The following is a 68871-nucleotide window of genomic DNA, read 5'->3' as shown; positions in this document are numbered from 1 at the left end:
CTCAGAGCGATCTCCCGGTCTCAGTGTGATCATCCGGTCTCATTGTGATCTTCGATCTCAGTGCGATCTCCCGGTCTCAGTGCGATCTCCCGGTCACAGTATGATCTCCCGATCTCAGTGTGATCTCCCGGTCTCAGTGCGATTTCCCGGTCTCAGTGCGATCTCCCGGTCTCAGTGTGACCTCGTTGTCTCAGTGAGATCTCCCGGTCTCAGTGCGCTCTCCCGGTGTCAGGGTGATCTCCCGGTCTCAGTGCGATCTCCCGGTCTCAGTGTGATCTCCCGGTCTCAGTGTGATCTCCCGGTCTCAGTGCGATCTCCCGTTCTCAGTGCGATCTCCCGGTCTCAGTGCGATCTCCCGGTCTCAGTGTGATCTCCCGGTCTCAGTGCGATCTCCGGGTCTCAGTGCGATCTCCCGGTCTCATTGTGATCTCTCGGTCTCAGTGTGTCTTCCGGTGACATTGCGATCTCCCGGTCTCAGTGTGATCTCCTGGTCTCAGTGCGATCTCCCGGTCTCAGTGTGATCTCCGGTCTCAGTGCGATCTCCCGGTCTCAGTACGATCTCCCGGTCTCAGTGTGATCTCCCGGTCTCAGTGCGATCTCCCGTTCTCAGTGCGATCTCCCGGTCTCAGTGCGATCTCCCGGTCTCAGTGCGATATCCCGGTCTCAGTGCGATCTCCCGGTCTCAGTGTGACCTCCTGGTCTCAGTGTGATCTCCCGGTCTCAGTGTGACCTCCCGGTCTCATTGTGATCTCCGGGTCTCAGTGTGTCTTACGGTGACATTGTGATCTCCCGGTCTCAGTGCGATCTCCCGGTCTCAGTGCGTTCTCCCGATCTCAGTGTGATCTCCCGGTCTCAGTGCGATCTCCCGGTCTCAGTGCGATCTCCCGGTCACAGTATGATCTCCCGGTTTCAGTGCGATCTCCCAGTTTCAGTCGATCTCCCAGTCTCAGTGCGTTCTCCCGTTCTCAGTGAGATCTCCCAATCTCTGTGCGATCTCCCGGTCTCAGTGTGATCTCCCGGTCTCAGTGCGATCTCCCGGTGTCAGTGTGATCTCCCGGTGTCAGGGCGATCTCCCGGTCTCAATGTGATCTCCCGGTCTCAGTGCGATCTCCCGGTCTCAGTGTGATCTCCCGGTCTCAGTGTGATCTCTTGATCTCAGTGCAATATCCCAGTCTCAGTGCGATCTCCCGGTCTCAGTGCGATCTCCCGGTCTCAGTGTGATCTCCCGGTCACAGTATGATCTCCCGGTTTCAGTGCGATCTCCCAGTCTCAGTCGATCTCCCTGTCTCAGTGTGATCTCCCGGTCTCAGTGCAATATCCCAGTCTCAGTGCGATCTCCCGGTCTCAGTGTGATCATCCGGTCTCATTGTGATCTTCGATCTCAGTGCGATCTCCCGGTCTCAGTGCGATCTCCCGGTCTCAGTGTGACCTCGTGGTCTCAGTGAGATCTCCCGGTCTCAGTGCGATCTCCCGGTCTCAGAATGATCTCCCGGATGCAGTGTGATCTCCCGGTCTCAGTGTGACCTCGTTGTCTCAGTGAGATCTCCCGGTCTCAGTGCGATCTCCCGGTCTCAGGGTGATCTCCCGGTCTCAGTGCGATCTCCCGGTCTCAGTGTGATCTCCCGGTCTCAGTGTGATCTCCCGGTCTCAGTGTGATCTCCCGGTCTCAGTGCGATCTCCCGTTCTCAGTGCGATCTCCCGGTCTCAGTGCGATCTCCCGGTCTCAGTGTGATCTCCCGGTCTCAGTGCGATCTCCGGGTCTCAGTGCGATCTCCCGGTCTCATTGTGATCTCTCGGTCTCAGTGTGTCTTCCGGTGACATTGCGATCTCCCGGTCTCAGTGTGATCTCCTGGTCTCAGTGCGATCTCCCGGTCTCAGTGTGATCTCCGGTCTCAGTGCGATCTCCCGGTCTCAGTACGATCTCCCGGTCTCAGTGTGATTTCCCGGTCTCAGTGCGATCTCCCGTTCTCAGTGCGATCTCCCGGTCTCAGTGCGATCTCCCGGTCTCAGTGCGATATCCCGGTCTCAGTGCGATCTCCCGGTCTCAGTGTGACCTCCTGGTCTCAGTGTGATCTCCCGGTCTCAGTGTGACCTCCCGGTCTCATTGTGATCTCCGGGTCTCAGTGTGTCTTACGGTGACATTGTGATCTCCCGGTCTCAGTGCGATCTCCCGGTCTCAGTGCGTTCTCCCGATCTCAGTGTGATCTCCCGGTCTCAGTGCGATCTCCCGGTCTCAGTGCGATCTCCCGGTCACAGTATGATCTCCCGGTTTCAGTGCGATCTCCCAGTTTCAGTCGATCTCCCATTCTCAGTGCGATCTCCCGTTCTCAGTGAGATCTCCCAATCTCTGTGCGATCTCCCGGTCTCAGTGTGATCTCCCGGTCTCAGTGCGATCTCCCGGTGTCAGTGTGATCTCCCGGTGTCAGGGCGATCTCCCGGTCTCAATGTGATCTCCCGGTCTCAGTGCGATCTCCCGGTCTCAGTGTGATCTCCCGGTCTCAGTGTGATCTCTTGATCTCAGTGCAATATCCCAGTCTCAGTGCGATCTCCCGGTCTCAGTGCGATCTCCCGGTCTCAGTGTGATCTCCCGGTCACAGTATGATCTCCCGGTTTCAGTGCGATCTCCCAGTCTCATTCGATCTCCCTGTCTCAGTGTGATCTCCCGGTCTCAGTGCAATATCCCAGTCTCAGTGCGATCTCCCGGTCTCAGTGTGATCATCCGGTCTCATTGTGATCTTCGATCTCAGTGCGATCTCCCGGTCTCAGTGCGATCTCCCGGTCTCAGTGTGACCTCGTGGTCTCAGTGAGATCTCCCGGTCTCAGTGTGACCTCCCGGTCTCAGTGCGATCTCCCGGTCTCAGTGTGACCTCGTTGTCTCAGTGAGATCTCCCGGTCTCAGTGTGACCTCCCGGTCTCAGTGTGATCTCCCGGTCTCAGTGTGACCTCCTGGTCGCAGTGTGATCTCCCGGTCTCAGGGTGATCTCCCGGTCTCAGTGCGATCTCCCGGTCTCAGTGTGACCTCCCGGTCTCAGTGAGATCTCCCGGTCTCAGTGTGACCTCCTGGTCGCAGTGTGATCTCCCGGTCTCAGTGTGATCTCCTGGTCTCAGTGCGATCTCCCGGTCTCAGTGCGATCTCCCGGTCTCAGTGTGATCTCCCGGTCTCAGTGTGATCTCCCGGTCTCAGTGTGATCTCCCGGTCTCAGTGCGATCTCCCGGTCTCAGTGCGATCTCCCGGTCTCAGTGTGACCTCCCAGTCTCAGTGCGATCTCCCGGTCTCAGTGCGATCTCCCGGTCTCAGTGTGACCTCCCAGTCTCAGTGTGAGCTCCCGGTCTCAGTGCGATCTTCCGGTCTCAGCGTGATCTCCCGGTCTCAGAATGATGTACCGGTTGCAGTGTGATCTCCCGATCTCAGGGTGATCGCCCGGTCTCAGTCCGAACTCCCGATCTCAGTGTGACCTCCCGGTCTCCGTGCGATCTCCTGGTGTCAGTGCGATCTCCCGGTCTCAGTGCAATCTCCCAGTCTCAGTGCGATCTCCCGGTCACAGTGTGACCTCCCGGACTCAGAGTGATCTCCCGATCTCAGTGCGATCTCCCGGTCTCAGTGTGATCTCCCGGTCTCAGTGTGATCTCCCGGTCTCAGTGCAATCTCCCGTTCTCAGTGCGATCTCCCGGTCTCAGTGCGATCTCCCGGTCTCAGTGTGACCTCGTGGTCTCAGTGAGATCTCCCGGTCTCAGTGTGACCTCCCGGTCTCAGTGCGATCTCCCGGTCTCAGTGTGACCTCGTTGTCTCAGTGAGATCTCCCGGTCTCAGTGTGACCTCCCGGTCTCAGTGTGATCTCCCGGTCTCAGTGCGATCTCCCGGTCTCAGTGTGACCTCCTGGTCTCAGTGTGATCTCCCGGTCTCAGTGTGACCTCCCGGTCTCATTGTGATCTCCGGGTCTCAGTGTGTCTTACGGTGACATTGTGATCTCCCGGTCTCAGTGCGATCTCCCGGTCTCAGTGCGTTCTCCCGATCTCAGTGTGATCTCCCAGTCTCAGTGCGATCTCCCGGTCTCAGTGCGATCTCCCGGTCACAGTATGATCTCCCGGTTTCAGTGCGATCTCCCAGTCTCAGTCGATCTCCCAGTCTCAGTGTGATCTCCCGGTCTCAGTGTGATCTCCCGGTCTCAGTGTGACCTCGTGATCTCAGTGAGATCTCCCGGTCTCAGTGTGACCTCCCGGTCTCAGTGCGATCTCCCGGTCTCAGTGTGACCTCGTGGTCTCAGTGAGATCTCCCGGTCTCAGTGTGACCTACCGGTCTCAGTGTGATCTCCCGGTCTCAGTGTGAACCCCCGGTCTCAGTGCGATCTCCCGGTCTCAGGGTGATCTCCCGGTCTCAGTGCGATCTCCCGGTCTCAGTGTGATCTCCCGGTCTCAGTGTGATCTCCCGGTCTCAGTGCAATCTCCCGTTCTCAGTGCGATCTCCCGGTCTCAGTGCGATTTCCCGGTCTCAGTGTGATCTCCCGGTCTCAGTGCGATCTCCGGGTCTCAGTGCGATCTACCGGTCTCAGTGTGATCTCCCGGACTCAGAGTGATCTCCCGATCTCAGTGCGATCTCCCGTTCTCAGTGAGATCTCCCAATCTCTGTGCGATCTCCCGGTCTCAGTGTGATCTCCCGGTCTCAGTGCGATCTCCCGGTGTCAGTGTGATCTCCCGGTGTCAGGGCGATCTCCCGGTCTCAGTGTGATCTCCCGGTCTCAGTGCGATCTCCCGGTCTCAGTGTGATCTCCCGGTCTCAGTGTGATCTCTTGATCTCAGTGCAATATCCCAGTCTCAGTGCGATCTCCCGGTCTCAGTACGATCTTCCGGTCTCAGTGTGATCATCCGGTCTCAGAGCGATCTCCCGGTCTCAGTGTGATCATCCGGTCTCATTGTGATCTTCGATCTCAGTGCGATCTCCCGGTCTCAGTGCGATCTCCCGGTCACAGTATGATCTCCCGATCTCAGTGTGATCTCCCGGTCTCAGTGCGATCTCCCGGTCTCAGAATGATCTCCCGGATGCAGTGTGATCTCCCGGTCTCAGTGCGATCTCCCGGTCTCAGTGTGATCTCCCGGTCTCAGTGTGATCTCCCGGTCTCAGTGTGATCTCCCGGTCTCAGTGCGATCTCCCGTTCTCAGTGCGATCTCCCGGTCTCAGTGCGATCTCCCGGTCTCAGTGTGATCTCCGGTCTCAGTGCGATCTCCCGGTCTCAGTACGATCTCCCGGTCTCAGTGTGATCTCCCGGTCTCAGTGCGATCTCCCGTTCTCAGTGCGATCTCCCGGTCTCAGTGCGATCTCCCGGTCTCAGTGCGATATCCCGGTCTCAGTGCGATCTCCCGGTCTCAGTGTGACCTCCTGGTCTCAGTGTGATCTCCCGGTCTCAGTGTGACCTCCCGGTCTCATTGTGATCTCCGGGTCTCAGTGTGTCTTACGGTGACATTGTGATCTCCCGGTCTCAGTGCGATCTCCCGGTCTCAGTGCGTTCTCCCGATCTCAGTGTGATCTCCCGGTCTCAGTGCGATCTCCCGGTCTCAGTGCGATCTCCCGGTCACAGTATGATCTCCCGGTTTCAGTGCGATCTCCCAGTTTCAGTCGATCTCCCAGTCTCAGTGCGATCTCCCGTTCTCAGTGAGATCTCCCAATCTCTGTGTGATCTCCCGGTCTCAGTGCGATCTCCCGGTGTCAGTGTGATCTCCCGGTGTCAGGGCGATCTCCCGGTCTCAATGTGATCTCCCGGTCTCAGTGCGATCTCCCGGTCTCAGTGTGATCTCCCGGTCTCAGTGTGATCTCCCGGTCTCAGTGCAATCTCCCGTTCTCAGTGCGATCTCCCGGTCTCAGTGCGATTTCCCGGTCTCAGTGTGATCTCCCGGTCTCAGTGCGATCTCCGGGTCTCAGTGCGATCTACCGGTCTCAGTGTGATCTCCCGGACTCAGAGTGATCTCCCGATCTCAGTGCGATCTCCCGTTCTCAGTGAGATCTCCCAATCTCTGTGCGATCTCCCGGTCTCAGTGTGATCTCCCGGTCTCAGTGCGATCTCCCGGTGTCAGTGTGATCTCCCGGTGTCAGGGCGATCTCCCGGTCTCAGTGTGATCTCCCGGTCTCAGTGCGATCTCCCGGTCTCAGTGTGATCTCCCGGTCTCAGTGTGATCTCTTGATCTCAGTGCAATATCCCAGTCTCAGTGCGATCTCCCGGTCTCAGTACGATCTTCCGGTCTCAGTGTGATCATCCGGTCTCAGAGCGATCTCCCGGTCTCAGTGTGATCATCCGGTCTCATTGTGATCTTCGATCTCAGTGCGATCTCCCGGTCTCAGTGCGATCTCCCGGTCACAGTATGATCTCCCGATCTCAGTGTGATCTCCCGGTCTCAGTGCGATCTCCCGGTCTCAGAATGATCTCCCGGATGCAGTGTGATCTCCCGGTCTCAGTGCGATCTCCCGGTCTCAGTGTGATCTCCCGGTCTCAGTGTGATCTCCCGGTCTCAGTGTGATCTCCCGGTCTCAGTGCGATCTCCCGTTCTCAGTGCGATCTCCCGGTCTCAGTGCGATCTCCCGGTCTCAGTGTGATCTCCGGTCTCAGTGCGATCTCCCGGTCTCAGTACGATCTCCCGGTCTCAGTGTGATCTCCCGGTCTCAGTGCGATCTCCCGTTCTCAGTGCGATCTCCCGGTCTCAGTGCGATCTCCCGGTCTCAGTGCGATATCCCGGTCTCAGTGCGATCTCCCGGTCTCAGTGTGACCTCCTGGTCTCAGTGTGATCTCCCGGTCTCAGTGTGACCTCCCGGTCTCATTGTGATCTCCGGGTCTCAGTGTGTCTTACGGTGACATTGTGATCTCCCGGTCTCAGTGCGATCTCCCGGTCTCAGTGCGTTCTCCCGATCTCAGTGTGATCTCCCGGTCTCAGTGCGATCTCCCGGTCTCAGTGCGATCTCCCGGTCACAGTATGATCTCCCGGTTTCAGTGCGATCTCCCAGTTTCAGTCGATCTCCCAGTCTCAGTGCGATCTCCCGTTCTCAGTGAGATCTCCCAATCTCTGTGTGATCTCCCGGTCTCAGTGCGATCTCCCGGTGTCAGTGTGATCTCCCGGTGTCAGGGCGATCTCCCGGTCTCAATGTGATCTCCCGGTCTCAGTGCGATCTCCCGGTCTCAGTGTGATCTCCCGGTCTCAGTGTGATCTCTTGATCTCAGTGCAATATCCCAGTCTCAGTGCGATCTCCCGGTCTCAGTGCGATCTCCCGGTCTCAGTGTGATCTCCCGGTCACAGTATGATCTCCCGGTTTCAGTGCGATCTCCCAGTCTCAGTCGATCTCCCTGTCTCAGTGTGATCTCCCGGTCTCAGTGTGATCTCCCGGTCTCAGTGTGATCTCCCGGTCTCAGTGTGACCTCGTGGTCTCAGTGAGATCTCCCGGTCTCAGTGTGACCTCCCGGTCTCAGTGCGATCTCCCGGTCTCAGTGTGACCTCGTTGTCTCAGTGAGATCTCCCGGTCTCAGTGTGACCTCCCGGTCTCAGTGTGATCTCCCGGTCTCAGTGTGATCTCCCGGTCTCAGTGCGATCTCCCGGTCTCAGTGCGATCTCCCGATCTCAGTGCGATCTACCGGTCTCAGTGTGATCTCCCGGACTCAGAGTGATCTCCCGATCTCAGTGCGATCTCCCGTTCTCAGTGAGATCTCCCAATCTCTGTGCGATCTCCCGGTCTCAGTGCGATCTCCTGGTGTCAGTGTGATCTCCCGGTGTCAGGGCGATCTCCCGGTCTCAGTGTGATCTCCCGGTCTCAGTGCGATCTCCCGGTCTCATTGTGATCTCCCGGTCTCAGTGCGATCTCCTGGTGTCAGTGTGATCTCCCGGTGTCAGGGCGATCTCCCGGTCTGAATGTGATCTCCCGGTCTCAGTGCGATCTCCCGGTCTCAGTGTGATCTCCCGGTCTCAGTGCGATCTCCCGGTCTCAGTGCGATCTCCCGGTCTCATTGTGATCTCCGGGTCTCAGTGTGTCTTACGGTGACATTGTGATCTCCCGGTCTCAGTGCGATCTCCCGGTCTCAGTGCGTTCTCCCGATCTCAGTGTGATCTCCCGGTCTCAGTGCGATCTCCCGGTCTCAGTGCGATCTCCCGGTCACAGTATGATCTCCCGGTTTCAGTGCGATCTCCCAGTTTCAGTCGATCTCCCAGTCTCAGTGCGATCTCCCGTTCTCAGTGAGATCTCCCAATCTCTGTGTGATCTCCCGGTCTCAGTGCGATCTCCCGGTGTCAGTGTGATCTCCCGGTGTCAGGGCGATCTCCCGGTCTCAATGTGATCTCCCGGTCTCAGTGCGATCTCCCGGTCTCAGTGTGATCTCCCGGTCTCAGTGTGATCTCTTGATCTCAGTGCAATATCCCAGTCTCAGTGCGATCTCCCGGTCTCAGTGCGATCTCCCGGTCTCAGTGTGATCTCCCGGTCACAGTATGATCTCCCGGTTTCAGTGCGATCTCCCAGTCTCAGTCGATCTCCCTGTCTCAGTGTGATCTCCCGGTCTCAGTGTGATCTCCCGGTCTCAGTGTGATCTCCCGGTCTCAGTGTGACCTCGTGGTCTCAGTGAGATCTCCCGGTCTCAGTGTGACCTCCCGGTCTCAGTGCGATCTCCCGGTCTCAGTGTGACCTCGTTGTCTCAGTGAGATCTCCCGGTCTCAGTGTGACCTCCCGGTCTCAGTGTGATCTCCCGGTCTCAGTGTGATCTCCCGGTCTCAGTGCGATCTCCCGGTCTCAGTGCGATCTCCCGATCTCAGTGCGATCTACCGGTCTCAGTGTGATCTCCCGGACTCAGAGTGATCTCCCGATCTCAGTGCGATCTCCCGTTCTCAGTGAGATCTCCCAATCTCTGTGCGATCTCCCGGTCTCAGTGCGATCTCCTGGTGTCAGTGTGATCTCCCGGTGTCAGGGCGATCTCCCGGTCTCAGTGTGATCTCCCGGTCTCAGTGCGATCTCCCGGTCTCAGTGTGATCTCCCGGTCTCAGTGCGATCTCCTGGTGTCAGTGTGATCTCCCGGTGTCAGGGCGATCTCCCGGTCTGAATGTGATCTCCCGGTCTCAGTGCGATCTCCCGGTCTCAGTGTGATCTCCCAGTCTCAGTGCGATCTCCCGGTCTCAGTACGATCTTCCGGTCTCAGTGTGATCATCCGGTCTCAGTGCGATCTCCCGGTCTCAGTGTGATCATCCGGTCTCATTGTGATCTTCGATCTCAGTGCGATCTCCCGGTCTCAGTGCGATCTCCCTGTCACAGTATGATCTCCCGATCTCAGTGTGATCTCCCGGTCTCAGTGCGATCTCCCGGTCTCAGTGTGATCTCCCGGTCTCAGTGTGAACTCGTTGTCTCAGTGAGATCTCCCGGTCTCAGTGCAATCTCCCGGTCTCAGGGTGATCTCCCAGTCTCAGTGCGATCTCCCAATCTCAGTGTGATCTCCCGGTCTCAGTGTGATCTCCCGGTCTCAGTGTGATCTCCCGGTCTCAGTGCGATCTCCCGTTCTCAGTGCGATCTCCCGGTCTCAGTGCGATCTCCCGGTCTCAGTGTGATCTCCCGGTCTCAGTGCGATCTCCGGGTCTCAGTGCGATCTCCCGGTCTCATTGTGATCTCTCGGTCTCAGTGTGTCTTCCGGTGACATTGTGATCTCCCGGTCTCAGTGTGATCTCCTGGTCTCAGTGCGATCTCCCGGTCTCATTGCGATCTCCCGGTCTCAGTGTGATCTCCCGGTCTCAGTGTGATCTCCCGATCTCAGTGCGATCTCCCGGTCTCAGTGCGATCTCCCGGTCTCAGTGTGACCTCCCAGTCTCAGTGTGAGCTCCCGGTCTCAGTGCGATCTTCCGGTCTCAGCGTGATCTCCCGGTCTCAGAATGATGTCCCGGTTGCAGTGTGATCTCCCGATCTCAGGGTGATCGCCCGGTCTCAGTCCGATCTCCCGATCTCAGTGTGACCTCCCGGTCTCCGTGCGATCTCCTGGTCTCAGTGCGATCTCCCCGTCTCAGTGCGATCTCCCAGTCTCAGTGCGATCTCCTGGTCACAATGCGTTCTCCCGATCTCAGTGTGACCTCCCGGACTCAGAGTGATCTCCCGATCTCAGTGCGATCTCCCGGTCTCAGTGTGATCTCCCGGTCTCAGTGTGATCTCCCGGTCTCAGTGCGATCTCCCGGTCTCAGTGCGATATCCCGGTCTCAGTGCAATCTCCCGGTCTCAGTGTGACCTCCTGGTCTCAGTGTGATCTCCCGGTCTCAGTGTGACCTCCCGGTCTCATTGTGATCTCCGGGTCTCAGTGTGTCTTACGGTGACATTGTGATCTCCCGGTCTCAGTGCGATCTCCCGGTCTCAGTGCGTTCTCCCGATCTCAGTGTGATCTCCCGGTCTCAGTGCGATCTCCCGGTGTCAGGGCGATTTCCCGGTCTCAATATGATCTGCCGGTCTCAGTGTGATCTCCCGGCCTCAGTGTGATCTCTTGATCTCAGTGCGATCTCCCAGTCTCAGTGCGATCTCCTGGTCACAATGCGTTCTCCCGATCTCAGTGTGACCTCCCGGACTCAGAGAGATCTCCCGATCTCAGTGCGATCTCCCGGTCTCAGTGTGATCTCCCGGTCTCAGTGTGATCTCCCGGTCTCAGTGCGATCTCCCGGTCTCAGTGCGATATCCCGGTCTCAGTGCAATCTCCCGGTCTCAGTGTGACCTCCTGGTCTCAGTGTGATCTCCCGGTGTCAGTGTGACCTCCCGGTCTCATTGTGATCTCCGGGTCTCAGTGTGTCTTACGGTGACATTGTGATCTCCCGGTCTCAGTGCGATCTCCCGGTCTCAGTGCGTTCTCCCGATCTCAGTGTGATCTCCCGGTCTCAGTGCGATCTCCCGGTGTCAGGGCGATTTCCCGGTCTCAATGTGATCTCCCGGTCTCAGTGCGATCTGCCGGTCTCAGTGTGATCTCCCGGCCTCAGTGTGATCTCTTGATCTCAGTGCAATATCCCAGTCTCAGTGCGATCTCCCGGTCTCAGTGTGATCATCCGGTCTCATTGTGATCTTCGATCTCAGTGCGATCTCCCGGTCACAGTGTGACCTCGTGGTCTCAGTGAGATCTCCCGGTCTCAGTGTGACCTCCCGGTCTCAGTGCGATCTCCCGGTCTCAGTGTGACCTCGTTGTCTCAGTGAGATCTCCCGGTCTCAGTGTGACCTCCCGGTCTCAGTGTGATCTCCCGGTCTCAGTGTGACCTCCTGGTCGCAGTGTGATCTCCCGGTCTCAGTGCGATCTCCCGGTCTCATTGTGATCTCTCGGTCTCAGTGTGTCTTCCGGTGACATTGTGACCTCCCGGTCTCAGTGTGATCTCCTGGTCTCAGTGCGATCTCCCGGTCTCAGTGCGATCTCCCGGTCTCAGTGTGATCTCCCGGTCTCAGTGTGATCTCCCGATCTCAGTGCGATCTCCCGGTCTCAGTGCGATCTCCCGGTCTCAGTGTGACCTCCCAGTCTCAGTGTGAGCTCCCGGTGTCAGTGCGATCTTCCGGTCTCAGCGTGATCTCCCGGTCTCAGAATGATGTCCCGGTTGCAGTGTGATCTCCCGATCTCAGGGTGATCGCCCGGTCTCAGTCCGATCTCCCGATCTCAGTGTGACCTCCCGGTCTCCGTGCGATCTCCCGATCTCAGTGCGATCTCCCAGTCTCAGTGCGATCTCCCGGTCACAGTGTGACCTCCCGGACTCAGAGTGATCTCCCGATCTCAGTGCGATCTCCCGGTCTCAGTGTGATCTCCCGGTCTCAGTGTGATCTCCCGGTCTCAGTGCGATCTCCCGTTCTCAGTGCGATCTCCCGGTCTCAGTGCGATCTCCCGGTCTCAGTGCGATATCCCGGTCTCAGTGCGATCTCCCGGTCTCAGTGTGACCTCCTGGTCTCAGTGTGATCTCCCGGTCTCAGTGTGACCTCCCGGTCTCATTGTGATCTCCGGGTCTCAGTGTGTCTTACGGTGACATTGTGATCTCCCGGTCTCAGTGCGATCTCCCGGTCTCAGTGCGTTCTCCCGATCTCAGTGTGATCACCCAGTCTCAGTATGATCTCCCGGTTTCAGTGCGATCTCCCAGTCTCAGTCGATCTCCCAGTCTCAGTGTGATCTCCCGGTCTCAGTGTGATCACCCGGTCTCACTGTGACCTCGTGGTCTCAGTGAGATCTCCCGGTCTCAGTGTGACCTCCCGGTCTCAGTGCGATCTCCCAGTCTCAGTGTGACCTCGTGGTCTCAGTGAGATCTCCCGGTCTCAGTGTGACCTCCCGGTCTCAGTGTGATCTCCCGGTCTCAGTGTGAACTCCCGGTCTCAGTGCGATCTCCCGGTCTCAGGGTGATCTCCCGGTCTCAGTGCGATCTCCCGGTCTCAGTGTGATCTCCCGGTATCAGTGTGATCTCCCGGTCTCAGTGTGATCTCCCGGTCTCAGTGCGATCTCCCGTTCTCAGTGCGATCTCCCGGTCTCAGTGCGATTTCCCGGTCTCAGTGTGATCTCCCGGTCTCAGTGCGATCTCCGGGTCTCAGTGCGATCTCCCGGTCTCAGTGTGTCTTCCGGTGACATTGTGATCTCCCGGTCTCAGTGTGATCTCCCGGTCTCAGTGCGATCTCCCGGTCTCAGTGCGATCTCCCGGTCTCAGTGTGATCTCCCGGTCTCAGTGCGATCTCCCGGTCTCAGCGTGTTCTCCCGGTCTCAGTGTGATCTCCTGGTCTCAGTGCGATCTCCCGGTCTCATTGCGATCTCCCGGTCTCAGTGTGATCTCCCGGTCTCAGTGTGATCTCCCGATCTCAGTGCGATCTCCCGGTCTCAGTGCGATCTCCCGGTCTCAGTGTGACCTCCCAGTCTCAGTGTGAGCTCCCGGTCTCAGTGCGATCTTCCGGTCTCAGCGTGATCTCCCGGTCTCAGAATGATGTCCCGGTTGCAGTGTGATCTCCCGATCTCAGGGTGATCGCCCGGTCTCAGTCCGATCTCCCGATCTCAGTGTGACCTCCCGGTCTCCGTGCGATCTCCTGGTCTCAGTGCGATCTCCCGGTCTCAGTGCGATCTCCCAGTCTCAGTGCGATCTCCTGGTCACAATGCGTTCTCCCGATCTCAGTGTGACCTCCCGGACTCAGAGTGATCTCCCGATCTCAGTGCGATCTCCCGGTCTCAGTGTGATCTCCCGGTCTCAGTGTGATCTCCCGGTCTCAGTGCGATCTCCCGGTCTCAGTGCGATATCCCGGTCTCAGTGCAATCTCCCGGTCTCAGTGTGACCTCCTGGTCTCAGTGTGATCTCCCGGTGTCAGTGTGACCTCCCGGTCTCATTGTGATCTCCGGGTCTCAGTGTGTCTTACGGTGACATTGTGATCTCCCGGTCTCAGTGCGATCTCCCGGTCTCAGTGCGTTCTCCCGATCTCAGTGTGATCTCCCGGTCTCAGTGCGATCTCCCGGTGTCAGGGCGATTTCCCGGTCTCAATGTGATCTCCCGGTCTCAGTGCGATCTGCCGGTCTCAGTGTGATCTCCCGGCCTCAGTGTGATCTCTTGATCTCAGTGCAATATCCCAGTCTCAGTGCGATCTCCCGGTCTCAGTGTGATCATCCGGTCTCATTGTGATCTTCGATCTCAGTGCGATCTCCCGGTCACAGTGTGACCTCGTGGTCTCAGTGAGATCTCCCGGTCTCAGTGTGACCTCCCGGTCTCAGTGCGATCTCCCGGTCTCAGTGTGACCTCGTTGTCTCAGTGAGATCTCCCGGTCTCAGTGTGACCTCCCGGTCTCAGTGTGATCTCCCGGTCTCAGTGTGACCTCGTGGTCTCAGTGAGATCTCCCGGTCTCAGTGTGACCTCCCGGTCTCAGTGTGATCTCCCGGTCTCAGTGTGAACTCCCGGTCTCAGTGCGATCTCCCGGTCTCAGGGTGATCTCCCGGTCTCAGTGCGATCTCCCGGTCTCAGTGTGATCTCCCGGTATCAGTGTGATCTCCCGGTCTCAGTGTGATCTCCCGGTCTCAGTGCGATCTCCCGTTCTCAGTGCGATCTCCCGGTCTCAGTGCGATTTCCCGGTCTCAGTGTGATCTCCCGGTCTCAGTGCGATCTCCGGGTCTCAGTGCGATCTCCCGGTCTCAGTGTGTCTTCCGGTGACATTGTGATCTCCCGGTCTCAGTGTGATCTCCCGGTCTCAGTGCGATCTCCCGGTCTCAGTGTGATCTCCCGGTCTCAGTGTGATCTCCCGGTCTCAGTGCGATCTCCCGGTCTCAGCGTGTTCTCCCGGTCTCAGTGTGATCTCCCGGTCTCAGTGCGATATCCCGGTCTCAGTGTGATCTCCCGGTCTCAGTGTGACCTCCCGGTCTCATTGTGATCTCCCGGTCTCAGTGTGTCTTACGGTGACATTGTGATCTCCCGGTCTCAGTGTGATCTCCCGTTCTCAGTACGATCTCTCGGTCTCAGTGCGATCTCCCGGTCTCAGTGCGATCTCCCGGTCTCAGTGTGATCTCCCGGTCTCAGTGCGATCTCCCAGTCTCAGTGCGATCTCCCGGTCTCAGTATGATCTCCCGTTCTCAGTGCGATCTCCCGGTCTCAGTATGATCTCCCGTTCTCAGTGCGATCTCCCGGTCTCAGTGTGACCTCCCGGTCTCAGTGTGATCTCCCGGTCTCAGTGTGACCTCCCGGACTCAGTGTGATCTCCCAATTTCAGTGTGATCTCCCGGTCTCAGTGCGATCTCCCAGTCTCACTGCGATCTCCCGGTCTCAGTGTGATCTCCCGGTCTCAGTGCGATCTCCCAGTCTCAGTGCGATCTCCCGGTCTCAGTGTTATCTCCCGGTCTCAGTGCGATCTCCCGGTCTCAGTGCGAACTCCCGGTCTCAGTGTGACCTCCCAGTCTCAGTGTGAGCTCCCGGTCTCAGTGCGATCTCCCGGTCTCAGTGTGATCTCCCGGTCTCAGTGCGATCTCCCGGTCTCAGCGTGTTCTCCCGGTCTCAGTGTGATCTCCCGGTCTCAGTGCGATATCCCGGTCTCAGTGTGATCTCCCGGTCTCAGTGTGACCTCCCGGTCTCATTGTGATCTCCCGGTCTCAGTGTGTCTTACGGTGACATTGTGATCTCCCGGTCTCAGTGCGATCTCCCGGTCTCAGTGCGATCTCCCGGTCTCAGTGCGATCTCCCGGTCTCAGTGTGATCTCCCAGACTCAGTATGATCTCCCGGTCTCAGTGCTATCTCCCGGTCTCAGTGTGATATCCCGGTCTCAGTATGATCTCCCGGTCGCAGTGTGATCTCCCAATCTCAGTGTGATCTCCCGGTCTCAGTATGATCTCCCGTTCTCAGTGCGATCTCCCGGTCTCCGTATGATCTCCCGTTCTCAGTGCGATCTCCTGGTCTCAGTGTGACCTCCCGGTCTCAGTGTGATCTCCCGGTCTCAGTGTGACCTCCCGGACTCAGTGTGATCTCCCAATTTCAGTGTGATCTCCCGGTCTCAGTGCGATCTCCCAGTCTCACTGCGATCTCCCGGTCTCAGTGTGATCTCCCGGTCTCAGTGCGATCTCCCAGTCTCAGTGCGATCTCCCGGTCTCAGTGTTATCTCCCGGTCTCAGTGCGATCTCCCGGTCTCAGTGCGAACTCCCGGTCTCAGTGTGACCTCCCAGTCTCAGTGTGAGCTCCCGGTCTCAGTGCGATCTCCCGGTCTCAGCGTGATCTCCCGGTCTCAGAATGATCTCCCGGTTGCAGTGTGATCTCCCGGTCTCAGTGTGAACGCCCGGTCTCAGTCCGATCTCCCGGTCTCAGTCCGATCTCCCGGTCTCAGTGTGACCTCCGGGTCTCAGTGTGATCTACCGGTCTCAGTGTGACCTCCCGGTCTCAGTGTGATCTACCGGTCTCAGAGTGACCTCCCGGTCTCAGCTTGATCTCCCGGTCTCAGTGCGATCTCCCGGTCTCAGTGCAATTTCCGGGTCTCAGTGAGATCTCCCAATCTCTGTGCGATCTCCCGGTCTCAGTGTGATCTCCCGGTCTCAGTGCGATCTCCCGGTGTCAGTGTGATCTCCCGGTGTCAGGGCGATCTCCCGGTCTCAATGTGATCTCCCGTTCTCAGTACGATCTCCCGGTCTCAGTGCGATCTCCCGTTCTCAGTACGATCTCCCGGTTTCAATGCGATCTCCCGGTCTCAGTGCGATCTCCCGGTCTCAGGGTGATCTCCCGGCCTCAGTGTGATCTCCCGGTCTCAGTGTGATCTCCCGGCCTCAGTGTGATCTCCTGGTCTCAGTGCGATCTCCCGATCTCAGTGTGATCTCCCGGTCACAGTATGATCTCCCGGTTTCAGTGCGATCGCCCGGTCTCAGTGCGATCTCCCGGTCTCAGTGTGATCTCCCGGTCTCAGTGCGATCGCCCGGTCTCAGTGCAATCTCCCGGTCTCAGTGCGATCTCCCGGTCCCAGTGCGATCTCCCGGTCTCAGTGTGATCTCCGGGTCTCAGTGTGAACTCCCGGTCTCAGTGTGATCTCCCGGTCTCAGTGTGACCTCCCGGACTCAGTGTGATCTCCCAATCTCAGTGTGATCTCCCGGTCTCAGTGCGATCTCCCGGTCTCAGTGTGACCTCCCGGTCTCAGTGTGATCTCCCGGTCTCAGTGTGATCTCCCGGTCTCAGCGTGATCTCCCGGTCTCAGAATGATCTCCCGGTTGCAGTGTGATCTCCCGGTCTCAGTGTGATCGCCCGGTCTCAGTCCGATCTCCCGGTCTCAGTGTGACCTCCTGGTCTCAGTGTAAACTCCCGGTCTCAGTGTGACCTCCCGGTCTCAGTGTGATCTACCGGTCTCAGAGTGATCTCCCGGTCTCAGTGTGATCTCCCAGTCTCAGTGTGATCTCCCGGTCTCAGTGTGATCTCCCGGTCGCAGTGTGATCTCTCGGTCTCAGTGTGATCTCCCGGTCTCAGAGCGATCTCCCGGTCTCAGCTTGATCTCCCGGTCTCAGTGTGATCTCCCGGTCTCAGTGTGATCTCCCGGTGTCAGTGTGATCTCCCGGTGTCAGGGCGATCTCCCGGTCTCAATGTGATCTCCCGGTCTCAGTGTGATCTCCCGGTGTCAGGGCGATCTCCCGGTCTCAATGTGATCTCGCAGTCTCAGTGTGACCTCGCGGTCTCAGTGTAATCTCCCGGTCTCAGAGTGATCTCCCGGTCTCAGTGTGATCTCCCGGTCTCAGTGCGATCTCCTGGCCTCAGTGTGATCTCCCGGTCTCAGTGCGATCTCCCGGTCTCAGTGTGATCTACCGGTCTCAGTGTGACCTCCCGGTCTCAGTGTGATCTACCGGTCTCAGAGTGACCTCCCGGTCTCATCTTGATCTCCCGGTCTCAGTGCAATCTCCGGGTCTCAGTGAGATCTCCCAATCTCTGTGCGATCTCCCGGTCTCAGTGTGATCTCCCGGTCTCAGTGCGATCTCCCGGTGTCAGTGTGATCTCCCGGTGTCAGGGCGATCTCCCGGTCTCAATGTGATCTCCCGGTCTCAGCTTGATCTCCCGATCTCAGTGCAATATCCCGGTCTCAGTGCGATCTCCCGGTCTCAGTACGATCTCCCAATCTCAGTGTGATCTCCCGGTCTCAGTGCGATCTCCCGTTCTCAGTGTTATCTCCTGGTCTCAGTGCGATCTCACAGTCTCAGTGTTATCTCCCGGTCTCAGTGTGCTCTCCGGTCTCAGTGTTATCTCCCGTTCTCAGTGTGATCTCCCGGTCTCAGTGTGATCTCCCGGTCTCAGTGTGATCTCCCAGTCTCAGTGTGATCTCCCGGTCTCAGTGTGATCTCCCGGTCGCAGTGTGATCTCCCGGTCTCAGTGCGATCTCCCGGTCTCAGTGTGATCTCCCGGTCTCAGAGCGATCTCCCGGTCTCAGCTTGATCTCCCGGTCTCAGTGTGATCTCCCGGTCTCAGTGTGATCTCCCGGTGTCAGTGTGATCTCCCGGTGTCAGGGCGATCTCCCGGTCTCAATGTGATCTCCCGGTCTCAGTGTGATCTCCCGGTGTCAGGGCGATCTCCCGGTCTCAATGTGATCTCGCAGTCTCAGTGTGACCTCGCGGTCTCAGTGTGATCTCCCGGTCTCAGAGTGATCTCCCGGTCTCAGTGTGATCTCCCGGTCTCAGTGCGATCTCCTGGCCTCAGTGTGATCTCCCGGTCTCAGTGCGATCTCCCGGTCTCAGTGTGATCTACCGGTCTCAGTGTGACCTCCCGGTCTCAGTGTGATCTACCGGTCTCAGAGTGACCTCCCGGTCTCATCTTGATCTCCCGGTCTCAGTGCGATCTCCCGGTCTCAGTGCAATCTCCGGGTCTCAGTGAGATCTCCCAATCTCTGTGCGATCTCCCGGTCTCAGTGTGATCTCCCGGTCTCAGTGCGATCTCCCGGTGTCAGTGTGATCTCCCGGTGTCAGGGCGATCTCCCGGTCTCAATGTGATCTCCCGGTCTCACCTTGATCTCCCGATCTCAGTGCAATATCCCGGTCTCAGTGCGATCTCCCGTTCTCAGTACGATCTCCCGGTCTCAATGTGATCTCCCGGTCTCAGCTTGATCTCCCGATCTCAGTGCAATATCCCGGTCTCAGTGCGATCTCCCGGTTTCAGTGCGATCGCCCTGTCTCAGTGTGATCTCCCGGCCTCAGTGTGATCTCCCGGTCTCAGTGCGATCTCCCGGTCCCAGTGCGATCTCCCAGTCTCAGTGTGAACTCCCGGTCTCAGTGTGATCTCCCGGTCTCAGTGTGAACTCCCGGTCTCAGTGTGATCTCCCGGTCTCAGTGTGATCTCCCGGTCACAGTATGATCTCCCGGTTTCAGTGTGATCTCCCGGTCTCAGTGCGATCGCCCGGTCTCAGTGCGATCTCCCGGTCTCAGTGCGATCTCCCGGTCCCAGTGCGATCTCCCGGTCTCAGTGTGATCTCCCGGTCTCAGTGTGAACTCCCGGTCTCAGTGTGATCTCCCGGTCTCAGTGTGACCTCCTGGACTCAGTGTGATCTCCCAATCTCAGTGTGATCTCCCAGTCACAGTGCGATCTCCCGGTCTCAGTGTGATCTCCCAATCTCAGTGTGATCTCCCGGTCTCAGCGTGATCTCCCAGTCTCAGTGTGATCTCCCGGTGACAGTGTGATCTCCCGGTCTCAGTGCGATCTCCCAGTCTCAGTGTGATCTCCCGGTCTCAGTGCGATCTCCCAGTCTCAGTGCGATCTCCCGGTCTCAGTGTGACCTCCCAGTCTCAGTGCGATCTCCCAGTCTCAGTGTGATCTCCCGGTCTCAGTGCGATCTCCCAATCTCAGTGTGATCTCCCGGTCTCAGCGTGATCTCCCGGTCTCAGAATGATCTCCCGGTTGCAGTGTGATCTCCCGGTCTCAGTGTGATCGCCCGGTCTCAGTCCGATCTCCCGGTCTCAGTGTGACCTCCCGGTCTCAGTGTGATCTACCGGTCTCAGTCCGATCTCCCGGTCTCAGTCCGATCTCCCAGTCTCAGTGTGATCTCCCGGTCGCAGTGTGATCTCCCGGTCTCAGTGCGATCTCCCGGTCTCAGTGTGATCTCCCGGTCTCAGAGCGATCTCCCGGTCTCAGCTTGATCTCCCGGTCTCAGTGTGATCTCCCGGTCTCAGTGCGATCTCCCGGTGTCAGTGTGATCTCCCGGTGTCAGGGCCATCTCCCGGTCTCAATGTGATCTCCCGGTCTCAGTGTGATCTCCCGGTCTCAGTGTGATCTCCCGGTCTCAGTGTGATCTCCCGGTCTCAGTGCGATCTCCCGGTGTCAGTGTGATCTCCCGGTGTCAGGGCGATCTCCCAGTCTCAATGTGATCTCCCGGTCTCAGTGTGATTTCCCGGTGTCAGGGCGATCTCCCGGTCTCAATGTGATCTCCCGGTCTCAGTGTGACCTCGCGGTCTCAGTGTGATCTCCCGGTCTCAGAGTGATCTCCCGGTCTCAGTGTGATCTCCCGGTCTCAGTGCGACCTCCTGGCCTCAGTGTGATCTCCCAGTCTCAGTGCGATCTCCCGGTCTCAGTGCGATCTCCCGGTCTCAGTGCGATCTCCCGGTCTCAGCGTGATCTCCCGGTCACAGTATGATCTCATGGTTTCAGTATGATCTCCCGGTCTAAGCTTGATCTCCCGGTCTCAGTGTGATCTCCCAGTCTCAGTGCGATCTCCCGGTGTCAGTGTGATCTCCCGGTGTCAGGGCGATCTCCCGGTCTCAATGTGATCTCCCGGTCTCAGTGTGATCTCCCGGTCTCAGTGTGATCTCCCGGTCTCCGTGTGATCTCCCGGTCTCAATGTGATCTCCCGGTCTCAGTGTGATCTCCCGGTCTCAGTGTGATCTCCCGGTCTCAGTGTGATCTCCCAGTCTCAGTGTGACCTCCCGGTCTCAGTGCGTTCTCCCGAGCTCAGTGTGATCTCCCGGTCTCAGTGCGATCTCCCGGTCTCAGTGCGATCTCCCGGTCTCAGAATGATCTCCCGGTCTCAGTGTGATCTCCCGGTCTCAGTGTGACCTCGTGGTCTCAGTGTGACCTCCCGGTCTCAGTGCAATATCCCAGTCTCAGTGCGATCTCCCGGTCTCAGTCCGATCTCCCGGACTCAGTGTGATCATCCGGTCTCAGCTTGATCTCCCGGTCTCAGTGCGATCTCCCGGTCTCAGTGCAATCTCCGGGTCTCAGTGAGATCTCCCAATCTATGTGCGATCTCCCGGTCTCAGTGTGATCTCCCGGTCTCAGTGCGATCTCCCGGTCTCAGTGTGACCTCGTGGTCTCAGTGAGATCTCCCGGTCTCAGTGTGACCTCCCGGTCTCAGTGCAATCTCCCGGTCTCAGTGTGATCTGCCGGTCTCAGTGTGATCTCCCGGTCTCAGTGTGATCTCTTGATCTCAGTGCAATATCCCAGTCTCAGTGCGATCTCCCGGACTCAGTGTGATCATCCGGTCTCATTGTGATCTCCCGATCTCAGTGCGATCTCCCGGTCTCAGTGTGATCTCCCTGTCTCAGTGTGATCTCCCAGTCTCAGTGTGATCTCCCGGTCTCAGTGTGATCTCCCGGTCTCAGTGTGATCTCCCGATCTCAGTGCAATATCCCGGTCTCAGTGCGATCTCCCGTTCTCAGTCCGATCTCCCGGTCTCAGTGCGATCTCCCGTTCTCAGTACGATCTCCCGGTTTCAATGCGATCTCCCGGTCTCAGTGCGATCTCCCGATCTCAGTGTGATCTCCCGGTCTCAGAGCGATCTCCCGGTCACAGTATGATCTCCCGGTTTCAATGCGATTTCCCGGTCTCAGTGCGATCTCCCGGTCTCAGTGCGATCGCCCGGTCTCAGTGCGATCTCCCGGTCTCAGTGCGATCTCCCAGTCTCAGTGTGATCTCCCTGTCTCAGTGCGTACTGCTGGTCTCAGTGCGATCTCCCGATCTCAGTGTGATCTCCCAGTCTCCATGTGACCTCCCGGTTGCAGTATGATCTTCCGGTCTCAGTGTGATCTCCCGGTCTCAGTGTGATCTCCCGGTCTCAGTGTGATCTCCCGGTCTCAGTGCGATCTCCCTGTCTCAGTGCGATCTCCCGGTCTCAGTGCGATCTCCCGTTCTCAGTGCGATCACCCGGTCTCAGTGCGATCTCCCGGTCTCAGTGCGATCTCCCGGTCTCAGTGCGATCTCCCGGTCTCAGTGCGATCTCCTGCTCTCAGTGCGATCTCCCGGTCTCATTGTGATCTCCCGGTCTCATTGTGATCTCCCGGTCTCAGTGTGACCTCCCAGTCTCAGTGTGAGCTCCCGGTCTCAGTGTGATCTCCGGGTTTCAGCGTGATCTCCAAGTCTCAGTGCGATCTCCCTGTCTCAATGTGATCTCCCGGTCTCAGTGCGATCTCTCGTTCTCAGTGCGATCTCCCGGTCTCAGCGTGATCTCCCGGTCTCAGTGCGATCTCCCGGTCTCAGTGCGATCTCTCGGTCTCAGCTTGATCTCCCGGTCTCAAAGTGAGCTCCCGGTTTCAGTGCGATCTCCCGGTCTCAGCGTGATCTCCAAGTCTCAGTGCGATCTCCCTGTCTCAATGTGATCTCCCGGTCTCAGTGCGATCTCTCGTTCTCAGTGCGATCTCCCGGTCTCAGCTTGATCTCCCGGTCTCAGTGTGATCTCCCGTTCTCAGAGCGATCTCCCAGTCTCAGCTTGATCTCCCGGTCTCAAAGTGATCTCCCGGTCTCAGTGCGATCTCCCGATCTCAGTGCGATCTCCCGGCCTCAGTGTGATCTCCCGATCTCAGTGCGATCTCCCGGTCTCAGTGCGATCTCCCGGTCTCAGTGTGATCATCCGGTCTCAGTGCGATCTCCCGGTTTCAGTGCGATGTCCCGATCTCAGTGCGATCTCCAGGCCTCATTGTGACCTCCTGATCTCAGTGCGATCTCCCGGTCTCAGTGCGATCTCCCGATCTCAGTGCGATCTCCCGGCCTCAGTGTGATCTCCCGGTGTCAGTGCGATCTCCCGGTCTCAAAGTGATCTCCCGGTCTCAGGGTGATCTCCTGGTCTCAGTGCGATCTCCCAGTCTCAGTGTGATCTCCCTGTCTCAGTGCGAACTGCTGGTCTCAGTGCGATCTCCCGATCTCAGTGCGATCTCCCGGCCTCAGTGTGATCTCCCGATCTCAGTGCGATCTCCCGGTCTCAGTGCGATCTCCCAATCTCAGTGTGATCTCCCAGTCTCAGTGTGATCTCCCGGTCTCAGTGCGATCTCCCTGTCTCAGTGTGATCTCCCAGTCTCAGTGTGATCTCCCGGTCTCAGTGCGATCTCCCAGTCTCAGTGTGATCTCCCGGTCTCAGTGTGATCTCCCGGTCTCAGTGTGATCTCTTGATCTCATTGCAATATCCCAGTCTCAGTGCGAACTCCCGGTCTCAGTACGATCTCCCGGTCTCAAAGTGATCTCCCGGTCTCGGTGTGATCTCCCGGTCTCAGTGCGATCGCCCGGTCTCAGTGTGATCTCCCGGTCTCAGTGCGATCTCCCAGTGTCAGTGTGATCTCCCTGTCTCAGTGCGAACTGCTGGTCTCAGTGCGATCTCCCGATCTCAGTGCGATCTCCCGGTCTCAGTGTGATCTCCCGATCTCAGTGCGATGTCCTGGTCTCAGTGCGATCTCCCGATCTCAGTGTGATCTCCCGGTCTCAGTGTGATCTCCCGGTCTCAGTGCGATCTCCCTGTCTCAGTGTGATCTCCCAGTCTCAGTGTGATCTCCCGGTCTCAGTGCGATCTCCCGGTCTCAGTGTGATCTCCCAGTCTCAGTGTGATCTCCCGGTCTCAGTGTGATCTCCCAGTCTCAGTGTGATCTCCCGGTCTCAGTGCGATCTCCCGGTCTCAGTGTGATCTCCCAGTCTCAGTGTGATCTCCCGGTCTCAGTGTGATCTCCCAGTCTCAGTGTGATCTCCCGGTCTCAGTGTGATCTCCCGGTCTCAGTGCGAGCTCCCGGTCTCAGTGCGATCTCCCGGTCTCAGTGTGATCTCCCGATCTCAGTGTGATCTCCCAGTCTCAGCGTGATCTCCCGGTCTCAGTGTGATCTCCCGGTCTCAGTGTGATCTCCCGGTCTCAGTGCGATCTCCCGTCCTCAGTGCGATCTCCCGGTCTCAGCTTGATCTCCCGGTCTCAGTGTGACCTCCCAGTCTCAGTGTGACCTCCCGGTCTCAGTGTGATCTCCCGGTCTCAGTGTGATCTCCCGGTCTCAGTGCGATCTCCCGTCCTCAGTGCGATCTCCCAGTCTCAGTGTGACCTCCCAGTCTCAGTGCGATCTCCCGTCCTCAGTGCGATCTCCCGGTCTCAGTGTAATCTCCAGGTCTCAGTGCGATCTCCAATTTCTGTGCGATCTCCTGGTCTCAGTGTGTTCTCTCGGTCTCAGCTTGATCTCCCGGTCTCGGTGTGATCTCCCGGCCTCAGTGCGATCTCCCTGTCTCAGTGTGATCTCCCAGTCTCAGTGTGATCTCCCGGTCTCAGTGCGATCTCCCTGTCTCAGTGTGATCTCCCGGTCTCAGTGTGATCTCCCGGTCTCAGTGTGATCTCCCGGTCTCAGTGTGATCTCTTGATCTCAGTGCAATATCCAGTCTCAGTGCGAACACCCGGTCTCAGTACGATCTCCCAGTCTCAAAGTGATCTCCCGGTCTCGGTGTGATCTCCCGGTCTCAGTGCGATCGCCCGGTCTCAGTGTGATCTCCCGGTCTCAGTGCGATCTCCCAGTCTCAGTGTGATCTCCCTGTCTCAGTGCGAACTGCTGGTCTCAGTGCGATCTCCCAATCTCAGTGCGATCTCCCGGTCTCAGTGTGATCTCCCGATCTCAGTGCGATGTCCTGGTCTCAGTGCGATCTCCCGATCTCAGTGTGATCTCCCGGTCTCAGTGTGATCTCCCGGTCTCAGTGCGATCTCCCTGTCTCAGTGTGATCTCCCAGTCTCAGTGTGATCTCCCGGTCTCAGTGCGATCTCCCGGTCTCAGTGCGATCTCCCAATCTCTGTGCGATCTCCCGGTCTCAGTGTGATCTCCCGGTCTCAGTGCGATCTCCCAGTCTCAGTGCGATCTCCCAATCTCTGTGCGATCGCCCGGTCTCAGTGTGATCTCCCGGTCTCAGTGTGATCTCCCGGTTTCAGTGCGATCTCCCGGTCTCAGTGCGATCTCCCGGTCACAGTGTGATCTCCCGGTCTCAGCTTGATCTCCCGGTCTCAGTGCAATATCCCGGTCTCAGTGCGATCTCCCGTTCTCAGTACGATCTCCCGGTCTCAGTGTGATCTCCCGGTGTCAATGCGATCTCCCGGTTTCAGTGCGATCGCCCTGTCTCAGTGTGATCTCCCGGTCTCAGTGCGATCTCCCGGTCCCAGTGCGATCTCCCAGTCTCAGTGTGAACTCCCGGTCTCAGTGTGATCTCCCGGTCTCAGTGTGAACTCCCGGTCTCAGTGTGATCTCCCGGTCTCAGTGTGATCTCCCGGTCACAGTATGATCTCCCGGTTTCAGTGTGATCTCCCGGTCTCAGTGCGATCGCCCGGTCTCAGTGCGATCTCCCGGTCTCAGTGCGATCTCCCGGTCCCAGTGCGATCTCCCGGTCTCAGTGTGATCTCCCGGTCTCAGTGTGAACTCCCGGTCTCAGTGTGATCTCCCGGTCTCAGTGTGACCTCCTGGACTCAGTGTGATCTCCCAATCTCAGTGTGATCTCCCAGTCACAGTGCGATCTCCCGGTCTCAGTGTGATCTCCCAATCTCAGTGTGATCTCCCGGTCTCAGCGTGATCTCCCAGTCTCAGTGTGATCTCCCGGTGACAGTGTGATCTCCCGGTCTCAGTGCGATCTCCCAGTCTCAGTGTGATCTCCCGGTCTCAGTGCGATCTCCCAGTCTCAGTGCGATCTCCCGGTCTCAGTGTGACCTCCCAGTCTCAGTGCGATCTCCCAGTCTCAGTGTGATCTCCCGGTCTCAGTGCGATCTCCCAATCTCAGTGTGATCTCCCGGTCTCAGCGTGATCTCCCGGTCTCAGAATGATCTCCCGGTTGCAGTGTGATCTCCCGGTCTCAGTGTGATCGCCCGGTCTCAGTCCGATCTCCCGGTCTCAGTGTGACCTCCCGGTCTCAGTGTGATCTACCGGTCTCAGTCCGATCTCCCGGTCTCAGTCCGATCTCCCAGTCTCAGTGTGATCTCCCGGTCGCAGTGTGATCTCCCGGTCTCAGTGCGATCTCCCGGTCTCAGTGTGATCTCCCGGTCTCAGAGCGATCTCCCGGTCTCAGCTTGATCTCCCGGTCTCAGTGTGATCTCCCGGTCTCAGTGCGATCTCCCGGTGTCAGTGTGATCTCCCGGTGTCAGGGCCATCTCCCGGTCTCAATGTGATCTCCCGGTCTCAGTGTGATCTCCCGGTCTCAGTGTGATCTCCCGGTCTCAGTGTGATCTCCCGGTCTCAGTGCGATCTCCCGGTGTCAGTGTGATCTCCCGGTGTCAGGGCGATCTCCCATTCTCAATGTGATCTCCCGGTCTCGGTGTGATTTCCCGGTGTCAGGGCGATCTCCCGGTCTCAATGTGATCTCCCGGTCTCAGTGTGACCTCGCGGTCTCAGTGTGATCTCCCGGTCTCAGAGTGATCTCCCGGTCTCAGTGTGATCTCCCAGTCTCAGTGTGATCTCCCGGTCTCAGTGCGATCTCCCTGTCTCAGTGTGATCTCCCAGTCTCAGTGTGATCTCCCGGTCTCAGTGCGATCTCCCAGTCTCAGTGTGATCTCCCGGTCTCAGTGTGATCTCCTGGTCTCAGTGTGATCTCTTGATCTCATTGCAATATCCCAGTCTCAGTGCGAACTCCCGGTCTCAGTACGATCTCCCGGTCTCAAAGTGATTTCCCGGTCTCGGTGTGATCTCCCGGTCTCAGTGCGATCGCCCGGTCTCAGTGTGATCTCCCGGTCTCAGTGCGATCTCCCAGTGTCAGTGTGATCTCCCTGTCTCAGTGCGAACTGCTGGTCTCAGTGCGATCTCCCGATCTCAGTGCGATCTCCCGGTCTCAGTGTGATCTCCCGATCTCAGTGCGATGTCCTGGTCTCAGTGCGATCTCCCGATCTCAGTGTGATCTCCCGGTCTCAGTGTGATCTCCCGGTCTCAGTGCGATCTCCCTGTCTCAGTGTGATCTCCCAGTCTCAGTGTGATCTCCCGGTCTCAGTGCGATCTCCCGGTCTCAGTGTGATCTCCCAGTCTCAGTGTGATCTCCCGGTCTCAGTGTGATCTCCCAGTCTCAGTGTGATCTCCCGGTCTCAGTGCGATCTCCCGGTCTCAGTGTGATCTCCCAGTCTCAGTGTGATCTCCCGGTCTCAGTGTGATCTCCCAGTCTCAGTGTGATCTCCCGGTCTCAGTGTGATCTCCCGGTCTCAGTGCGAGCTCCCGGTCTCAGTGCGATCTCCCGGTCTCAGTGTGATCTCCCGATCTCAGTGTGATCTCCCAGTCTCAGCGTGATCTCCCGGTCTCAGTGTGATCTCCCGGTCTCAGTGTGATCTCCCGGTCTCAGTGCGATCTCCCGTCCTCAGTGCGATCTCCCGGTCTCAGCTTGATCTCCCGGTCTCAGTGTGACCTCCCAGTCTCAGTGTGACCTCCCGGTCTCAGTGTGATCTCCCGGTCTCAGTGTGATCTCCCGGTCTCAGTGCGATCTCCCGTCCTCAGTGCGATCTCCCAGTCTCAGTGTGACCTCCCAGTCTCAGTGCGATCTCCCGTCCTCAGTGCGATCTCCCGGTCTCAGTGTAATCTCCAGGTCTCAGTGCGATCTCCAATTTCTGTGCGATCTCCTGGTCTCAGTGTGTTCTCTCGGTCTCAGCTTGATCTCCCGGTCTCGGTGTGATCTCCCGGCCTCAGTGCGATCTCCCTGTCTCAGTGTGATCTCCCAGTCTCAGTGTGATCTCCCGGTCTCAGTGCGATCTCCCTGTCTCAGTGTGATCTCCCGGTCTCAGTGTGATCTCCCGGTCTCAGTGTGATCTCCCGGTCTCAGTGTGATCTCTTGATCTCAGTGCAATATCCAGTCTCAGTGCGAACTCCCGGTCTCAGTACGATCTCCCAGTCTCAAAGTGATCTCCCGGTCTCGGTGTGATCTCCCGGTCTCAGTGCGATCGCCCGGTCTCAGTGTGATCTCCCGGTCTCAGTGCGATCTCCCAGTCTCAGTGTGATCTCCCTGTCTCAGTGCGAACTGCTGGTCTCAGTGCGATCTCCCAATCTCAGTGCGATCTCCCGGTCTCAGTGTGATCTCCCGATCTCAGTGCGATGTCCTGGTCTCAGTGCGATCTCCCGATCTCAGTGTGATCTCCCGGTCTCAGTGTGATCTCCCGGTCTCAGTGCGATCTCCCTGTCTCAGTGTGATCTCCCAGTCTCAGTGTGATCTCCCGGTCTCAGTGCGATCTCCCGGTCTCAGTGCGATCTCCCAATCTCTGTGCGATCTCCCGGTCTCAGTGTGATCTCCCGGTCTCAGTGCGATCTCCCAGTCTCAGTGCGATCTCCCAATCTCTGTGCGATCGCCCGGTCTCAGTGTGATCTCCCGGTCTCAGTGTGATCTCCCGGTTTCAGTGCGATCTCCCGGTCTCAGTGCGATCTCCCGGTCACAGTGTGATCTCCCGGTCTCAGCTTGATCTCCCGGTCTCAGTGCAATATCCCGGTCTCAGTGCGATCTCCCGTTCTCAGTACGATCTCCCGGTCTCAGTGTGATCTCCCGGTGTCAATGCGATCTCCCGGTTTCAGTGCGATCGCCCTGTCTCAGTGTGATCTCCCGGTCTCAGTGCGATCTCCCGGTCCCAGTGCGATCTCCCAGTCTCAGTGTGAACTCCCGGTCTCAGTGTGATCTCCCGGTCTCAGTGTGAACTCCCGGTCTCAGTGTGATCTCCCGGTCTCAGTGTGATCTCCCGGTCACAGTATGATCTCCCGGTTTCAGTGTGATCTCCCGGTCTCAGTGCGATCGCCCGGTCTCAGTGCGATCTCCCGGTCTCAGTGCGATCTCCCGGTCCCAGTGCGATCTCCCGGTCTCAGTGTGATCTCCCGGTCTCAGTGTGAACTCCCGGTCTCAGTGTGATCTCCCGGTCTCAGTGTGACCTCCTGGACTCAGTGTGATCTCCCAATCTCAGTGTGATCTCCCAGTCACAGTGCGATCTCCCGGTCTCAGTGTGATCTCCCAATCTCAGTGTGATCTCCCGGTCTCAGCGTGATCTCCCAGTCTCAGTGTGATCTCCCGGTGACAGTGTGATCTCCCGGTCTCAGTGCGATCTCCCAGTCTCAGTGTGATCTCCCGGTCTCAGTGCGATCTCCCAGTCTCAGTGCGATCTCCCGGTCTCAGTGTGACCTCCCAGTCTCAGTGCGATCTCCCAGTCTCAGTGTGATCTCCCGGTCTCAGTGCGATCTCCCAATCTCAGTGTGATCTCCCGGTCTCAGCGTGATCTCCCGGTCTCAGAATGATCTCCCGGTTGCAGTGTGATCTCCCGGTCTCAGTGTGATCGCCCGGTCTCAGTCCGATCTCCCGGTCTCAGTGTGACCTCCCGGTCTCAGTGTGATCTACCGGTCTCAGTCCGATCTCCCGGTCTCAGTCCGATCTCCCAGTCTCAGTGTGATCTCCCGGTCGCAGTGTGATCTCCCGGTCTCAGTGCGATCTCCCGGTCTCAGTGTGATCTCCCGGTCTCAGAGCGATCTCCCGGTCTCAGCTTGATCTCCCGGTCTCAGTGTGATCTCCCGGTCTCAGTGCGATCTCCCGGTGTCAGTGTGATCTCCCGGTGTCAGGGCCATCTCCCGGTCTCAATGTGATCTCCCGGTCTCAGTGTGATCTCCCGGTCTCAGTGTGATCTCCCGGTCTCAGTGTGATCTCCCGGTCTCAGTGCGATCTCCCGGTGTCAGTGTGATCTCCCGGTGTCAGGGCGATCTCCCATTCTCAATGTGATCTCCCGGTCTCGGTGTGATTTCCCGGTGTCAGGGCGATCTCCCGGTCTCAATGTGATCTCCCGGTCTCAGTGTGACCTCGCGGTCTCAGTGTGATCTCCCGGTCTCAGAGTGATCTCCCGGTCTCAGTGTGATCTCCCGGTCTCAGTGCGACCTCCTGGCCTCAGTGTGATCTCCCAGTCTCAGTGCGATCTCCCGGTCTCAGTGCGATCTCCCGGTCTCAGTGCGATCTCCCGGTCTCAGCGTGATCTCCCGGTCACAGTATGATCTCATGGTTTCAGTATGATCTCCCGGTCTAAGCTTGATCTCCCGGTCTCAGTGTGATCTCCCAGTCTCAGTGCGATCTCCCGGTGTCAGTGTGATCTCCCGGTGTCAGGGCGATCTCCCGGTCTCAATGTGATCTCCTGGTCTCAGTGTGATCTCCCGGTCTCAGTGTGATCTCCCGGTCTCAGTGTGATCTCCCGGTCTCAATGTGATCTCCCGGTCTCAATGTGATCTCCCGGTCTCAGTGTGATCTCCCGGTCTCAGTGTGATCTTCCAGTCTCAGTGTGACCTCCCGGTCTCAGTGCGTTCTCCCGAGCTCAGTGTGATCTCCCGGTCTCAGTGCGATCTCCCGGTCTCAGTGCGATCTCCCGGTCTCAGAATGATCTCCCGGTCTCAGTGTGATCTCCCGGTCTCAGTGTGATCTCCCGGTCTCAGTGTGACCTCCCGGTCTCAGTGCAATATCCCAGTCTCAGTGCGATCTCCCGGTCTCAGTCCGATCTCCCGGACTCAGTGTGATCATCCGGTCTCAGCTTGATCTCCCGGTCTCAGTGCGATCTCCCGGTCTCAGTGCAATCTCCGGGTCTCAGTGAGATCTCCCAATCTCTGTGCGATCTCCCGGTCTCAGTGTGATCTCCCGGTCTCAGTGCGATCTCCCGGTCTCAGTGTGACCTCGTGGTCTCAGTGAGATCTCCCGGTCTCAGTGTGACCTCCCGGTCTCAGTGCAATCTCCCGGTCTCAGTGTGATCTGCCGGTCTCAGTGTGATCTCCCGGTCTCAGTGTGATCTCTTGATCTCAGTGCAATATCCCAGTCTCAGTGCGATCTCCCGGACTCAGTGTGATCATCCGGTCTCATTGTGATCTCCCGATCTCAGTGCGATCTCCCGGTCTCAGTGTGATCTCCCTGTCTCAGTGTGATCTCCCAGTCTCAGTGTGATCTCCCGGTCTCAGTGTGATCTCCCGGTCTCAGTGTGATCTCCCGATCTCAGTGCAATATCCCGGTCTCAGTGCGATCTCCCGTTCTCAGTCCGATCTCCCGGTCTCAGTGCGATCTCCCGTTCTCAGTACGATCTCCCGGTTTCAATGCGATCTCCCGGTCTCAGTGCGATCTCCCGATCTCAGTGTGATCTCCCGGTCTCAGAGCGATCTCCCGGTCACAGTATGATCTCCCGGTTTCAATGCGATTTCCCGGTCTCAGTGCGATCTCCCGGTCTCAGTGCGATCGCCCGGTCTCAGTGCGATCTCCCGGTCTCAGTGCGATCTCCCAGTCTCAGTGTGATCTCCCTGTCTCAGTGCGTACTGCTGGTCTCAGTGCGATCTCCCGATCTCAGTGTGATCTCCCAGTCTCCATGTGACCTCCCGGATGCAGTATGATCTTCCGGTCTCAGTGTGATCTCCCGGTCTCAGTGTGATCTCCCGGTCTCAGTGTGATCTCCCGGTCTCAGTGCGATCTCCCTGTCTCAGTGCGATCTCCCGGTCTCAGTGCGATCTCCCGTTCTCAGTGCGATCACCCGGTCTCAGTGCGATCTCCCGGTCTCAGTGCGATCTCCCGGTCTCAGTGCGATCTCCCGGTCTCAGTGCGATCTCCTGCTCTCAGTGCGATCTCCCGGTCTCATTGTGATCTCCCGGTCTCATTGTGATCTCCCGGTCTCAGTGTGACCTCCCAGTCTCAGTGTGAGCTCCCGGTCTCAGTGTGATCTCCGGGTTTCAGCGTGATCTCCAAGTCTCAGTGCGATCTCCCTGTCTCAATGTGATCTCCCGGTCTCAGTGCGATCTCTCGTTCTCAGTGCGATCTCCCGGTCTCAGCGTGATCTCCCGGTCTCAGTGCGATCTCCCGGTCTCAGTGCGATCTCTCGGTCTCAGCTTGATCTCCCGGTCTCAAAGTGAGCTCCCGGTTTCAGTGCGATCTCCCGGTCTCAGCGTGATCTCCAAGTCTCAGTGCGATCTCCCTGTCTCAATGTGATCTCCCGGTCTCAGTGCGATCTCTCGTTCTCAGTGCGATCTCCCGGTCTCAGCTTGATCTCCCGGTCTCAGTGTGATCTCCCGTTCTCAGAGCGATCTCCCAGTCTCAGCTTGATCTCCCGGTCTCAAAGTGATCTCCCGGTCTCAGTGCGATCTCCCGATCTCAGTGCGATCTCCCGGCCTCAGTGTGATCTCCCGATCTCAGTGCGATCTCCCGGTCTCAGTGCGATCTCCCGGTCTCAGTGTGATCATCCGGTCTCAGTGCGATCTCCCGGTTTCAGTGCGATGTCCCGATCTCAGTGCGATCTCCAGGCCTCATTGTGACCTCCTGATCTCAGTGCGATCTCCCGGTCTCAGTGCGATCTCCCGATCTCAGTGCGATCTCCCGGCCTCAGTGTGATCTCCCGGTGTCAGTGCGATCTCCCGGTCTCAAAGTGATCTCCCGGTCTCAGGGTGATCTCCTGGTCTCAGTGCGATCTCCCAGTCTCAGTGTGATCTCCCTGTCTCAGTGCGAACTGCTGGTCTCAGTGCGATCTCCCGATCTCAGTGCGATCTCCCGGCCTCAGTGTGATCTCCCGATCTCAGTGCGATCTCCCGGTCTCAGTGCGATCTCCCAATCTCAGTGTGATCTCCCAGTCTCAGTGTGATCTCCCGGTCTCAGTGCGATCTCCCTGTCTCAGTGTGATCTCCCAGTCTCAGTGTGATCTCCCGGTCTCAGTGCGATCTCCCAGTCTCAGTGTGATCTCCCGGTCTCAGTGTGATCTCCCGGTCTCAGTGTGATCTCTTGATCTCATTGCAATATCCCAGTCTCAGTGCGAACTCCCGGTCTCAGTACGATCTCCCGGTCTCAAAGTGATCTCCCGGTCTCGGTGTGATCTCCCGGTCTCAGTGCGATCGCCCGGTCTCAGTGTGATCTCCCGGTCTCAGTGCGATCTCCCAGTGTCAGTGTGATCTCCCTGTCTCAGTGCGAACTGCTGGTCTCAGTGCGATCTCCCGATCTCAGTGCGATCTCCCGGTCTCAGTGTGATCTCCCGGTCTCAGTGCGATCTCCCTGTCTCAGTGTGATCTCCCAGTCTCAGTGTGATCTCCCGGTCTCAGTGCGATCTCCCGGTCTCAGTGTGATCTCCCAGTCTCAGTGTGATCTCCCGGTCTCAGTGTGATCTCCCAGTCTCAGTGTGATCTCCCGGTCTCAGTGCGATCTCCCGGTCTCAGTGTGATCTCCCAGTCTCAGTGTGATCTCCCGGTCTCAGTGTGATCTCCCAGTCTCAGTGTGATCTCCCGGTCTCAGTGTGATCTCCCGGTCTCAGTGCGAGCTCCCGGTCTCAGTGCGATCTCCCGGTCTCAGTGTGATCTCCCGATCTCAGTGTGATCTCCCAGTCTCAGCGTGATCTCCCGGTCTCAGTGTGATCTCCCGGTCTCAGTGTGATCTCCCGGTCTCAGTGCGATCTCCCGTCCTCAGTGCGATCTCCCGGTCTCAGCTTGATCTCCCGGTCTCAGTGTGACCTCCCAGTCTCAGTGTGACCTCCCGGTCTCAGTGTGATCTCCCGGTCTCAGTGCGATCTCCCGTCCTCAGTGCGATCTCCCAGTCTCAGTGTGACCTCCCAGTCTCAGTGCGATCTCCCGTCCTCAGTGCGATCTCCCGGTCTCAGCTTGATCTCCCGGTCTCAGTGTAATCTCCAGGTCTCAGTGCGATCTCCAATTTCTGTGCGTTCTCCTGGTCTCAGTGTGTTCTCTCGGTCTCAGCTTGATCTCCCGGTCTCGGTGTGATCTCCCGGCCTCAGTGCGATCTCCCTGTCTCAGTGTGATCTCCCAGTCTCAGTGTGATCTCCCGGTCTCAGTGCGATCTCCCTGTCTCAGTGTGATCTCCCGGTCTCAGTGTGATCTCCCGGTCTCAGTGTGATCTCCCGGTCTCAGTGTGATCTCTTGATCTCAGTGCAATATCCAGTCTCAGTGCGAACTCCCGGTCTCAGTACGATCTCCCAGTCTCAAAGTGATCTCCCGGTCTCAGTGCGATCTCCCTGTCTCAGTGTGATCTCCCGGTCTCAGTGTGATCTCCCGGTCTCAGTGTGATCTCCCGGTCTCAGTGTGATCTCTTGATCTCAGTGCAATATCCAGTCTCAGTGCGAACTCCCGGTCTCAGTACGATCTCCCAGTCTCAAAGTGATCTCCCGGTCTCGGTGTGATCTCCCGGTCTCAGTGCGATCTCCCAGTCTCAGTGTGATCTCCCTGTCTCAGTGCGAACTGCTGGTCTCAGTGCGATCTCCCAATCTCAGTGCGATCTCCCGGTCTCAGTGTGATCTCCCGATCTCAGTGCGATGTCCTGGTCTCAGTGCGATCTCCCGATCTCAGTGTGATCTCCCGGTCTCAGTGTGATCTCCCGGTCTCAGTGCGATCTCCCTGTCTCAGTGTGATCTCCCAGTCTCAGTGTGATCTCCCGGTCTCAGTGCGATCTCCCGGTCTCAGTGCGATCTCCCAATCTCTGTGCGATCTCCCGGTCTCAGTGTGATCTCCCGGTCTCAGTGCGATCTCCCAGTCTCAGTGCGATCTCCCAATCTCTGTGCGATCGCCCGGTCTCAGTGTGATCTCCCGGTCTCAGTGTGATCTCCCGGTTTCAGTGCGATCTCCCGGTCTCAGTGCGATCTCCCGGTCACAGTGTGATCTCCCGGTCTCAGTGCGATCTCCCGGTCACAGCTTGAACTCCCGGTCTCAGTGCGATCTCCAGGTCTCAGTGCAATCTCCGGGTCTCAGTGTGATCTCCCAATCTCTGTGCGATCTCCCAGTCTCAGTGTGATCTCCCGGTCTCAGTGCGATCTCCCGGTGTCAGTGTAATCTCCCGGTGTCAGGACGATCTCCCGGTCTCAATGTGATCTCCCGGTCTCAGTGCGATTTCCCGGTCTCAGTTTGATCTCCCGTTCTCAGTGTGATCTCTTGATCTCAGTGCAATATCCCAGTCTCAGTGCGATCTCCCGGTCTCAGTACGATCTCCCGGTATCAGTGTGATCATCAGGTCTCAGTGCGATCTCCCGGTCTCAGTGCGATGTCCCGATCTCAGTGCGATCTCCAGTCCTCATTGTGATCTCCCGATCTCAGTGCGATCTCCCGGTCTCAGTGCGATCTCCCGATCTCAGTGTGATCTCCCGGTGTCAGTGCGATCTCCCGGTCTCAAAGTGATCTCCCGGTCTCAGGGTGATCTCCTGGTCTCAGTGCGATCTCCCAGTCTCAGTGTGATCTCCCTGTCTCAGTGCGAACTGCTGGTCTCAGTGCGATCTCCCGATCTCAGTGCGATCTTCCGGCCTCAGTGTGATCTCCCGATCTCAGTGCAATCTCCCGGTCTCAGTGCGATCTCCCAATCTCAGTGTGATCTCCCAGTCTCAGTGTGATCTCCCGGTCTCAGTGCGATCTCCCGGTCTCATTGCGAACTCCCGGTCTCAGTGCGATCTCCCTGTCTCAGTGTGATCTCCCAGTCTCAGTGTGATCTCCCGGTCTCAGTGCGATCTCCCGGTCTCAGTGTGATCTCCCGGTCTCAGTGTGATCTCCCGGTCTCAGTGTGATCTCTTGATCTCAGTGCAATATCCCAGTCACAGTACGATCTCCCGGCCTCAGTGTGATCTCCCGGTCTCAGTGTGATCTCCCGGTCTCAGTGCGATCGCCCGGTCTCAGTGTGATCTCCCGGTCTCAGTGCGATCTCCCAGTCTCAGTGTGATCTCCCTGTCTCAGTGCGAACTGCTGGTCTCAGTGCGATCTCCCGATCTCAGTGCGATCTCCCGATCTCAGTGCGATCTCCTGGTCTCAGTGCGATCTCCCGATCTCAGTGTGATCTCCCGGTCTCAGTGCGATCTCCCTGTCTCAGTGTGATCTCCCGGTCTCAGTGCGTTCTCCCGGTCTCAGTGTGATCTCCCGGTCTCAGTGTGATCTCCCGGTCTCAGTGTGATCTCCCGATCTCAGTGTGTTCTCCCAGTCTCAGTGTGATCTCCCGGTCTCAGTGCGATCTCCCGTTCTCAGTACGATCTCCCGGTCTCAGTGCGATCTCCCGGTCTCAGTGCGATCTCCCGGCCTCAGTGTGATCGCCCGGTCTCAGTGCGATCTCCCGTTCTCAGTACGATCTCCCAGTCTCAGTGCGAGCTCCCGGTCTCAGCGTGATCTCCCGGTCTCAGTGCGATCTCCCGTTCTCAGTCCGATCTCCCGGTCTCAGCTTGATCTCCCAGTCTCAGTGCGATCTCCCGGTCTCAGTGTGATCTCCCGGTGTCAGTGCGATCTCCCGGTCTCAGTGTGATCTCCCGGTCTCAGTGCGATCTCCCGTTCTCAGTCCGATCTCCCGGTCTCAGCTTGATCTCCCGGTCTCAGTGCGATCTCCCGGTCTCAGTGTAATCTCCGGGTCTCAGTGCGATCTCCCAATCTCTGTGCGATCTCCTGATCTCAGTGTGATCTCCCGGTCTCAGTACGATCTCTCGGTCTCAGCTTGATCTCCCGGTCTCAGTGCGATCTCCCAATCTCTGTGCGATCTCCCGGTCTCAGTGCGATCTCCCTGTCTCAGTGTGATCTCCCGGTCTCAGTGTGATCTCCCGGTCTCAGTGTGATCTCCCGGTCTCAGTGTGATCTCTTGATCTCAGTGCAATATCCCAGTCTCAGTGCGATCTCCCGGTCTCAGTGCGAACTCCCGGTCTCAGTACGATCTCCCGGTCTCAAAGTGATCTCCCGGTCTCGGTGTGATCTCCCGGTCTCAGTGCGATCGCCCGGTCTCAGTGTGATCTCCCGGTCTCAGTGCGATCTCCCAGTCTCAGTGTGATCTCCCTGTCTCAGTGCGAACTGCTGGTCTCAGTGCGATCTCCCAATCTCAGTGCGATCTCCCGGTCTCAGTGTGATCTCCCGATCTCAGTGCGATGTCCTGGTCTCAGTGCGATCTCCCGATCTCAGTGTGATCTCCCGGTCTCAGTGTGATCTCCCGGTCTCAGTGCGATCTCCCTGTCTCAGTGTGATCTCCCAGTCTCAGTGTGATCTCCCGGTCTCAGTGCGATCTCCCGGTTTCAATGCGATTTCCCGGTCTCAGTGTGATCTCCCAGTCTCAGTGCGATCTCCCGATCTCAGTGTGATCTCCCGGTCTCAGTGCGATCGCCCGGTCTCAGTGCGATCTCCCGGTCTCAGTGTGATCTCCCGGTCTCAGTGCGATCTCCCAGTCTCAGTGTGATCTCCCTGTCTCAGTGCGAACTGCTGGTCTCAGTGCGATCTCCCGATCTCAGTGTGATCTCCCAGTCTCCATGTGACCTCCCGGTTTCAGTGTGATCTCCCGGTCTCAGTGCGATCTCCCGGTCTCAGGGTGATCTCCCAGTCTCAGTGCGATCTCCCGTTCTCAGTGCGATCTCCCGGTCTCAGTGCGATCTCCCGGTCTCATTGCGAACTCCCGGTCTCAGTGTGATCTCCCGGTCTCAGTGCGATCTCCCGGTCTCAGTGCGATCTCCCGATCTCAGTGTGATCTCCCGGTCTCAGTGTGATCTCCCGGTCTCAGTGTGATCTCCCGGTCTCAGTGTGATCTCTTGATCTCAGTGCAATATCCCAGTCACAGTACGATCTCCCGGCCTCAGTGTGATCTCCCGGTCTCAGTGTGATCTCCCGGTCTCAGTGCGATCGCCCGGTCTCAGTGTGATCTCCCGGTCTCAGTGCGATCTCCCAGTCTCAGTGTGATCTCCCTGTCTCAGTGCGAACTGCTGGTCTCAGTGCGATCTCCCGATCTCAGTGCGATCTCCCGATCTCAGTGCGATCTCCTGGTCTCAGTGCGATCTCCCGATCTCAGTGTGATCTCCCGGTCTCAGTGCGATCTCCCTGTCTCAGTGTGATCTCCCGGTCTCAGTGCGTTCTCCCGGTCTCAGTGTGATCTCCCGGTCTCAGTGTGATCTCCCGGTCTCAGTGTGATCTCCCGATCTCAGTGTGTTCTCCCAGTCTCAGTGTGATCTCCCGGTCTCAGTGCGATCTCCCGTTCTCAGTACGATCTCCCGGTCTCAGTGCGATCTCCCGGTCTCAGTGCGATCTCCCGGCCTCAGTGTGATCGCCCGGTCTCAGTGCGATCTCCCGTTCTCAGTACGATCTCCCAGTCTCAGTGCGAGCTCCCGGTCTCAGCGTGATCTCCCGGTCTCAGTGCGATCTCCCGTTCTCAGTCCGATCTCCCGGTCTCAGCTTGATCTCCCAGTCTCAGTGCGATCTCCCGGTCTCAGTGTGATCTCCCGGTGTCAGTGCGATCTCCCGGTCTCAGTGTGATCTCCCGGTCTCAGTGCGATCTCCCGTTCTCAGTCCGATCTCCCGGTCTCAGCTTGATCTCCCGGTCTCAGTGCGATCTCCCGGTCTCAGTGTAATCTCCGGGTCTCAGTGCGATCTCCCAATCTCTGTGCGATCTCCTGATCTCAGTGTGATCTCCCGGTCTCAGTACGATCTCTCGGTCTCAGCTTGATCTCCCGGTCTCAGTGCGATCTCCCAATCTCTGTGCGATCTCCCGGTCTCAGTGCGATCTCCCTGTCTCAGTGTGATCTCCCGGTCTCAGTGTGATCTCCCGGTCTCAGTGTGATCTCCCGGTCTCAGTGTGATCTCTTGATCTCAGTGCAATATCCCAGTCTCAGTGCGATCTCCCGGTCTTAGTGCGAACTCCCGGTCTCAGTACGATCTCCCGGTCTCAAAGTGATCTCCCGGTCTCGGTGTGATCTCCCGGTCTCAGTGCGATCGCCCGGTCTCAGTGTGATCTCCCGGTCTCAGTGCGATCTCCCAGTCTCAGTGTGATCTCCCTGTCTCAGTGCGAACTGCTGGTCTCAGTGCGATCTCCCAATCTCAGTGCGATCTCCCGGTCTCAGTGTGATCTCCCGATCTCAGTGCGATGTCCTGGTCTCAGTGCGATCTCCCGATCTCAGTGTGATCTCCCGGTCTCAGTGTGATCTCCCGGTCTCAGTGCGATCTCCCTGTCTCAGTGTGATCTCCCAGTCTCAGTGTGATCTCCCGGTCTCAGTGCGATCTCCCGGTTTCAATGCGATTTCCCGGTCTCAGTGTGATCTCCCAGTCTCAGTGCGATCTCCCGATCTCAGTGTGATCTCCCGGTCTCAGTGCGATCGCCCGGTCTCAGTGCGATCTCCCGGTCTCAGTGTGATCTCCCGGTCTCAGTGCGATCTCCCAGTCTCAGTGTGATCTCCCTGTCTCAGTGCGAACTGCTGGTCTCAGTGCGATCTCCCGATCTCAGTGTGATCTCCCAGTCTCCATGTGACCTCCCGGTTTCAGTGTGATCTCCCGGTCTCAGTGCGATCTCCCGGTCTCAGGGTGATCTCCCAGTCTCAGTGCGATCTCCCGTTCTCAGTGCGATCTCCCGGTCTCAGTGCGATCTCCCGGTCTCATTGCGAACTCCCGGTCTCAGTGTGATCTCCCGGTCTCAGTGCGATCTCCCGGTCTCAGTGCGATCTCCCGATCTCAGTGTGATCTCCCGGTCTCAGTGCGATCGCCCGGTCTCAGTGCGATCTCCCAGTCTCAGTGTGATCTCCCTGTCTCAGTGCGAACTGCTGGTCTCAGTGCGATCTCCCGATCTCAGTGTGATCTCCCAGTCTCCATGTGACCTCCCGGCTTCAGTGTGATCTCCCGGTCTCAGTGCGATCGCCGGTCTCAGGGTGATCTCCCAGTCTCAGTGCGATCTCCCGTTCTCAGTGCGATCTCCCGGTCTCAGTGCGATCTCCCGGTCTCAGTGCGATCTCCCTGTCTCAGTGCGATCTCCCGGTCTCAGTGCGATCTCCCGTTCTCAGTGCGATCTACCGGTCTCAGTGCGATCTCCCGGTCTTAGTGCGATCTCCCGGTCTCAGTGCGATCTCCTGCTCTCAGTGCGATCTCCCGGTCTCATTGTGATCTCCCGGTCTCAGTGTGACCTCCCAGTCTCAGTGTGAGCTCCCGGTTTCAGTGCGATCTCCCGGTCTCAGCATGATCTCCAAGTCTCAGTGCGATCTCCCTGTCTCAATGTGATCTCCCGGTCTCAGTGCGATCTCTCGTTCTCAGTGCGATCTCCCGGTCTCAGCTTGATCTCCCGGTCTCAGTGCGATCTCCCGGTCTCAGTGCGATCTCTCGGTCTCAGCTTGATCTCCCCTTCTCAAAGTGAGCTCCCGGTTTCAGTGCGATCTCCCGGTCTCAGCGTGATCTCCAAGTCTCAGTGCGATCTCCCTGTCTCAATGTGATCTCCCGGTCTCAGTGCGATCTCTCGTTCTCAGTGCGATCTCCCGGTCTCAGCTTGATCTCCCGGTCTCAGTGTGATCTCCCGTTCTCAGAGCGATCTCCCAGTCTCAGCTTGATCTCCCGGTCTCAAAGTGATCTCCCGGTCTCAGTGCGATCTCCCGATCTCAGTGCGATCTCCCGGCCTCAGTGTGATCTCCCGATCTCAGTGCGATCTCCCGGTCTCAGTGCGATCTCCCGGTCTCAGTGTGATCATCCGGTCTCAGTGCGATCTCCCGGTTTCAGTGCGATGTCCCGATCTCAGTGCGATCTCCAGGCTCATTGTGACCTCCTGATCTCAGTGCGATCTCCCGGTCTCAGTGCGATCTCCCGATCTCAGTGCGATCTCCCGGCCTCAGTGTGATCTCCCGGTGTCAGTGCGATCTCCCGGTCTCAAAGTGATCTCCCGGTCTCAGGGTGATCTCCTGGTCTCAGTGCGATCTCCCAGTCTCAGTGTGATCTCCCTGTCTCAGTGCGAACTGCTGGTCTCAGTGCGATCTCCCGATCTCAGTGCGATCTCCCGGCCTCAGTGTGATCTCCCGATCTCAGTGCGATCTCCCGGTCTCAGTGCGATCTCCCAATCTCAGTGTGATCTCCCAGTCTCAGTGTGATCTCCCGGTCTCAGTGCGATCTCCCTGTCTCAGTGTGATCTCCCAGTCTCAGTGTGATCTCCCGGTCTCAGTGCGATCTCCCTGTCTCAGTGTGATCTCCCGGTCTCAGTGTGATCTCCCGGTCTCAGTGTGATCTCTTGATCTCATTGCAATATCCCAGTCTCAGTGCGAACTCCCGGTTTCAGTACGATCTCCCGGTCTCAAAGTGATCTCCCGGTCTCGGTGTGATCTCCCGGTCTCAGTGCGATCGCCCGGTCTCAGTGTGATCTCCCGGTCTCAGTGCGATCTCCCAGTCTCAGTGTGATCTCCCTGTCTCAGTGCGAACTGCTGGTCTCAGTGCGATCTCCCGATCTCAGTGCGATCTCCCGGTCTCAGTGTGATCTCCCGATCTCAGTGCGATCTCCTGGTCTCAGTGCGATCTCCCGATCTCAGTGTGATCTCCCGGTCTCAGTGCGATCTCCCTGTCTCAGAGTGATCTCCCAGTCTCAGTGTGATCTCCCGATCTCAGTGCGATCTCCTGGTCTCAGTGCGATCTCCCGATCTCAGTGTGATCTCCCGATCTCAGTGCGATCTCCTGGTCTCAGTGCGATCTCCCGGTCTCAGTGTGATCTCCCGGTCTCAGTGCGATCTCCCTGTCTCAGAGTGATCTCCCAGTCTCAGTGCGATCTCCCGGTCTCAGTGTGATCTCCCAGTCTCAGTGTGATCTCCCGGTCTCAGCGTGATCTCCCGGTCTCAGCGTGATCTCCCGGTCTCAGTGTGATCTCCCGGTCTCAGTGTGATCTCCTGGTCTCAGTGTGACCTCCCAGTCTCAGTGTGATCTCCCTGTCTCAGTGTGATCTCCTGGTCTCAGTGTGACCTCCCGGTCTCAGTGCGATCTCCCGGTCTCAGTGTGATCTCCCGGTCTCAGTGTGATCTCCCGGTCTCAGTGCGATCTCCCGGTCTCAGTGTGATCTCCCGGTCTCAGTGTGATCTCCCGGTCTCAGTGCGATCTCCCGGTCTCAGCTTGATCTCCCGGTCTCAGTGCGATCTCCCTGCCTCAGTGTGATCTCCCAGTCTCAGTGTGATCTCCCGGTCTCAGTGCGATCTCCCGGTCTCAGTGTAATCTCCGGGTCTCAGTGCGATCTCCAATTTCTGTGCGATCTCCTGGTCTCAGTGTGATCTCTCGGTCTCAGTACGATCTCTCGGTCTCAGCTTGATCTCCCGGTCTCAGTGCGATCTCCCTGCCTCAGTGTGATCTCCCAGTCTCAGTGTGATCTCCCGGTCTCAGTGCGATCTCCCTGTCTCAGTGTGATCTCCCGGTCTCAGTGTGATCTCCCGGTCTCAGTGTGATCTCCCGGTCTCAGTGTGATCTCTTGATCTCAGTGCAATATCCCAGTCTCAGTGCGAACTCCCGGTCTCAGTACGATCTCCCAGTCTCAAAGTGATCTCCCGGTCTCGGTGTGATCTCCCGGTCTCAGTGCGATCGCCCGGTCTCAGTGTGATCTCCCGGTCTCAGTGCGATCTCCCAGTCTCAGTGCGATCTCCCTGTCTCAGTGCGAACTGCTGGTCTCAGTGCGATCTCCCAATCTCAGTGCGATCTCCCGGTCTCAGTGTGATCTCCCGATCTCAGTGCGATGTCCTGGTCTCAGGGCGATCTCCCGATCTCAGTGTGATCTCCCGGTCTCAGTGTGATCTCCCGGTCTCGGTGTGATCTCCCAGTCTCAGTGTGATCTCCCGGTCTCAGTGCGATCTCCCGGTCTCAGTGCGATCTCCCAATCTCTGTGCGAACTCCCGGTCTCAGTGTGATCTCCCGGTCTCAGTGTGATCTCCCGGTCTCAGTGCGATCTCCCGGTCACAGCTTGATCTCCCGGTCTCAGTGCGATCTCCAGGTCTCAGTGCAATCTCCGGGTCTCAGTGTGATCTCCCAATCTCTGTGCGATCTCCCAGTCTCAGTGTGATCTCCCGGTCTCAGAGCGATCTCCCGGTGTCAGTGTAATCTCCCGGTGTCAGGACAATCTCCCGGTCTCAGTGTGATCTCCCGGTCTCAGTGCGATCTCCCGGTCTCAGTTTGATCTCCCGTTCTCAGTGTGATCTCTTGATCTCAGTGCAATATCCCAGTCTCAGTGCGATCTCCCGGTCTCAGTACGATCTCCCGGTCTCAGTGTGATCATCCGGTCTCAGTGCGATCTCCCGGTCTCAGTGCGATGTCCCGATCTCAGTGCGATCTCCAGGCCTCATTGTGATCTCCCGATCTCAGTGCGATCTTCCGGTCTCAGTGCGATCTCCCAATCTAAGTGTGATCTCCCGGTGTCAGTGCGATCTCCCGGTCTCAAAGTGATCTCCCGGTCTCAGTGTGATCTCCCGGTCTCAGTGCGATCTCCCAGTCTCAGTGTGATCTCCCTGTCTCAGTGCGAACTGCTGGTCTCAGTGCAATCTCTCGATCTCAGTGCGATCTCCCGGCCTCAGTGTGATCTCCCGATCTCAGTGCGATCTCCCAACCTCAGTGTGACCTCCCAGTCTCAGTGTGATCTCCCGGTCTCAGTGCGATCTCCCTGTCTCAGTGTGATCTCCCAGTCTCAGTGTGATCTCCCGGTCTCAGTGCGATCTCCCGGTCTCAGTGTGATCTCCCGGTCTCAGTGTGATCTCCCGGCCTCAGTGTGATCTCCCGGTCTCAGTGCAATCTCCCGGTCTCAGTGCGATCTCCCGATCTCAGTGTGATCTCCCGGTGTCAGTGCGATCTCCCGGTCTCAGTGCGATCGCCCGGTCTCAAAGTGATCTCCCGGTCTCAGTGTGATCTCCCGGTCTCAGTGCGATCGCCCGGTCTCAGTGTGATCTCCCGGTCTCAGTGCGATCTCCCAGTCTCAGTGTGATCTCCCTGTCTCAGTGCGAACTGTTGGTCTCAGTGCGATCTCCCGATCTCAGTGCGATCTCCCAGTCTCCATGTGACCTCCCGGTCGCAGTGTGATCTCCCAGTCTCAGTGTGATCTCCCGGTCTCAGTGCGATCTCCCGTTCTCAGTGCGATCTCCCGATCTCAGTGCGATCTCCTGGTCTCAGTGCGATCTCCCGGTCTCATTGTGATCTCCTGGTCTCAGTGCGATCTCCCGGTCTCATTGCAATCTCCTGGTCTCAGTACGGTCTCCCGGTCACAGTGCGATATCCCGGTCCCGGTGCGATATCCCGGTCTCAGTGCGTTCTCCGGTCTCAGAGCGATCTCCCGGTCTCAGTGCGATTTCCCGGTCTCAGTGCGATATCCCGGTCTCAGTGAGATCTCACAGTCTCAGTGTGATATCCCAGTCTCAGTGCGTTCTCCCAATCTTAATGCGATATCCCGGTCTCAGTGCGTTCTCCCAATCTTAATGCGATCTCCCGGTCTCAGTGCGATCTCCCAGTCTCAGTGCGATCTCCCGGTCTCAGTGTGATCTCCCGGTCTCAGTGCGATATCCCGGTCTCAGTACGGTCGCCCGGTCACAGTGCGATATCCCGGTCCGGGTGCGATATCCCGGTCTCAGTGCGTTCTCCCGGTCTCAGTGCGATCTCGCGGTTTCCGTGCTATCTCCTGGTCTCACTGTGATCTCCCGGTCTCAGTGCGATCTCCCGGTCTCAGTGCGATCTCCCAGTCTCAGTGCGATCTCCCGGTCTCATTGTGTTCTCCCGGTCTCAGTGCGATCTCCCGGTCTCGGTGCGATCTCCCGGTCTCAGTGCGATCTCCCGGTCTCAGTGTGATTTCCCAGTCTCAGTGTGATCTCGCGGTCTCAGTGCGATCTCCCGGTCTCATGTGATCTCCTGGTCTCAGTCCAATCTCCCGGTCTCATGTGATCTCCTGGTCTCAGTGCGATCTCCCTGTCTCTGTGCGATCTCCCGGTTTCAGTGTGATCTCACGGTCTCAGAGCGATCTCCCAGGCCCAGTGTGATCTCCCGGTCTCAGTGTGATCTCCCGGTGTCAATGTGATCTCCCGATCTCAGTGTGATCTCCCGATCTCAGTGCGATCTCCCAGTCTCAGTGCGATCTCCCGGTCTCAGTGCGATCGCCCGGTCTCAGTGCGATCTCCCGGTCTCAGTGTGACCTCCCGGTCTCAGTGTGATCTCCCGGTCTCATTGTGACCTCCCGGTCTCAGTGCGATCTCCCGTTCTCAGTGCGATCTCCCGGTCTCAGTGCGATCTCCCGGTCTCAGTGCGATCTCCCGGTCTCAGTGTGACCTCCCAGTCTCAGTGCGAGCTCCCGTTCTCAGTGTGATCTCCCGGTCTCAGTGCGATCTCCCGGTCTCAGTGTGACCTCCCAGTCTCAGTGCGAGCTCCCGTTCTCAGTGTGATCTCCCGGTCTCAGTGTGACCTCCCGGTCTCAGTGCGATCTCCCGTTCTCAGTGCGATCTCCCGGTCTCAGTGCGATCTCCCGGTCTCAGTGTGATCTCCCGGTCTCAGTGCGATCTCCCGGTCTCAGTGTGACCTCCCAGTCTCAGTGTGAGCTCCCGGTCTCAGTGCGATCAACCGGTCTCAGCGTGATCTCCCGGTCTCAGTGTGATCTCCCGGTCTCAGTGCGATCTCCCGTTCTCAGTGTGATCTCCCGGTCTCAGTCCGATCTCCCGGTCTCAGCTTGATCTCCCGGTCTCAGTGTGATCTCCCGGTCTCAGTGTGATCTCCCGATCTCAGTGCGATGTCCTGGTCTCAGTGCGATCTCCCGATCTCAGTGTGATCTCCCGGTCTCAGTGTGATCTCCCGGTCTCAGTGCGATCTCCCTGTCTCAGTGTGATCTCCCAGTCTCAGTGTGATCTCCCGGTCTCAGTGCGATCTCCCGGTTTCAATGCGATTTCCCGGTCTCAGTGTGATCTCCCAGTCTCAGTGCGATCTCCCGATCTCAGTGTGATCTCCCGGTCTCAGTGCGATCGCCCGGTCTCAGTGCGATCTCCCGGTCTCAGTGTGATCTCCCGGTCTCAGTGCGATCTCCCAGTCTCAGTGTGATCTCCCTGTCTCAGTGCGAACTGCTGGTCTCAGTGCGATCTCCCGATCTCAGTGTGATCTCCCAGTCTCCATGTGACCTCCCGGTTTCAGTGTGATCTCCCGGTCTCAGTGCGATCTCCCGGTCTCAGGGTGATCTCCCAGTCTCAGTGCGATCTCCCGTTCTCAGTGCGATCTCCCGGTCTCAGTGCGATCTCCCGGTCTCATTGCGAACTCCCGGTCTCAGTGTGATCTCCCGGTCTCAGTGCGATCTCCCGGTCTCAGTGCGATCTCCCGATCTCAGTGTGATCTCCCGGTCTCAGTGCGATCGCCCGGTCTCAGTGCGATCTCCCAGTCTCAGTGTGATCTCCCTGTCTCAGTGCGAACTGCTGGTCTCAGTGCGATCTCCCGATCTCAGTGTGATCTCCCAGTCTCCATGTGACCTCCCGGCTTCAGTGTGATCTCCCGGTCTCAGTGCGATCGCCGGTCTCAGGGTGATCTCCCAGTCTCAGTGCGATCTCCCGTTCTCAGTGCGATCTCCCGGTCTCAGTGCGATCTCCCGGTCTCAGTGCGATCTCCCTGTCTCAGTGCGATCTCCCGGTCTCAGTGCGATCTCCCGTTCTCAGTGCGATCTACCGGTCTCAGTGCGATCTCCCGGTCTTAGTGCGATCTCCCGGTCTCAGTGCGATCTCCTGCTCTCAGTGCGATCTCCCGGTCTCATTGTGATCTCCCGGTCTCAGTGTGACCTCCCAGTCTCAGTGTGAGCTCCCGGTTTCAGTGCGATCTCCCGGTCTCAGCATGATCTCCAAGTCTCAGTGCGATCTCCCTGTCTCAATGTGATCTCCCGGTCTCAGTGCGATCTCTCGTTCTCAGTGCGATCTCCCGGTCTCAGCTTGATCTCCCGGTCTCAGTGCGATCTCCCGGTCTCAGTGCGATCTCTCGGTCTCAGCTTGATCTCCCGGTCTCAAAGTGAGCTCCCGGTTTCAGTGCGATCTCCCGGTCTCAGCGTGATCTCCAAGTCTCAGTGCGATCTCCCTGTCTCAATGTGATCTCCCGGTCTCAGTGCGATCTCTCGTTCTCAGTGCGATCTCCCGGTCTCAGCTTGATCTCCCGGTCTCAGTGTGATCTCCCGTTCTCAGAGCGATCTCCCAGTCTCAGCTTGATCTCCCGGTCTCAAAGTGATCTCCCGGTCTCAGTGCGATCTCCCGATCTCAGTGCGATCTCCCGGCCTCAGTGTGATCTCCCGATCTCAGTGCGATCTCCCGGTCTCAGTGCGATCTCCCGGTCTCAGTGTGATCATCCGGTCTCAGTGCGATCTCCCGGTTTCAGTGCGATGTCCCGATCTCAGTGCGATCTCCAGGCTCATTGTGACCTCCTGATCTCAGTGCGATCTCCCGGTCTCAGTGCGATCTCCCGATCTCAGTGCGATCTCCCGGCCTCAGTGTGATCTCCCGGTGTCAGTGCGATCTCCCGGTCTCAAAGTGATCTCCCGGTCTCAGGGTGATCTCCTGGTCTCAGTGCGATCTCCCAGTCTCAGTGTGATCTCCCTGTCTCAGTGCGAACTGCTGGTCTCAGTGCGATCTCCCGATCTCAGTGCGATCTCCCGGCCTCAGTGTGATCTCCCGATCTCAGTGCGATCTCCCGGTCTCAGTGCGATCTCCCAATCTCAGTGTGATCTCCCAGTCTCAGTGTGATCTCCCGGTCTCAGTGCGATCTCCCTGTCTCAGTGTGATCTCCCAGTCTCAGTGTGATCTCCCGGTCTCAGTGCGATCTCCCTGTCTCAGTGTGATCTCCCGGTCTCAGTGTGATCTCCCGGTCTCAGTGTGATCTCTTGATCTCATTGCAATATCCCAGTCTCAGTGCGAACTCCCGGTTTCAGTACGATCTCCCGGTCTCAAAGTGATCTCCCGGTCTCGGTGTGATCTCCCGGTCTCAGTGCGATCGCCCGGTCTCAGTGTGATCTCCCGGTCTCAGTGCGATCTCCCAGTCTCAGTGTGATCTCCCTGTCTCAGTGCGAACTGCTGGTCTCAGTGTGATCTCCCGATCTCAGTGCGATCTCCTGGTCTCAGTGCGATCTCCCGATCTCAGTGTGATCTCCCGGTCTCAGTGTGATCTCCCGGTCTCAGTGCGATCTCCCTGTCTCAGAGTGATCTCCCAGTCTCAGTGTGATCTCCCGATCTCAGTGCGATCTCCTGGTCTCAGTGCGATCTCCCGATCTCAGTGTGATCTCCCGGTCTCAGTGTGATCTCCCGGTCTCAGTGCGATCTCCCTGTCTCAGAGTGATCTCCCAGTCTCAGTGCGATCTCCCGGTCTCAGTGTGATCTCCCAGTCTCAGTGTGATCTCCCGGTCTCAGCGTGATCTCCCGGTCTCAGCGTGATCTCCCGGTCTCAGTGTGATCTCCCGGTCTCAGTGTGATCTCCTGGTCTCAGTGTGACCTCCCAGTCTCAGTGTGATCTCCCTGTCTCAGTGTGATCTCCTGGTCTCAGTGTGACCTCCCAGTCTCAGTGCGATCTCCCGGTCTCAGTGTGATCTCCCGGTCTCAGTGTGATCTCCCGGTCTCAGTGCGATCTCCCGGTCTCAGTGTGATCTCCCGGTCTCAGTGTGATCTCCCGGTCTCAGTGCGATCTCCCGGTCTCAGCTTGATCTCCCGGTCTCAGTGCGATCTCCCTGCCTCAGTGTGATCTCCCAGTCTCAGTGTGATCTCCCGGTCTCAGTGCGATCTCCCGGTCTCAGTGTAATCTCCGGGTCTCAGTGCGATCTCCAATTTCTGTGCGATCTCCTGGTCTCAGTGTGATCTCTCGGTCTCAGTACGATCTCTCGGTCTCAGCTTGATCTCCCGGTCTCAGTGCGATCTCCCTGCCTCAGTGTGATCTCCCAGTCTCAGTGCGATCTCCCGGTCTCAGTGCGATCTCCCTGTCTCAGTGTGATCTCCCGGTCTCAGTGTGATCTCCCGGTCTCAGTGTGATCTCCCGGTCTCAGTGTGATCTCTTGATCTCAGTGCAATATCCCAGTCTCAGTGCGAACTCCCGGTCTCAGTACGATCTCCCAGTCTCAAAGTGATCTCCCGGTCTCGGTGTGATCTCCCGGTCTCAGTGCGATCGCCCGGTCTCAGTGTGATCTCCCGGTCTCAGTGCGATCTCCCAGTCTCAGTGCGATCTCCCTGTCTCAGTGCGAACTGCTGGTCTCAGTGCGATCTCCCAATCTCAGTGCGATCTCCCGGTCTCAGTGTGATCTCCCGATCTCAGTGCGATGTCCTGGTCTCAGGGCGATCTCCCGATCTCAGTGTGATCTCCCGGTCTCAGTGTGATCTCCCGGTCTCGGTGTGATCTCCCAGTCTCAGTGTGATCTCCCGGTCTCAGTGCGATCTCCCGGTCTCAGTGCGATCTCCCAATCTCTGTGCGAACTCCCGGTCTCAGTGTGATCTCCCGGTCTCAGTGCGATCTCCCGGTCACAGCTTGATCTCCCGGTCTCAGTGCGATCTCCAGGTCTCAGTGCAATCTCCGGGTCTCAGTGTGATCTCCCAATCTCTGTGCGATCTCCCAGTCTCAGTGTGATCTCCCGGTCTCAGAGCGATCTCCCGGTGTCAGTGTGATCTCCCGGTCTCAGTGCGATCTCCCAGTCTCAGTGTGATCTCCCTGTCTCAGTGCGAACTGCTGGTCTCAGTGCAATCTCTCGATCTCAGTGCGATCTCCCGGCCTCAGTGTGATCTCCCGATCTCAGTGCGATCTCCCAACCTCAGTGTGATCTCCCAGTCTCAGTGTGATCTCCCGGTCTCAGTGCGATCTCCCAGTCTCAGTGTGATCTCCCTGTCTCAGTGCGAACTGCTGGTCTCAGTGCAATCTCTCGATCTCAGTGCGATCTCCCGGCCTCAGTGTGATCTCCCGATCTCAGTGCGATCTCCCAACCTCAGTGTGATCTCCCAGTCTCAGTGTGATCTCCCGGTCTCAGTGCGATCTCCCTGTCTCAGTGTGATCTCCCAGTCTCAGTGTGATCTCCCGGTCTCAGTGCGATCTCCCGGTCTCAGTGTGATCTCCCGGTCTCAGTGTGATCTCCCGGCCTCAGTGTGATCTCCCGGTCTCAGTGCAATCTCCCGGTCTCAGTGCGATCTCCCGATCTCAGTGTGATCTCCCGGTGTCAGTGCGATCTCCCGGTCTCAGTGCGATCGCCCGGTCTCAAAGTGATCTCCCGGTCTCAGTGTGATCTCCCGGTCTCAGTGCGATCGCCCGGTCTCAGTGTGATCTCCCGGTCTCAGTGCGATCTCCCAGTCTCAGTGTGATCTCCCTGTCTCAGTGCGAACTGTTGGTCTCAGTGCGATCTCCCGATCTCAGTGCGATCTCCCAGTCTCCATGTGACCTCCCGGTCGCAGTGTGATCTCCCAGTCTCAGTGTGATCTCCCGGTCTCAGTGCGATCTCCCGTTCTCAGTGCGATCTCCCGATCTCAGTGCGATCTCCTGGTCTCAGTGCGATCTCCCGGTCTCATTGTGATCTCCTGGTCTCAGTGCGATCTCCCGGTCTCATTGCAATCTCCTGGTCTCAGTACGGTCTCCCGGTCACAGTGCGATATCCCGGTCCCGGTGCGATATCCCGGTCTCAGTGCGTTCTCCGGTCTCAGAGCGATCTCCCGGTCTCAGTGCGATTTCCCGGTCTCAGTGCGATATCCCGGTCTCAGTGAGATCTCACAGTCTCAGTGTGATATCCCAGTCTCAGTGCGTTCTCCCAATCTTAATGCGATATCCCGGTCTCAGTGCGTTCTCCCAATCTTAATGCGATCTCCCGGTCTCAGTGCGATCTCCCAGTCTCAGTGCGATCTCCCGGTCTCAGTGTGATCTCCCGGTCTCAGTGCGATATCCCGGTCTCAGTACGGTCGCCCGGTCACAGTGCGATATCCCGGTCCGGGTGCGATATCCCGGTCTCAGTGCGTTCTCCCGGTCTCAGTGCGATCTCGCGGTTTCCGTGCTATCTCCTGGTCTCACTGTGATCTCCCGGTCTCAGTGCGATCTCCCGGTCTCAGTGCGATCTCCCAGTCTCAGTGCGATCTCCCGGTCTCATTGTGTTCTCCCGGTCTCAGTGCGATCTCCCGGTCTCGGTGCGATCTCCCGGTCTCAGTGCGATCTCCCGGTCTCAGTGTGATTTCCCAGTCTCAGTGTGATCTCGCGGTCTCAGTGCGATCTCCCGGTCTCATGTGATCTCCTGGTCTCAGTGCAATCTCCCGGTCTCATGTGATCTCCTGGTCTCAGTGCGATCTCCCTGTCTCTGTGCGATCTCCCGGTTTCAGTGTGATCTCACGGTCTCAGAGCGATCTCCCAGGCCCAGTGTGATCTCCCGGTCTCAGTGTGATCTCCCGGTGTCAATGTGATCTCCCGATCTCAGTGTGATCTCCCGATCTCAGTGCGATCTCCCAGTCTCAGTGCGATCTCCCGGTCTCAGTGCGATCGCCCGGTCTCAGTGCGATCTCCCGGTCTCAGTGTGACCTCCCGGTCTCAGTGTGATCTCCCGGTCTCATTGTGACCTCCCGGTCTCAGTGCGATCTCCCGTTCTCAGTGCGATCTCCCGGTCTCAGTGCGATCTCCCGGTCTCAGTGCGATCTCCCGGTCTCAGTGTGACCTCCCAGTCTCAGTGCGAGCTCCCGTTCTCAGTGTGATCTCCCGGTCTCAGTGCGATCTCCCGGTCTCAGTGTGACCTCCCAGTCTCAGTGCGAGCTCCCGTTCTCAGTGTGATCTCCCGGTCTCAGTGTGACCTCCCGGTCTCAGTGCGATCTCCCGTTCTCAGTGCGATCTCCCGGTCTCAGTGCGATCTCCCGGTCTCAGTGTGATCTCCCGGTCTCAGTGCGATCTCCCGGTCTCAGTGTGACCTCCCAGTCTCAGTGTGAGCTCCCGGTCTCAGTGCGATCAACCGGTCTCAGCGTGATCTCCCGGTCTCAGTGTGATCTCCCGGTCTCAGTGTGATCTCCCGGTCTCAGTGCGATCTCCCGTTCTCAGTGTGATCTCCCGGTCTCAGTCCGATCTCCCGGTCTCAGCTTGATCTCCCGGTCTCAGTGTGATCTCCCGGTCTCAGTGTGATCTCCCGTTCTCAGTGCGATCTCCCGGTCTCAGTGCGATCTCCCGGTCTCAGTGTAATCTCCGGGTGTCAGTGCGATCTCCCAATCTCTGTGCGATCTCCTGGTCTCAGTGTGTTCTCCCGGTCTCAGTACGATCTCTCGGTCTCAGCTTGATCTCCCGGTCTCAGAAGCGATCTCCCAGTCTCTGTGCGATCTCCTGGTCTCACTGTGATCTCCCGGTCTCAGTGCGATCTCCCGGTCTCAGTGCGATCTCGCGGTTTCCGTGCTATCTCCTGGTCTCAGTGCGATCTCCCAGTCTCAGTGCGATCTCCCGGTCTCATTGTGTTCTCCCGGTCTCAGTGCGATCTCCCGGTCTCGGTGCGATCTCCCGGTCTCAGTGCGATCTCCCGGTCTCAGTGTGATTTCCGTGTCTCAGTGTGATCTCCCGGTCTCAGTGCGATCTCCCGGTCTCATGTGATCTCCTGGTCTCAGTGCAATCTCCCGGTCTCATGTGATCTCCTGGTCTCAGTGCAATCTCCCTGTCTCTGTGCGATCTCCCGGTTTCAGTGTGATCTCACGGTCTCAGAGCGATCTCCCAGGCCCAGTGTGATCTCCCGGTCTCAGTGTGATCTCCCGGTGTCAATGTGATCTCCCGATCTCAGTGTGATCTCCCGATTTCAGTGCGATCTCCCGGTCTCAGTGCGATCTCCCGTTCTCAGTACGATCTCCCGGTCTCAGTGCGATCTCCCAGTCTCAGTACGATCTCCCGGTCTCAGTGCGATCTCCCGGTCTCAGTGTGACCTCCCAGTCTCAGTGCGAGCTCCCGTTCTCAGTGTGATCTCCCGGTCTCAGTGTGACCTCCCGGTCTCAGTGCGATCTCCCGTTCTCAGTGCGATCTCCCGGTCTCAGTGTGATCTCCCGGTCTCAGTGTGATCTCCCGGTCTCAGTGTGACCTCCCAGTCTCAGTGTGAGCTCCCGGTCTCAGTGCGATCTCCCGGTCTCAGCGTGATCTCCCGGTCTCAGTGCGATCTCCCGGTCTCAGTGTGATCTCCCGGTCTCAGTGCGATCTCCCGTTCTCAGTGTGATCTCCCGGTCTCAGTCCGATCTCCCGGTCTCAGCTTGATCTCCCGGTCTCAGTGTGATCTCCCGGTCTCAGTGTGATCTCCCGTTCTCAGTGCGATCTCCCGGTCTCAGTGCGATCTCCCGGTCTCAGTGTAATCTCCGGGTCTCAGTGCGATCTCCCAATCTCTGTGCGATCTCCTGGTCTCAGTGTGTTCTCCCGGTCTCAGTACGATCTCTCGGTCTCAGCTTGATCTCCCGGTCTCAGAAGCGATCTCCCAGTCTCTGTGCGATCTCCCGGTCTCAGTGTGATCTCCCGGTCTCAGTGCGATCTCCCGGTGTCAGTGTAATCTCCCGGTGTCAGGACAATCTCCCGGTCTCAATGTGATCTCCCGGTCTCAGTGCGATCTCCCGGTCTCAGTGTGATCTCCCGGTCTCAGTGTGATCTCTTGATCTCAGTGCAATATCCCAGTCTCAGTGTGATCTCCCGGTCTCAGTGTGACCTCCCGGTCTCAGTGCGATCTCCCGTTCTCAGTGCGATCTCCCGGTCTCAGTGTGATCTCCCGGTCTCAGTGTGATCTCCCGGTCTCAGTGTGACCTCCCAGTCTCAGTGCGATCTCCCGGTCTCAGTGCGATCTCCCGGTCTCAGTGTGATTTCCGTGTCTCAGTGTGATCTCCCGGTCTCAGTGCGATCTCCCGGTCTCATGTGATCTCCTGGTCTCAGTGCAATCTCCCGGTCTCATGTGATCTCCTGGTCTCAGTGCAATCTCCCTGTCTCTGTGCGATCTCCCGGTTTCAGTGTGATCTCACGGTCTCAGAGCGATCTCCCAGGCCCAGTGTGATCTCCCGGTCTCAGTGTGATCTCCCGGTGTCAATGTGATCTCCCGATCTCAGTGTGATCTCCCGATTTCAGTGCGATCTCCCGGTCTCAGTGCGATCTCCCGTTCTCAGTACGATCTCCCGGTCTCAGTGCGATCTCCCAGTCTCAGTACGATCTCCCGGTCTCAGTGCGATCTCCCGGTCTCAGTGTGACCTCCCAGTCTCAGTGCGAGCTCCTGTTCTCAGTGTGATCTCCCGGTCTCAGTGTGACCTCCCGGTCTCAGTGCGATCTCCCGTTCTCAGTGCGATCTCCCGGTCTCAGTGTGATCTCCCGGTCTCAGTGTGATCTCCCGGTCTCAGTGTGACCTCCCAGTCTCAGTGTGAGCTCCCGGTCTCAGTGCGATCTCCCGGTCTCAGCGTGATCTCCCGGTCTCAGTGCGATCTCCCGGTCTCAGTGTGATCTCCCGGTCTCAGTGCGATCTCCCGTTCTCAGTGTGATCTCCCGGTCTCAGTCCGATCTCCCGGTCTCAGCTTGATCTCCCGGTCTCAGTGTGATCTCCCGGTCTCAGTGTGATCTCCCGTTCTCAGTGCGATCTCCCGGTCTCAGTGCGATCTCCCGGTCTCAGTGTAATCTCCGGGTCTCAGTGCGATCTCCCAATCTCTGTGCGATCTCCTGGTCTCAGTGTGTTCTCCCGGTCTCAGTACGATCTCTCGGTCTCAGCTTGATCTCCCGGTCTCAGAAGCGATCTCCCAGTCTCTGTGCGATCTCCCGGTCTCAGTGTGATCTCCCGGTCTCAGTGCGATCTCCCGGTGTCAGTGTAATCTCCCGGTGTCAGGACAATCTCCCGGTCTCAATGTGATCTCCCGGTCTCAGTGCGATCTCCCGGTCTCAGTGTGATCTCCCGGTCTCAGTGTGATCTCTTGATCTCAGTGCAATATCCCAGTCTCAGTGCGATCTCCCGGTCTCAGTACGACCTCCCGGTCTCAGTGTGATCATCCGGTCTCAGTGCGATCTCCCGGTCTCAGTGCGATATCCCGATCTCAGTGCGATCTCCAGGCCTCATTGTGATCTCCCGATCTCAGTGCGATCTCCCGGTCTCAGTGCGATCTCCCAATCTAAGTGTGATCTCCCGGTGTCAGTGCGATCTCCCGGTCTCAAAGTGATCTCCCGGTCTCAGTGTGATCTCCCGGTCTCAGTGCGATCTCCCAGTCTCAGTGTGATCTCCCTGTCTCAGTGCGAACTGCTGGTCTCAGTGCAATCTCTCGATCTCAGTGCGATCTCCCGGCCTCAGTGTGATCTCCCGATCTCAGTGCGATCTCCCAACCTCAGTGTGATCTCCCAGTCTCAGTGTGATCTCCCGGTCTCAGTGCGATCTCCCTGTCTCAGTGTGATCTCCCAGTCTCAGTGTGATCTCCCGGTCTCAGTGCGATCTCCCGGTCTCAGTGTGATCTCCCGGTCTCAGTGTGATCTCCCGGCCTCAGTGTGATCTCCCGGTCACAGTGCGATCTCCCGGTCTCAGTGCGATCTCCCGATCTCAGTGTGATCTCCCGGTGTCAGTGCGATCTCCCGGTCTCAAAGTGATCTCCCGGTCTCAGTGTGATCTCCCGGTCTCAGTGCGATCGCCCGGTCTCAGTGTGATCTCCCGGTCTCAGTGCGATCTCCCTGTCTCAGTGCGAACTGTTGGTCTCAGTGCGATCTCCCGATCTCAGTGCGATCTCCCAGTCTCCATGTGACCTCCCGGTCGCAGTGTGATCTCCCGGTCTCAGTGCGATCTCCCGGTATCAGGGTGATCTCCCAGTCTCAGTGTGATCTCCCGGTCTCAGTGCGATCTCCCGTTCTCAGTGCGATCTCCCGATCTCAGTGCGATCTCCTGGTCTCAGTGCGATCTCCCGGTCTCATTGTGACCTCCTGATCTCAGTGCGATCTCCCGGTCTCAGTGCGATCTCCCGATCTCAGTGCGATCTCCCGGCCTCAGTGTGATCTCCCGGTGTCAGTGCGATCTCCCGGTCTCAAAGTGATCTCCCGGTCTCAGGGTGATCTCCTGGTCTCAGTGCGATCTCCCAGTCTCAGTGTGATCTCCCTGTCTCAGTGCGAACTGCTGGTCTCAGTGCGATCTCCCGATCTCAGTGCGATCTCCCGGCCTCAGTGTGATCTCCCGATCTCAGTGCGATCTCCCGGTCTCAGTGCGATCTCCCAATCTCAGTGTGATCTCCCAGTCTCAGTGTGATCTCCCGGTCTCAGTGCGATCTCCCTGTCTCAGTGTGATCTCCCAGTCTCAGTGTGATCTCCCGGTCTCAGTGCGATCTCCCTGTCTCAGTGTGATCTCCCGGTCTCAGTGTGATCTCCCGGTCTCAGTGTGATCTCTTGATCTCATTGCAATATCCCAGTCTCAGTGCGAACTCCCGGTTTCAGTACGATCTCCCGGTCTCAAAGTGATCTCCCGGTCTCGGTGTGATCTCCCGGTCTCAGTGCGATCGCCCGGTCTCAGTGTGATCTCCCGGTCTCAGTGCGATCTCCCAGTCTCAGTGTGATCTCCCTGTCTCAGTGCGAACTGCTGGTCTCAGTGTGATCTCCCGATCTCAGTGCGATCTCCTGGTCTCAGTGCGATCTCCCGATCTCAGTGTGATCTCCCGGTCTCAGTGTGATCTCCCGGTCTCAGTGCGATCTCCCTGTCTCAGAGTGATCTCCCAGTCTCAGTGTGATCTCCCGATCTCAGTGCGATCTCCTGGTCTCAGTGCGATCTCCCGATCTCAGTGTGATCTCCCGGTCTCAGTGTGATCTCCCGGTCTCAGTGCGATCTCCCTGTCTCAGAGTGATCTCCCAGTCTCAGTGCGATCTCCCGGTCTCAGTGTGATCTCCCAGTCTCAGTGTGATCTCCCGGTCTCAGCGTGATCTCCCGGTCTCAGCGTGATCTCCCGGTCTCAGTGTGATCTCCCGGTCTCAGTGTGATCTCCTGGTCTCAGTGTGACCTCCCAGTCTCAGTGTGATCTCCCTGTCTCAGTGTGATCTCCTGGTCTCAGTGTGACCTCCCAGTCTCAGTGCGATCTCCCGGTCTCAGTGTGATCTCCCGGTCTCAGTGTGATCTCCCGGTCTCAGTGCGATCTCCCGGTCTCAGTGTGATCTCCCGGTCTCAGTGTGATCTCCCGGTCTCAGTGCGATCTCCCGGTCTCAGCTTGATCTCCCGGTCTCAGTGCGATCTCCCTGCCTCAGTGTGATCTCCCAGTCTCAGTGTGATCTCCCGGTCTCAGTGCGATCTCCCGGTCTCAGTGTAATCTCCGGGTCTCAGTGCGATCTCCAATTTCTGTGCGATCTCCTGGTCTCAGTGTGATCTCTCGGTCTCAGTACGATCTCTCGGTCTCAGCTTGATCTCCCGGTCTCAGTGCGATCTCCCTGCCTCAGTGTGATCTCCCAGTCTCAGTGCGATCTCCCGGTCTCAGTGCGATCTCCCTGTCTCAGTGTGATCTCCCGGTCTCAGTGTGATCTCCCGGTCTCAGTGTGATCTCCCGGTCTCAGTGTGATCTCTTGATCTCAGTGCAATATCCCAGTCTCAGTGCGAACTCCCGGTCTCAGTACGATCTCCCAGTCTCAAAGTGATCTCCCGGTCTCGGTGTGATCTCCCGGTCTCAGTGCGATCGCCCGGTCTCAGTGTGATCTCCCGGTCTCAGTGCGATCTCCCAGTCTCAGTGCGATCTCCCTGTCTCAGTGCGAACTGCTGGTCTCAGTGCGATCTCCCAATCTCAGTGCGATCTCCCGGTCTCAGTGTGATCTCCCGATCTCAGTGCGATGTCCTGGTCTCAGGGCGATCTCCCGATCTCAGTGTGATCTCCCGGTCTCAGTGTGATCTCCCGGTCTCGGTGTGATCTCCCAGTCTCAGTGTGATCTCCCGGTCTCAGTGCGATCTCCCGGTCTCAGTGCGATCTCCCAATCTCTGTGCGAACTCCCGGTCTCAGTGTGATCTCCCGGTCTCAGTGCGATCTCCCGGTCACAGCTTGATCTCCCGGTCTCAGTGCGATCTCCAGGTCTCAGTGCAATCTCCGGGTCTCAGTGTGATCTCCCAATCTCTGTGCGATCTCCCAGTCTCAGTGTGATCTCCCGGTCTCAGAGCGATCTCCCGGTGTCAGTGTGATCTCCCGGTCTCAGTGCGATCTCCCAGTCTCAGTGTGATCTCCCTGTCTCAGTGCGAACTGCTGGTCTCAGTGCAATCTCTCGATCTCAGTGCGATCTCCCGGCCTCAGTGTGATCTCCCGATCTCAGTGCGATCTCCCAACCTCAGTGTGATCTCCCAGTCTCAGTGTGATCTCCCGGTCTCAGTGCGATCTCCCAGTCTCAGTGTGATCTCCCTGTCTCAGTGCGAACTGCTGGTCTCAGTGCAATCTCTCGATCTCAGTGCGATCTCCCGGCCTCAGTGTGATCTCCCGATCTCAGTGCGATCTCCCAACCTCAGTGTGATCTCCCAGTCTCAGTGTGATCTCCCGGTCTCAGTGCGATCTCCCTGTCTCAGTGTGATCTCCCAGTCTCAGTGTGATCTCCCGGTCTCAGTGCGATCTCCCGGTCTCAGTGTGATCTCCCGGTCTCAGTGTGATCTCCCGGCCTCAGTGTGATCTCCCGGTCTCAGTGCAATCTCCCGGTCTCAGTGCGATCTCCCGATCTCAGTGTGATCTCCCGGTGTCAGTGCGATCTCCCGGTCTCAGTGCGATCGCCCGGTCTCAAAGTGATCTCCCGGTCTCAGTGTGATCTCCCGGTCTCAGTGCGATCGCCCGGTCTCAGTGTGATCTCCCGGTCTCAGTGCGATCTCCCAGTCTCAGTGTGATCTCCCTGTCTCAGTGCGAACTGTTGGTCTCAGTGCGATCTCCCGATCTCAGTGCGATCTCCCAGTCTCCATGTGACCTCCCGGTCGCAGTGTGATCTCCCAGTCTCAGTGTGATCTCCCGGTCTCAGTGCGATCTCCCGTTCTCAGTGCGATCTCCCGATCTCAGTGCGATCTCCTGGTCTCAGTGCGATCTCCCGGTCTCATTGTGATCTCCTGGTCTCAGTGCGATCTCCCGGTCTCATTGCAATCTCCTGGTCTCAGTACGGTCTCCCGGTCACAGTGCGATATCCCGGTCCCGGTGCGATATCCCGGTCTCAGTGCGTTCTCCGGTCTCAGAGCGATCTCCCGGTCTCAGTGCGATTTCCCGGTCTCAGTGCGATATCCCGGTCTCAGTGAGATCTCACAGTCTCAGTGTGATATCCCAGTCTCAGTGCGTTCTCCCAATCTTAATGCGATATCCCGGTCTCAGTGCGTTCTCCCAATCTTAATGCGATCTCCCGGTCTCAGTGCGATCTCCCAGTCTCAGTGCGATCTCCCGGTCTCAGTGTGATCTCCCGGTCTCAGTGCGATATCCCGGTCTCAGTACGGTCGCCCGGTCACAGTGCGATATCCCGGTCCGGGTGCGATATCCCGGTCTCAGTGCGTTCTCCCGGTCTCAGTGCGATCTCGCGGTTTCCGTGCTATCTCCTGGTCTCACTGTGATCTCCCGGTCTCAGTGCGATCTCCCGGTCTCAGTGCGATCTCCCAGTCTCAGTGCGATCTCCCGGTCTCATTGTGTTCTCCCGGTCTCAGTGCGATCTCCCGGTCTCGGTGCGATCTCCCGGTCTCAGTGCGATCTCCCGGTCTCAGTGTGATTTCCCAGTCTCAGTGTGATCTCGCGGTCTCAGTGCGATCTCCCGGTCTCATGTGATCTCCTGGTCTCAGTGCAATCTCCCGGTCTCATGTGATCTCCTGGTCTCAGTGCGATCTCCCTGTCTCTGTGCGATCTCCCGGTTTCAGTGTGATCTCACGGTCTCAGAGCGATCTCCCAGGCCCAGTGTGATCTCCCGGTCTCAGTGTGATCTCCCGGTGTCAATGTGATCTCCCGATCTCAGTGTGATCTCCCGATCTCAGTGCGATCTCCCAGTCTCAGTGCGATCTCCCGGTCTCAGTGCGATCGCCCGGTCTCAGTGCGATCTCCCGGTCTCAGTGTGACCTCCCGGTCTCAGTGTGATCTCCCGGTCTCATTGTGACCTCCCGGTCTCAGTGCGATCTCCCGTTCTCAGTGCGATCTCCCGGTCTCAGTGCGATCTCCCGGTCTCAGTGCGATCTCCCGGTCTCAGTGTGACCTCCCAGTCTCAGTGCGAGCTCCCGTTCTCAGTGTGATCTCCCGGTCTCAGTGCGATCTCCCGGTCTCAGTGTGACCTCCCAGTCTCAGTGCGAGCTCCCGTTCTCAGTGTGATCTCCCGGTCTCAGTGTGACCTCCCGGTCTCAGTGCGATCTCCCGTTCTCAGTGCGATCTCCCGGTCTCAGTGCGATCTCCCGGTCTCAGTGTGATCTCCCGGTCTCAGTGCGATCTCCCGGTCTCAGTGTGACCTCCCAGTCTCAGTGTGAGCTCCCGGTCTCAGTGCGATCAACCGGTCTCAGCGTGATCTCCCGGTCTCAGTGTGATCTCCCGGTCTCAGTGTGATCTCCCGGTCTCAGTGCGATCTCCCGTTCTCAGTGTGATCTCCCGGTCTCAGTCCGATCTCCCGGTCTCAGCTTGATCTCCCGGTCTCAGTGTGATCTCCCGGTCTCAGTGTGATCTCCCGTTCTCAGTGCGATCTCCCGGTCTCAGTGCGATCTCCCGGTCTCAGTGTAATCTCCGGGTGTCAGTGCGATCTCCCAATCTCTGTGCGATCTCCTGGTCTCAGTGTGTTCTCCCGGTCTCAGTACGATCTCTCGGTCTCAGCTTGATCTCCCGGTCTCAGAAGCGATCTCCCAGTCTCTGTGCGATCTCCTGGTCTCACTGTGATCTCCCGGTCTCAGTGCGATCTCCCGGTCTCAGTGCGATCTCGCGGTTTCCGTGCTATCTCCTGGTCTCAGTGCGATCTCCCAGTCTCAGTGCGATCTCCCGGTCTCATTGTGTTCTCCCGGTCTCAGTGCGATCTCCCGGTCTCGGTGCGATCTCCCGGTCTCAGTGCGATCTCCCGGTCTCAGTGTGATTTCCGTGTCTCAGTGTGATCTCCCGGTCTCAGTGCGATCTCCCGGTCTCATGTGATCTCCTGGTCTCAGTGCAATCTCCCGGTCTCATGTGATCTCCTGGTCTCAGTGCAATCTCCCTGTCTCTGTGCGATCTCCCGGTTTCAGTGTGATCTCACGGTCTCAGAGCGATCTCCCAGGCCCAGTGTGATCTCCCGGTCTCAGTGTGATCTCCCGGTGTCAATGTGATCTCCCGATCTCAGTGTGATCTCCCGATTTCAGTGCGATCTCCCGGTCTCAGTGCGATCTCCCGTTCTCAGTACGATCTCCCGGTCTCAGTGCGATCTCCCAGTCTCAGTACGATCTCCCGGTCTCAGTGCGATCTCCCGGTCTCAGTGTGACCTCCCAGTCTCAGTGCGAGCTCCCGTTCTCAGTGTGATCTCCCGGTCTCAGTGTGACCTCCCGGTCTCAGTGCGATCTCCCGTTCTCAGTGCGATCTCCCGGTCTCAGTGTGATCTCCCGGTCTCAGTGTGATCTCCCGGTCTCAGTGTGACCTCCCAGTCTCAGTGTGAGCTCCCGGTCTCAGTGCGATCTCCCGGTCTCAGCGTGATCTCCCGGTCTCAGTGCGATCTCCCGGTCTCAGTGTGATCTCCCGGTCTCAGTGCGATCTCCCGTTCTCAGTGTGATCTCCCGGTCTCAGTCCGATCTCCCGGTCTCAGCTTGATCTCCCGGTCTCAGTGTGATCTCCCGGTCTCAGTGTGATCTCCCGTTCTCAGTGCGATCTCCCGGTCTCAGTGCGATCTCCCGGTCTCAGTGTAATCTCCGGGTCTCAGTGCGATCTCCCAATCTCTGTGCGATCTCCTGGTCTCAGTGTGTTCTCCCGGTCTCAGTACGATCTCTCGGTCTCAGCTTGATCTCCCGGTCTCAGAAGCGATCTCCCAGTCTCTGTGCGATCTCCCGGTCTCAGTGTGATCTCCCGGTCTCAGTGCGATCTCCCGGTGTCAGTGTAATCTCCCGGTGTCAGGACAATCTCCCGGTCTCAATGTGATCTCCCGGTCTCAGTGCGATCTCCCGGTCTCAGTGTGATCTCCCGGTCTCAGTGTGATCTCTTGATCTCAGTGCAATATCCCAGTCTCAGTGCGATCTCCCGGTCTCAGTACGACCTCCCGGTCTCAGTGTGATCATCCGGTCTCAGTGCGATCTCCCGGTCTCAGTGCGATATCCCGATCTCAGTGCGATCTCCAGGCCTCATTGTGATCTCCCGATCTCAGTGCGATCTCCCGGTCTCAGTGCGATCTCCCAATCTAAGTGTGATCTCCCGGTGTCAGTGCGATCTCCCGGTCTCAAAGTGATCTCCCGGTCTCAGTGTGATCTCCCGGTCTCAGTGCGATCTCCCAGTCTCAGTGTGATCTCCCTGTCTCAGTGCGAACTGCTGGTCTCAGTGCAATCTCTCGATCTCAGTGCGATCTCCCGGCCTCAGTGTGATCTCCCGATCTCAGTGCGATCTCCCAACCTCAGTGTGATCTCCCAGTCTCAGTGTGATCTCCCGGTCTCAGTGCGATCTCCCTGTCTCAGTGTGATCTCCCAGTCTCAGTGTGATCTCCCGGTCTCAGTGCGATCTCCCGGTCTCAGTGTGATCTCCCGGTCTCAGTGTGATCTCCCGGCCTCAGTGTGATCTCCCGGTCACAGTGCGATCTCCCGGTCTCAGTGCGATCTCCCGATCTCAGTGTGATCTCCCGGTGTCAGTGCGATCTCCCGGTCTCAAAGTGATCTCCCGGTCTCAGTGTGATCTCCCGGTCTCAGTGCGATCGCCCGGTCTCAGTGTGATCTCCCGGTCTCAGTGCGATCTCCCTGTCTCAGTGCGAACTGTTGGTCTCAGTGCGATCTCCCGATCTCAGTGCGATCTCCCAGTCTCCATGTGACCTCCCGGTCGCAGTGTGATCTCCCGGTCTCAGTGCGATCTCCCGGTATCAGGGTGATCTCCCAGTCTCAGTGTGATCTCCCGGTCTCAGTGCGATCTCCCGTTCTCAGTGCGATCTCCCGATCTCAGTGCGATCTCCTGGTCTCAGTGCGATCTCCCGGTCTCATTGTGATCTCCTGGTCTCAGTGCGATCTCCCGGTCTCAGTGCAATCTCCTGGTCTCAGTACGGTCTCCCGGTCACAGTGCGATATCCCGGTCCCGGTGCGATATCCCGGTCTCAGTGCGTTCTCCGGTCTCAGAGCGATCTCCCGGTCTCAGTGCGATTTCCCGGTCTCAGTGCGATATCCCGGTCTCAGTGAGATCTCACAGTCTCAGTGTGATATCCCAGTCTCAGTGCGTTCTCCCAATCTTAATGCGATATCCCGGTCTCAGTGCGTTCTCCCAATCTTAATGCGATCTCCCGGTCTCAGTGCGATCTCCCAGTCTCAGTGCGATCTCCCGGTCTCAGTGTGATCTCCCGGTCTCAGTGCGATATCCCGGTCTCAGTACGGTCGCCCGGTCACAGTGCGATATCCCGGTCCGGGTGCGATATCCCGGTCTCAGTGCGTTCTCCCGGTCTCAGTGCGATCTCGCGGTTTCCGTGCTATCTCCTGGTCTCACTGTGATCTCCCGGTCTCAGTGCGATCTCCCGGTCTCAGTGCGATCTCCCAGTCTCAGTGCGATCTCCCGGTCTCATTGTGTTCTCCCGGTCTCAGTGCGATCTCCCGGTCTCGGTGCGATCTCCCGGTCTCAGTGCGATCTCCCGGTCTCAGTGTGATTTCCCTGTCTCAGTGTGATCTCCCGGTCTCAGTGCGATCTCCCGGTCTCATGTGATCTCCTGGTCTCAGTGCAATCTCCCGGTCTCATGTGATCTCCTGGTCTCAGTGCGATCTCCCTGTCTCTGTGCGATCTCCCGGTTTCAGTGTGATCTCACGGTCTCAGAGCGATCTCCCAGGCCCAGTGTGATCTCCCGGTCTCAGTGTGATCTCCCGGTGTCAATGTGATCTCCCGATCTCAGTGTGATCTCCCGATCTCAGTGCGATCTCCCGGTCTCAGTGCGATCTCCCGTTCTCAGTACGATCTCCCGGTCTCAGTGCGATCTCCCAGTCTCAGTGCGATCTCCCGGTCTCAGTGCGATCGCCCGGTCTCAGTGCGATCTCCCGGTCTCAGTGTGACCTCCCGGTCTCAGGGTGATCTCCCGGTCTCATTGTGACCTCCCGGTCTCAGTGCGATCTCCCGTTCTCAGTGCGATCTCCCGGTCTCAGTGCGATCTCCCGGTCTCAGTGCGATCTCCCGGTCTCAGTGTGACCTCCCAGTCTCAGTGCGAGCTCCCGTTCTCAGTGTGATCTCCCGGTCTCAGTGTGACCTCTCGGTCTCAGTACGATCTCCCGTTCTCAGTGCGATCTCCCGGTCTCAGTGCGATCTCCCGGTCTCAGTGTGATCTCCCGGTCTCAGTGCGATCTCCCGGTCTCAGTGTGACCTCCCAGTCTCAGTGTGAGCTCCCGGTCTCAGTGCGATCAACCGGTCTCAGCGTGATCTCCCGGTCTCAGTGTGATCTCCCGGTCTCAGTGTGATCTCCCGGTCTCAGTGCGATCTCCCGTTCTCAGTGTGATCTCCCGGTCTCAGTCCGATCTCCCGGTCTCAGCTTGATCTCCCGGTCTCAGTGTGATCTCCCGGTCTCAGTGTGATCTCCCGTTCTCAGTGCGATCTCCCGGTCTCAGTGCGATCTCCCGGTCTCAGTGTAATCTCCGGGTCTCAGTGCGATCTCCCAATCTCTGTGCGATCTCCTGGTCTCAGTGTGTTCTCCCGGTCTCAGTACGATCTCTCGGTCTCAGCTTGATCTCCCGGTCTCAGAAGCGATCTCCCAGTCTCTGTGCGATCTCCCGGTCTCAGTGTGATCTCCCGGTCTCAGTGCGATCTCCCGGTGTCAGTGTAATCTCCCGGTGTCAGGACGATCTCCCGGTCTCAATGTGATCTCCCGGTCTCAGTGCGATCTCCCGGTCTCAGTGTGATCTCCCGGTCTCAGTGTGATCTCTTGATCTCAGTGCAATATCCCAGTCTCAGTGCGATCTCCCAGTCTCAGTACGATCTCCCGGTCTCAGTGTGATCATCCGGTCTCAGTGCGATCTCCCGGTCTCAGTGCGATGTCCCGATCTCAGTGCGATCTCCAGGCCTCATTGTGATCTCCCGATCTCAGTGCAATCTCCCGGTCTCAGTGCGATCTCCCAATCTAAGTGTGATCTCCCGGTGTCAGTGCGATCTCCCGGTCTCAAAGTGATCTCCCGGTCTCAGTGTGATCTCCCGGTCTCAGTGCGATCTCCCAGTCTCAGTGTGATCTCCCTGTCTCAGTGCGAACTGCTGGTCTCAGTGCAATCTCTCGATCTCAGTGCGATCTCCCGGCCTCAGTGTGATCTCCCGATCTCAGTGCGATCTCCCAACCTCAGTGTGATCTCCCAGTCTCAGTGTGATCTCCCGGTCTCAGTGCGATCTCCTGGTGTCAGTGTAATCTCCCGGTGTCAGGACGATCTCCCGGTCTCACTGTGATCTCCCGGTCTCAGTGTGATCGCCCGGTCTCAGTGTGATCTCCCGGTCTCAGTGTGATCTCTTGATCTCAGTGCAATATCCCAGTCTCAGTGCGATCTCCCGGTCTCAGTACGATCTCCCGGTCTCAGTGTGATCATCCGGTCTCAGTGCGATCTCCCGATCTCAGTGCGATCTCCCGGCCTCATTGTGATCTCCCGATCTCAGTGCGATCTCCCGGTCTCAGTGCGATCTCCCGATCTAAGTGTGATCTCCAGGTGTCAGTGCGATCTCCCGGTCTCAAAGTGATCTCCAGGTCTCAGTGTGATCTCCCGGTGTCAATGTGATCTCCCGGTCTCAGTGTGATCTCCCGGTGTCAGTGTGATCTCCCGGTCTCAGTGTGATCTCCCGGTCTCAGTGCGATCTCCCGGGCTCATTGTGATCTCCCGGATTCAATGTGATCTCCCGGTGTCAGTGTGATCTCCCAGGCTCAGTGTGATCTCCCGGTGTCAATGTGATCTCCCGGTTTCAATGTTATCTCCCGGTGTCAGTGTGATCTCCCAGTCTCAGTGCGTTATCCTGGTCTCAGTGCGAACTCCCGATCTCTGTGTGATCTCCCGGTCTCAGTGCGATCTCCTGGTCTCAGTGCGATCTCCCGGTCTCAGTGCAATCTCCTGGTCTCAGTACGGTCTCCCGGTCACAGTGCGATATCCCGGTCCCGGTGCGATATCCCGGTCTCAGTGCGTTCTCCGGTCTCAGAGCGATCTCCCGGTCTCAGTGCGATTTCCCGGTCTCAGTGCGATATCCCGGTCTCAGTGAGATCTCACAGTCTCAGTGTGATATCCCAGTCTCAGTGCGTTCTCCCAATCTCAATGCGATATCCCGGTCTCAGTGCGTTCTCCCAATCTTAATGCGATCTCCCGGTCTCAGTGCGATCTCCCAGTCTCAGTGCGATCTCCCGGTCTCAGTGTGATCTCCCGGTCTCAGTGCGATATCCCGGTCTCAGTACGGTCGCCCGGTCACAGTGCGATATCCCGGTCCGGGTGCGATATCCCGGTCTCAGTGCGTTCTCCCGGTCTCAGTGCGATCTCGCGGTTTCCGTGCTATCTCCTGGTCTCACTGTGATCTCCCGGTCTCAGTGCGATCTCCCGGTCTCAGTGCGATCTCCCAGTCTCAGTGCGATCTCCCGGTCTCATTGTGTTCTCCCGGTCTCAGTGCGATCTCCCGGTCTCGGTGCGATCTCCCGGTCTCAGTGCGATCTCCCGGTCTCCGTGTGATTTCCCTGTCTCAGTGTGATCTCCCGGTCTCAGTGCGATCTCCCGGTCTCATGTGATCTCCTGGTCTCAGTGCAATCTCCCGGTCTCATGTGATCTCCTGGTCTCACTGCAATCTCCCTGTCTCTGTGCGATCTCCCGGTTTCAGTGTGATCTCACGGTCTCAGTGTGATCTCCCGGTGTCAATGTGATCTCCCGATCTCAGTGTGATCTCCCGATTTCAGTGCGATCTCCCGGTCTCAGTGCGATCTCCCGTTCTCAGTACGATCTCCCGGTCTCAGTGCGATCTCCCAGTCTCAGTACGATCTCCCGGTCTCAGTGCGATCTCCCGGTCTCAGTGTGACCTCCCAGTCTCAGTGCGAGCTCCCGTTCTCAGTGTGATCTCCCGGTCTCAGTGTGACCTCCCGGTCTCAGTGCGATCTCCCGTTCTCAGTGCGATCTCCCGGTCTCAGTGTGATCTCCCGGTCTCAGTGTGATCTCCCGGTCTCAGTGTGACCTCCCAGTCTCAGTGTGAGCTCCCGGTCTCAGTGCGATCTCCCGGTCTCAGCGTGATCTCCCGGTCTCAGTGCGATCTCCCGGTCTCAGTGTGATCTCCCGGTCTCAGTGCGATCTCCCGTTCTCAGTGTGATCTCCCGGTCTCAGTCCGATCTCCCGGTCTCAGCTTGATCTCCCGGTCTCAGTGTGATCTCCCGGTCTCAGTGTGATCTCCCGTTCTCAGTGCGATCTCCCGGTCTCAGTGCGATCTCCCGGTCTCAGTGTAATCTCCGGGTCTCAGTGCGATCTCCCAATCTCTGAGCGATCTCCTGGTCTCAGTGTGTTCTCCCGGTCTCAGTACGATCTCTCGGTCTCAGCTTGATCTCCCGGTCTCAGAAGCGATCTCCCAGTCTCTGTGCGATCTCCCGGTCTCAGTGTGATCTCCCGGTCTCAGTGCGATCTCCCGGTGTCAGTGTAATCTCCCGGTGTCAGGACAATCTCCCGGTCTCAATGTGATCTCCCGGTCTCAGTGCGATCTCCCGGTCTCAGTGTGATCTCCCGGTCTCAGTGTGATCTCTTGATCTCAGTGCAATATCCCAGTCTCAGTGCGATCTCCCGGTCTCAGTACGACCTCCCGGTCTCAGTGTGATCATCCGGTCTCAGTGCGATCTCCCGGTCTCAGTGCGATGTCCCGATCTCAGTGCGATCTCCAGGCCTCATTGTGATCTCCCGATCTCAGTGCGATCTCCCGGTCTCAGTGCGATCTCCCAATCTAAGTGTGATCTCCCGGTGTCAGTGTGATCTCCCGGTCTCAGTGTGATCTCCCGATCTCAGTGCGATCTCCCAACCTCAGTGTGATCTCCCAGTCTCAGTGTGATCTCCCGGTCTCAGTGCGATCTCCCTGTCTCAGTGTGATCTCCCAGTCTCAGTGTGATCTCCCGGTCTCAGTGCGATCTCCCGGTCTCAGTGTGATCTCCCGGTCTCAGTGTGATCTCCCGGCCTCAGTGTGATCTCCCGGTCACAGTGCGATCTCCCGGTCTCAGTGCGATCTCCCGATCTCAGTGTGATCTCCCGGTCTCAAAGTGATCTCCCGGTCTCAGTGTGATCTCCCGGTCTCAGTGCGATCGCCCGGTCTCAGTGTGATCTCCCGGTCTCAGTGCGATCTCCCTGTCTCAGTGCGAACTGTTGGTCTCAGTGCGATCTCCCGATCTCAGTGCGATCTCCCAGTCTCCATGTGACCTCCCGGTCGCAGTGTGATCTCCCGGTCTCAGTGCGATCTCCCGGTATCAGGGTGATCTCCCAGTCTCAGTGTGATCTCCCGGTCTCAGTGCGATCTCCCGTTCTCAGTGCGATCTCCCGATCTCAGTGCGAGCTCCTGGTCTCAGTGCGATCTCCCGGTCTCATTGTGATCTCCTGGTCTCAGTGCGATCTCCCGGTCTCAGTGCAATCTCCTGGTCTCAGTACGGTCTCCCGGTCACAGTGCGATATCCCGGTCCCGGTGCGATATCCCGGTCTCAGTGCGTTCTCCGGTCTCAGAGCGATCTCCCGGTCTCAGTGCGATTTCCCGGTCTCAGTGCGATATCCCGGTCTCAGTGAGATCTCACAGTCTCAGTGTGATATCCCAGTCTCAGTGCGTTCTCCCAATCTTAATGCGATATCCCGGTCTCAGTGCGTTCTCCCAATCTTAATGCGATCTCCCGGTCTCAGTGCGATCTCCCAGTCTCAGTGCGATCTCCCGGTCTCAGTGTGATCTCCCGGTCTCAGTGCGATATCCCGGTCTCAGTACGGTCGCCCGGTCACAGTGCGATATCCCGGTCCGGGTGCGATATCCCGGTCTCAGTGCGTTCTCCCGGTCTCAGTGCGATCTCGCGGTTTCCGTGCTATCTCCTGGTCTCACTGTGATCTCCCGGTCTCAGTGCGATCTCCCGGTCTCAGTGCGATCTCCCAGTCTCAGTGCGATCTCCCGGTCTCATTGTGTTCTCCCGGTCTCAGTGCGATCTCCCGGTCTCGGTGCGATCTCCCGGTCTCAGTGCGATCTCCCGGTCTCAGTGTGATTTCCCTGTCTCAGTGTGATCTCCCGGTCTCAGTGCGATCTCCCGGTCTCATGTGATCTCCTGGTCTCAGTGCAATCTCCCGGTCTCATGTGATCTCCTGGTCTCAGTGCGATCTCCCTGTCTCTGTGCGATCTCCCGGTTTCAGTGTGATCTCACGGTCTCAGAGCGATCTCCCAGGCCCAGTGTGATCTCCCGGTCTCAGTGTGATCTCCCGGTGTCAATGTGATCTCCCGATCTCAGTGCGATCTCCCGATCTCAGTGCGATCTCCCGGTCTCAGTGCGATCTCCCGTTCTCAGTACGATCTCCCGGTCTCAGTGCGATCTCCCAGTCTCAGTGCGATCTCCCGGTCTCAGTACGATCGCCCGGTCTCAGTGCGATCTCCCGGTCTCAGTGTGACCTCCCGGTCTCAGTGTGATC

The sequence above is a fragment of the Chiloscyllium plagiosum genome, unplaced genomic scaffold, assembly GCF_037043375.1.
Source record: "Chiloscyllium plagiosum isolate Xiang-an unplaced genomic scaffold, Cpla_swu_hap1 HiC_scaffold_25, whole genome shotgun sequence".
Classification (NCBI taxonomy): domain Eukaryota; kingdom Metazoa; phylum Chordata; class Chondrichthyes; order Orectolobiformes; family Hemiscylliidae; genus Chiloscyllium; species Chiloscyllium plagiosum.
The sequence above is the reverse complement of the archived record's forward strand: the minus strand, read 5'-3'. Positions refer to the sequence as shown.